This window comes from Triticum aestivum, chromosome 7D (assembly GCF_018294505.1).
Source record: "Triticum aestivum cultivar Chinese Spring chromosome 7D, IWGSC CS RefSeq v2.1, whole genome shotgun sequence".
Classification (NCBI taxonomy): Eukaryota; Viridiplantae; Streptophyta; class Magnoliopsida; order Poales; family Poaceae; genus Triticum; species Triticum aestivum.
In genome coordinates this window covers 19,305,507-19,377,024 of record NC_057814.1, presented here as the reverse complement: position 1 = coordinate 19,377,024, position 71,518 = coordinate 19,305,507, and the positions used below count along the sequence as shown (strand labels likewise).

Genomic DNA, 71,518 nt, shown 5'->3' with positions numbered 1-71,518 from the left:
CACGACAATGAGTCACTACCGGAATCGCACCCTATGCCGACGGCCCTGGCCGTCGGCATAGCCCTGATTGGCCGTCAGGACAGGCCTATGCCGACGGCCCCCGTCGGCATAGGACCGTCGGCAACATATCCGTTGGCGTAGCCCGGGAGGCCGTCGGCATAGGCCCTATCCCGACGGTGTCCGTACATCTATGCCGACGGCCCTGGCCGTCGGCAACGTTATCTCCTAACGGCAGTCGCCGTCAAGTGCTGACCAACGCCTGCTCGCCACGTGGCAAGCCTATGCCGACGGCCTAGCCGTCGGCATAGATTTAAATTAAGCCGACGGCCAGGCCGTCGGCATAGGCCTGCCACGTGGCAGCAACTGGGCTCTCCTGGGGCAAGGCTATGCCGACGGCCTGGCCGTCGGCTTAGTTTATATGTATGCCGACGGCCAGGCCGCCGGCATAGACTTGCCCGACGAGCTCCCAGTTGCAGACACGTGGCATCTATGCCGACGGCTCGGCCGACGGCATAGATGCCACGCGTCAGCAACTGGGAGCTCCGGTCAGCCATCGGCATAGTTTGTATTTGATTTTTTTTTCTTTTTTTTGTTTGTTTTCAAATCAATTCAATTCAGATATACAGCACATATCAGCAGATATATATGATGGAAATAGACATATAGAACACATCTAAGTATCATCCGTCACCATCACAACAATGTATCCATAAGCATCATCATAATCAACAAAAAGATAAGCATAAGCATATAAAGAAGCACGCAAGTCATCTAAAGGACCATCAAAGACCACAAGTTTATCATCATCACCACACACAAGTCATCTAAAGATACATAAGCATAAGCACACAAGTAACCAAAAGGCTTAAGCGCCAGGACGTCGAGCACCGCGGAGGTCGTCACCGCCAAGACCGTTGAAGCCCAGGTCGTCAGTGCTAGCGGCAGCGCTACCGCCAAGACCGCCTCCACCTCCGCCTCCGCCTCCATGGATCGGAGTGGTCGGGCTCCGTGACTCGGGAGTGCTGCGAAGACCACCGCCAACGGTTGATCCACCGGTTCCCTGGATGTTGAAAATACATATTAACGGGATATATGACTGTGTTGAAAGGCATGATATGCTTTGAGTGAATAGATTGGGGATGAACTAACCGGCGAGGGGCCAGCGTTCTGTGCCACAAACTCCTCAAAGGTCAGCAACGTTGGTTGTGCTGGAGGACCCTCTACTGATGGCCATTGAGGACACCTGCCGGCCGCCATTTCCTGAAAAATGTGCTGCATCTGGCGATCCCTCTGCTGATGGTATGCATGAAGGCGGTCGTGCCACGCCATGGTCTCCTGGCGTGTGTACTCCATGTAGGCCTACAGTATGACATGATGAAACTCATAAAACTACTAAATGCGGAAAATAAAGGGAGCAATGAAGATAAAAGGGAAAATACTTACAGTTTGCTGCTCCTGAAAGAGGGACAGTGACGGTGCACTGCTCATGGGTGTGCTCGTGCGCTGGCTCAGGGTCGGGTCGATCCGACGGAGCTGTGTGTAGGAGATAGTAGGAGTGATCACAGCATCGAGAACCGCCTCCCGACCGTGCTCCTTCGGCCCCATGCCCACCACCACCCTTTCGTCCAGATCCGCCGCAATGGGGTCAGGTGTGTCAGGATGTAACGCCAGATACCCACCGGAGTAGGCCTTCTTCCTATGTGCGGTCTTCTTGCCGTAGTACTTGGGCTCGCCAGGCTTGGGTTCCTTCCGCGTATGGGCGATCTCCCACGCCTGCATGTGTGAGAGCGGCCGCTTCAGTTTCTCCTCCTGCACCACCAAACAGAGGTTAGTCATACATAAGAAAGTAATGGTAAATAGAAGAAGAAGAATGTTTAATGGGGTTAGTCATACATTAACTGCCTTGTGGAGATAGTGGTTTCAGTTTCCCTGAGCATGTACTCCCTCCTTCCCTCGGTTAGCCGTGTTTTTGACTCTCATAGCCGCCCAGGCTCCAGCCTCATCACACCAAAGATCCACCAATGCCGCCCAGGACTCGTCTTTTCCATAACACCAATTTGGTAACACCTACATAATGAAAGCATAATGGCATGTCAACACGAAATGGTGAAATGTACCACAAGGTAATGAAAGCATAATGAAAGCATAATGAAAAATCTTTTATACTTACCTTCAAGAACTCGTCCCTCTCCAAGGTAATGCCCATCCTCCGCGCGTCTTCCTTGGTCATCTTCACACCAAGATAGTCGTGATGGTATGTCGAGATGGCCACATAGCACACCTCGTACTGCATCTGGCAGGCCTTCTTCTTGCATTGGCGCAGCACGATCTGGTCCGCTCTGGCCCTGTGCTCCGGGAGAACTCGATAGAATTTCTACAATCATGCATGAAACAAGAATGGAAGAAGGCATGAGTTAAATCATTCATGAAACTAGAATGGACTTGTGCTTCTGAAGAGAACTCACCCAGAAAGTGGTGATCACGGCCTTGGCATGGTTCCCATGGTCCGCGTGGAGGGCCGCTTCCCAGTGCTCCCAGCTCGTGGCCAAGACCCGATGGTTCGGGTGCCTGACTGGATCCGGACAGTACAACCCCGGCCAGTGTAACTTCAGCAAGACGGTGATGAGGCCGTTGGGAATACGGACCCCTTTAGAATATATCCAGTTGCTGCAAAAGAATGAACTATTAGCATGTGACAAGCAAAATAAATAACAACCGGAATGAGCATGTGACAAGCAAAATAATGAAATTATTATAAAGTGGCACTTACTCTTTCCCCGTGGGCTCAATGAGCCACTTCTGCTCCTCAGTAGCAGGAACCTGCTTTGGTAGCTTTGCGTTACCACGCAGCCACCCCTTGTTGTCAACCCCCTCCCCGCCAGCACCATCATCCCCGCCACCACCCTCCTCCTCGCCTGCCTCCCCCTCCCCAACCTCCTCCTCATCCTCCTCCTCCTCGTCCTCCTCCTCCACCTCCTCCTCGGCCCCATCCCGAACCTCCTCCTCCTCGCCTGCCTCGTCCTCCTCCTCCTCCTCACCAGAGGAGGGTACCTCACTAGAGGATGGCCTCGAAGACAACACCCCTAAGTCGGTGAGGGTGCGCTCTTTCTGGCTGCGACCCCCTGTAGTGGCTCTCCCCCCACCACCTCGCCCTGTAGGGGCTCACCCCCCGCCCCCTCCTCCTCTAGGGGCACCTCTCGCTCGACCTCCCTGTGAGGAGTCATCGTCAAGTAGCCGGGGGGAGGATTACGTGCTCGACCACTCCGACTAGGCAGGCCAACGACCTTGCGTAGGAAACCCACGCCGTCGGCCTTCCCCTTGCCCATGTTCCACGAACCTGCATTGAAAAGAGAATAAGCAATTAGTAAATTAATGAAATGAAGGAAAAGGCATGATAATAAACACATTAATAAAAATGCATAAAAGGCATATTCCTAAACTATAGAAAAAAAAGACTTGACACGTACATCTGCTAGAAACCATATGAATCATCACTGTTGTAACCTCTTTCTCGGTCCGTCTCATCATCACTATCAATCATATCATCTTCGTTGTCTGACGGAGGTGGAGGCTCTTCCTCGTTGTCAGCGTCTTCGTTTAACTTTTCTAGCATAAGTATGTCATTTTCATTGACAATGGTCTCACCATCATTCCGTGCTTCGTCGTCGTTTGGATCCACATCATCATCACCCAATGGTCTAGCGTCATTGTTTCTAACCACATCATCTTCATCAGGTTGCTCTTGATAGAACACTCCCTCGTATGTCATGGGTTAATGTTGTAGTAATCGTCTTCATTCGGGTTCGGTAGCTTACCATGTGGCGACACCTTGAACACAACTTCCCAACCCTTTAGGTACTCTTTCTGGCATGGGTAAGGCAGATAATATACTTGTGTAGCTTGGGTAGCCGCAATGAAGAGATCGGCTCCGGCATAGACGGTTGATGGTTTAACTTCGACCAAACCAATGGAAGGCATATGTTTTACCCCCTCCCGCGGATCGAACCATCGACATTTGAACACAGGCAGACTTAGGGTCTCGCGCCCCTGGTGGAATTTAATCTCGTATATATTTTGTACCCTTCCGTAGTAGTCTACTGAATTTTGACCGGGGGTGTACACTCCGGTATTTATAGTTTTGGGATCAGGCCGGCTGTTCTGGTGATCCTCTGTATGGAAGTGATACCCATTCACATCATACTTTTTACATGTCATGATGGCAGGGTCAAAACCCATGGAAACCCATCTCAATTCATCATCCATAGATATGTTCGGATCTTTTCCCTACAAGTATAATTGAAATTGTTGCGTGCATTAGTTAACTAATAAATGTTGAACTAGGTATTTAATAGGGGAGTGTGGAAAATTACTTTCTCCATGAACCAAGCAACAAAATTTTTACGTCCAGGGTTTCCATGACGGAGAAGAGTAAGTGCCTCCGCCTCAGTAGGAGGATTCGTTCCCGTCCATTCCTCTTGAACGAAATCACTAAAAAAAGAAAACCGGTGTTAGACCGGGACTAAGTGAACATAAAACATGATGATGTGGAAGACATAAAGGAATGGTGTAGTGGTATTACCTCATCCACACTTCCTCAACTTCCCTGATGTTGTGCAAGATATAGAACATGAGGTCCTCCCACTCTTGTCGTGGCATGTTATAAGGTTTCGAGGCCCCAGCCCTCCCACCTTGCGCGTTGAATAGATGGAGCTTGGGTTGATACTTCAGCTCTTCTATATTGTATCGAGGCACCTTGTTATGCAGATGGGGAACGTGGTCTGGATAGTATGATGTCCTGAGGTCTGACACCTCCTCTAGGATAACTGCCTCAGCTATGGAAGCTTCAATCTTAGCTTTGTTTCTACATTTCTGTCGGAGATGCTTGTTCTGTCTCTCAGGGCCGTACTGCCAGCGATTCTGCACAGGCCCCCCCAACAATACCTCGTTCGCGAGGTGCAGAATGAGATGTGTCATCGGTGTAAAGAAGCCTAGCGGAAAGATCTTCTCTAGCTTGACTATCAGCTCCGGTGCCTTCTTATGCAATTTTTCAATCACGTCTTTACTTACTTCTTTAGCACAGAGCGTGCGGAAGAAATGGCTTAGCTCGGCAAGCACTCGCCAGACATGCTCGGGGACATAGCCTCGAACCATCACCAGCATTATCCGCTCAATCCATACATGGTAGTCATGACTCTTCAGGCCGGTCACTTTGCCCGTTGAAAGATTGACTCCCTTACTTATATTCGATGCATAACCATCGGTGAACTTCAAAATGTGTTTCAGCCAGATAAGTACTTCCTTTTTTTCTGGCGGTTTAAGGACAAAGTCAGCATCTGGCTTGAACCAGTTTTTTCGACCGCCTGTGGGAGGCTTCATGTTCAGACGTGGTCTATCACAAATTCTCTGTTGATCGGCTCTAGCTTTAACGTTATCCTTCGTCTTATCAGGAATATTGAGGATCGTGTGGAAAAGGGACTCTGCCACATTCTTTTCGGTGTGCATCACATCGATATTGTAAGGAAGTTTGAGGTCCTTGAAATAGGGAAGCTGTGAGAAGGGGGTAATGTGAGTCCAGTTGTGCGTCTCACCATATCCCTCGAAGCCTTTGGCTTTGGCTTTGCCTTTGCCTTTGACTTTAGGCTGGAGAGCTTTTAGCTGAGCAAGAACATCTGCCCCCGAAAATGTTGGAATCTCGGTTACTTCATGAACAACCCGGCCTTTCGTGAAGTTCTTCTTGTCTTCCCTGTCTGGATGGTCTGGAGGGAGGAACTGTCGATGCAGGTCAAAGGCTACATACTTGCCACCCTTACTCAGCCAAATCATTCGCAGAGCCTGCATGCACACTGGGCATGGCATCTTCCCACTTGTACACCATCCGCAGAATAGAGCATAGCCGGGAAAGTCATGCATGCAATAGTGCAACCAAACTTTCATCAAGAAATTTCTCTGCAGATCCCGGTCGTATGTCAACGTCGGAAAGTACCAAGAATGGTGCAAAGCATCCACCAGCGGCTACATAAACACACCCAATTGCTTCCCCGGATAATCAGGCCCCGGAATGATGAGCGACAAGAACATGGTCTTGCGTTGCATTAGGGCACCGGGAGGAAGATTGAGCGGAATTACAAACACGGGCCAGCAGCTGTATGGATTGGACGACATACCATATGGATTCAACCCATCACCTGATATGGCTATTCTGACATTCCCAGCCTCGGCTGCTTCCTCGGGGTATTCTTCATCGAACGACTTCCATGCTTCCCCTTCCGATGGATGTACGATTTTTTTGGATTGTACCTTACACCTTCCTTGTGCCACTTCATCATTTTGGCAGACTCCTTCATGATGAAAAGGCACTGCAGTCTTTTTATAAAATCAAGATACCGAAGAACCATAACAGGGATGGTTAGCTGCTTTTTCTCACCATCCTCACCGACCACCTCAATGTACCGAGACGAACCGCACTGCCTACAGTACTTGTCATCCGCATACTCGTGCCTAAACAAAAGGCAATTCTTCGGGCAAACATCTATTTTCTCATAATCCATAGAGAGTGCCTTCATTATTTTCTTTGTATCGTACATGCTTTTCGGCAGTTCATGACCCTCAGGGAGGCTGTTAGCCCATACTCCCAAGAATGCTTTGAAGCATTTCTGGCTATAGCCGTACTCAGCCTTGACTGCAATCAGTTGCGAGATGGCATCCAGCTGAGATATTTTCGCACCCGCATAAAGAGGTTTCTTCGACGAGGCCAAGACCTCCAAGAAGGCCTTTGCGGTTGCCTCCGGCTCCTCCGGTTCATTCTCTGAAGGTGTCGCATTTCCCGTTTCTGCAACAATGACATCATCTAGCATGTCCCTGACCCCGTCGTCCTCGTATCCATCGATGTGTTGTCGCATCACCTCCTCTCTACCACGGTCCTGCTCGGCTATGTTTATCGGCGGCATGTCAAAGTTTGGCATATATCCGTGCGTGCGAAGGTGCTCACTCATGTCCATCTGATTTCTACGGTGACGTCTGGCACATCTCGCACAGGGGCATGGTGGGATAATTCTCATTGGACGACGAAATATCTCCTTCAAATACACATCGGTTTTTGCGATCCACTGATGTTACTCGATTCCGACGGATAAAACCACTGTACATCCACTGATTATCTGCCATCCTCTGCTTTTTTGCAAGCCACACAACATAATTAAGGATTCATTTAAATTAATCACATCAAATTTTCAGTTTCTACCGCGTTTAATCCACCTACATCTCTAATAGATAAAGATGGGTCCTAATCCCACCCGAGGATGTGTAGATTGAGTACGTTCTCCATTCTACCCCGTTCCGAGACAAAATTTTGGCAGCACCTCCCCGCTGTTCTCCAGATACATGTCTCGGCAAATAGCCGAGAGAATGTGCTCCGGAGAACAATGGGGAGGCGCCGCCGAAATCCTGTCTCGGAACGGGGTAGAACATGGAGAACATACCCAATCTACACATCCTCGGTTGTCCGTGGAAAACGCTGGACAATCCGAAAGAGCTGCGGTGATAAATATGCAATTAAATGCATATTTATCGATGCAACCCTTTCGGACGGGAGACCTAGGTTACGCCAGGTGACTTGAGAATGAAATCTAGTGATATGAAAAAAGGGAGGAGATGGACTTGTAGCTCACCCTCGACTGTAGAGGAAGTAGTCGAACAGCAGAGGGATGCTCAGGGGGACCAACGCGTCAGACAACGGTCACTCCGATGAAATGCGACACCACAAAGCCTGCAAATTCCATCGCGACAAAAAATTAGAACATCACAACTAATAGAACATCACAATATCATCATCATCGTCTAACAATCATCGAATCATAAAAAAACATCATCATCATCCAAAAATTATCGAAGCATAAAAAAACATCATCATCTATCATCAACATCATCATCTACCATCTATCATCTATCATCATCATCATCTCAAAAACATCGAAGCATAAAAAATCATCATTATCACTTCTCATCTAACAATCATCATCATCATCATCTCAAAAAAATCCGTATGAACAAGTTATCTATCTAACTACCATCTATGTATCTAACTATCACATTTAGCCCTCTTATCCTCTGCAAAATCATGAAAAAAACAGAAAAAATGTTCTTGGGAGGGAAGGGGGCCGGACCTGAAGGAGAGGAGGTCGAGGCGGCGGCTGCTCCGGGGAGGGAGCGCGGCGACTCCGGGCAGGAGGCCCTCGCCTCACCACCGAGCGGCGGCGGTGTTGGGTGGGGATGAGGTCGACTCGGGGCGGGGTGGCGGCGTTGGGCGGGGACGAGGTCGGGGCGGGGCGGCAGCCAGGGCGGGGACGAGGTCGAGCCGGGGCGGCGGTGTTGGGAGGCGAGGAGTTCGGGGCGGGAACGAGGTCGGGGCGGGGAGGGGCATCGGCCGGGGCGTGGACGAGGTCGGGGCGGGGCGTCGGCCGGGGCGGGGACGAGGTCGGGGCGGGGAGGGGCGTCGGCCGGGGCGGGGACGAGGTCGGGGAGGGGAGGGCGTCGGTCGGGGCGGGGCGTCGGCCGGGGGCGGGGACGAGGTCGGGGCGGGGCGGCGGCGTTGGGTGGCGGTGGCTATCGGGGTCGAGAGAGAGGTTGGGGTCGGGGTGAGACAGAGAGGGAATGGGTGGAGGAGGATGAACAGCGAGTGGATAAGGTCACCCCTATGCCGACGGCCTGGCCGTCGGCATAGGATGGGTCCACAAGTCAGTGGAGCGGGAGCAGTGGATAAGGTGGCCCTATGCCGACGGCCAGGCCGTCGGCACAGGAGTGGTCCCACCTGACAACGAGAGGGCAATCGAGTGGATAAGGGTGGCTCTATGCCGATGGCCAGGCCGTCGGCATAGATAGGAGGCCTATGCCGACGGCTATGCCGTAGGCATAGATGGCAACTACTTTTTTTGAAAAAAATAGTCCCACCTCGCCGAGGGAAAAGCAATTTGACCTGTTTAAATAGTTCACTAATCCATACGTTATAAGCTTCGGTATTCATTAGACTTATATGAAGAAAATGGATAGTTGCTGTGAACTTTTCAGTGCTCGGACACCGGGTGTGCCCGGGCAGCCGGCCCGGTGCCCGAGCACTAAAAGGTTCACAGCAATTGTACATTTTCAATGATGAATACCGGAGTTTTTAATCAATTCAATTATTACATTTTTAGATTCTTAGTTTACCGTCTGTATGGGACCCGGTACCCGGCACCTGGAGGGTGGAAACGGACGCGTCGGGTCTACACGGAGGGGATCTTGCTGTGGGTCTGGCCCGGATGTTGCTCCAAAGTGTTCCTATGGGCTGACCTACCACAACCGGGTGGATAGGTCCACTGCTCAAAGCCCGTCCGTGCAAAGTCAAAGGGCTAGATCCCGTGGTCAAACGCTACAGGGTTAGGCGGGACGGGGGGCCTGGGGGGTAGCAATGCCACTCGAGCGTCGCACCGGGCCCCCATACATGCGGGGTGGTGTGGTGGCATGTCCGAAGAGGCGGCATGCGTCTCCGGGGTGTGCCCCCCTCACGGACGGCGCCGCCGCCGGCACCTGGAGGGGGGAAACGGATGCGTCGGGTCTACACGGAGGGGATCTTGCTGTGGGTCTGGCCCGGATGTTGCTCCAAAGTGTTCCTATGGGCTGACCTAACACAACCGGGTGGATAGGTCCACTGCTCAAAGCCCGTCCGTGCAAAGTCAAAGGGCTAGATCCCGTGGTCAAACGCTACAGGGTTAGGCGGGACGGGGGGCCTGGGGGGTAGCAATGCCACCCGAGCATCGCACCGGCCCCCCATACATGCGGGGTGGTGTGATGGCATGTCCGAAGAGGCGGCACGCGTCTCCGGGGGGTCCCCCCCTCATGAACGGCGATGACACGGTAGTAGAGGTTCTGCGGTAACGATGCGGCGTGAATATTATTAAATACTCAGAGCGCGATAAAATCATGAGTTTTTTACACGACGCGGGCACATGTGCTGTAGGACTGATTGTAATTTTTCATAATTGTTCGTGATGGAATAGTATCTGAACAATTCCCTCTATGCGGATTGCTCTTCGCGTGTCTACGACTGTGGCCGGCGGCCTCCGGGGGCTAGCATGCCGCCAAATCTTGCGTAGGCGGCCTCTCACAAGTCTGGAAGTGTTGTGGCGGGTGCAAACGCCCGGCACGCGTCTCTGGGGTGTGCCCCCCTCACGGACGGCGCCGCCGCCGGCACCTGGACGGTGGAAACGGACGCGTCGGGTCTACACGGAGGGGATCTTGCTGTGGGTCTGGCCCGGATGTTGCTCCAAAGTGTTCCTATGGGCTGACCTACCACAACCGGGTGGATAGGTCCACTACTCAAAGCCCGTCCGTGCAAAGTCAAAGGGCTAGATCCCGTGGTCAAACGCTACAGGGTTAGGCGGGACGGGGGCCCTGGGGGTAGCAATGCCACCCGAGCGTCGCACCGGGCCCCCATACATGCGGGGTGGTGTGGTGGCATGTCCGAAGAGGCGGCACGTGTCTCCAGGGGGTGCCCCCCTCACGAACGGCGATGACACGGTAGTAGACGTTCTGCGGTAACGATGCGATAAAATCATGAGTTTTTTACACGACGTGGGCACATGTGCTGTAGGACTGATGGTAATTTTACATAATTGTTCGTGATGGAGTAGTATCTGAACAATTCCCTCTATGCGGATTGCTCTTCGCATGTCTACGACTGTGGCCGGCGGCCTCCGGGGGCTAGCATGCCGCCAAATCTTGCGTAGACGGCCTCTCACAAGTCTGGAAGTGTTGTGGCAGGTGCAAACGCCCGGCACGCGTCTCCGGGGTGTGCCCCCCCTCACGGACGGCGCCGCCGCCGGCACCTGGAGGGGGGAAACGGACGCGTCGGGTCTACACGGAGGGGATCTTGCTGTGGGTCTAGCCCGGATGTTGCTGCAAAGTTTTCCTATGGGCTGACCTACCACAACCGGGTGGATAGGTCCACTGCGCAAAGCCCGTCCGTGCAAAGTCAAAGGGCTAGATCCCGTGGTCAAACGCTACAGGGTTAGGCGGGATGGGGGGCCTGGGGGTAGCAATGCCACCCGAGCGTCACACCGGGCCCCCATACATGCGGGGTGGTGTGGTGGCATGTCCGAAGAGGCGGCACGCGTCTCGGGGGGTGCCCCCCCCCCCTCACGAACGGCGATGACACGGTAGTAGACGTTCTGCGGTAACGATGCGGCGTGAATATTATTAAATACTCGGAGCGCGATAAAATCATGAGTTTTTTACACGACACGGGCACATGTGCTGTAGGACTGATGGTAATTTTTCATAATTGTTCGTGATGGAGTAGTATCTGAACAATTCCCTCTATGCGGATTGCTCTTCGCGTGCCTACGATTGTGGCCGGCAGCCTCCGGGGGCTAGCATGCCGCCAAATCTTGCGTAGGCGGCCTCTCACAAGTCTGGAAGTGTTGTGGCGGGTGCAAACGCCCGGCACGTCTCCGGGGTGTGCCCCCCCCCCACGGACGGCGCCGCCGCAGGCACCTGGAGGGGGGAAACGGACGCGTCGGGTCTACACGGAGGGGATCTTGCTGTGGGTCTGGCCCGGATGTTGCTCCAAAGTGTTCCTATGGGCTGACTTACCACAACCGGGTGGATAGGTCCACTGCTCAAAGCCCGTCCATGCAAAGTCAAAGGGCTAGATCCCGTGGTCAAACGCTACAGGGTTAGGCGGGACGGGGGCCCTGGGGGGTAGCCACGCCACCCGAGCGTCGCACCGGGCCCCCATTCATGCGGGGTGGTGTGGTCGCATGTCCGAAGAGGCGGCACGCGTCTCCGAGGGGTGCCCCCCTCACGAACGGCGATGACACGGTAGTAGACGTTCTGCGGTAACGATGCGGCGTGAATATTATTAAATACTCGGAGCGCGATAAAATCATGAGTTTTTTACACGACGCGGGCACATGTGCTGTAGGACTGATGGTAATTTTTCATAATTGTCCGTGATGGAGTAGTATCTGAACAATTCCCTCTATGCGGATTGCTCTTCGCGTGTCTACGACTGTGGCCGGCGGCCTCCGGGGGCTAGCATGCCGCCAAATCTTGCGTAGGCGGCCTCTCACAAGTCTGGAAGTCTTGTGGAGGGTGCAAACGCCCGGCACGCGTCTCTGGGGTGTGCCCCCCCTCACGGACGGCGCCGCCGCCGGCACCTGGAGGGGGGAAACGGACGCGTCGGGTCTACACGGAGGGGATCTTGCTGTGGGTCTGGCCCGGATGTTGCTCCAAAGTGTTCCTATGGGCTGACCTACCACAACCGGGTGGATAGGTCCACTACTCAAAGCCCGTCCGTGCAAAGTCAAAGGGCTAGATCCCGTGGTCAAACGCTACAGGGTTAGGCGGGACGGGGGCCCTGGGGGGTAGCAATGCCACCCGAGCGTCGCACCGGGCCCCCATACATGCGGGGTGGTGTGGTGGCATGTCCGAAGAGGCGGCACGTGTCTCCAGGGGGTGCCCCCCTCACGAACGGCGATGACACGGTAGTAGACGTTCTGCGGTAACGATGCGGCGTGAATATTATTAAATACTCGGAGCGGGATAAAATCATGAGTTTTTTACACGACACGGGCACATGTGCTGTAGGACTGATGGTAATTTTTCATAATTGTTCGTGATGGAGTAGTATCTGAACAATTCCCTCTATGCGGATTGCTCTTCGCGTGTCTACGACTGTGGCCGGCGGCCTCCGGGCGCTAGCATGCCGCCAAATCTTGCATAGACGGCCTCTCACAAGTCTGGAAGTGTTGTGGCGGGTGCAAACGCCCAGCACGCGTCTCCGGGGTGTGCCCCCCCCCCCCCCGCATGGACGGCGCCGCCGCCGGCACCTGGAGGGGGGAAACGGACGCGTCGGGTTTACACGGAGGGGATCTTGCTGTGGGTCTGGCCCGGATGTTGCTCCAAAGTGTTCCTATGGGCTGACCTACCACAACCGGGTGGATAGGTCCATCGCGCAAAGCCCGTCCGTGCAAAGTCAAAGGGCTAGATCCCGTGGTCAAACGCTACAGGGTGAGGCGGGACGGGGGGCCTGGGGGGTAGCAATGCCACCCGAGCATCGCACCGGGCCCCCATACATGCGGGGTGGTGTGGTGGCATGTCCGAAGAGGCGGCACGCGTCTCCGGGGGGTGCCCCCCCCCCCTCACGAACGGTGATGACACGGTAGTATACGTTCTGCGGTAACGATGCGGCGTGAATATTATTAAATAATCGGAGCGCGATAAAATCATGAGTTTTTTACACGACGCGGGCACATGTGGTTTAGGACTGATGGTAATTTTTCATAATTGTTCGTGATGGAGTAGTATCTGAACAATTCCCTCTATGCGGATTGCTCTTCGCGTGTCTACGACTGTGGCCGGCGGCCTCCGGGGGCTAGCATGCCGCCAAATCTTGCGTAGGCGGCCTCTCACAAGTCTGGAAGTGTTGTGGCGGGTGCAAACGCCCGGCACGCGTCTCCGGGGTGTGCCCCTCCTCACGGACGGCGCCGCCGCCGGCACCTGGAGGGGGGAAACGGACGCGTCGGGTCTACACGAAGGGGATCTTGCTGTGGGTCTGGCCCGGATGTTGCTCCAAAGTGTTCCTATGGGCTGACTTGCCACAACCGGGTGGATAGGTCCACTGCTCAAAGCCCGTCCATGCAAAGTCAAAGGGCTAGATCCCGTGGTCAAACGCTACAGGGTTAGGCGGGACGGGGGCCCTGGGGGGGTAGCAATGCCACCCGAGCGTCGCACCGGGCCCCCATACATGCGGGGTGGTGTGGTGGCATGTCCGAAGAGGCGGCACGCGTCTCCGGGGGGTGCCCCCCCTCACGAACGGCGATGACACGGTAGTAGACGTTCTGCAGTAACGATGCGGCGTGAATATTATTAAATACTCGGAGCGCGATAAAATCATGAGTTTTTTACACGACGCGGGCACATGTGGTTTAGGACTGATGGTAATTTTTCATAATTGTTCGTGATGGAGTAGTATCTGAACAATTCCCTCTATGCGGATTGCTCTTCGCGTGTCTACGACTGTGGCCGGCGGCCTCCGGGGGCTAGCATGCCGCCAAATCTTGCGTAGGCGGCCTCTCACAAGTCTGGAAGTGATGTGGCGGGTGCAAACGCCCGGCACGCGTCTCCGGGGTGTGCCCCCCCTCACGGACGGCGCCGCCGCCGGCACCTGGAGGGGGGAAACGGACGCGTCGGGTCTACACGGAGGGGATCTTGCTGTGGGTCTGGCCTGGATGTTGCTCCAAAGTGTTCCTATGGGCTGACCTACCACAACCGGGTGGATAGGTCCACTGCTCAAAGCCCGTCCGTGCAAAGTCAAAGGGCTAGATCCCGTGGTCAAATGCTACAGGGTTAGGCGGGACGGGGGCCCTGGGGGGTAGCAATGCCACCCGAGCACTAGTAGAAAACCGGGCTTTGGTCACAGGGCAATATTCACATTAGTCCCGGTTCAGTCACGAACCGAGACTAATGTGAGCATTGGTCCCGGTTCGTGCGGCCAGGGGCCTGCCGGGCCTCGTGGGGGCATTGGTCCCGGTTCGTCCGGACCCGTTGGTCCCGGTTGGTGGGACAAACCGGGACCAATGGACCACGCTCCTGGCCCACCACCCTTTAGTCCCGGTTCCTACCACAAACCGGGACTAAAGGGATGGTCCTAGTTGCGGCCAGTGTTTAGTCCCACCTCGCCAACCGAAGGGCGCTCACACCAGTTTATAAGCCCGTCCCTCTCTGCCTTGTTGAGCTTCTCTTAAAGTGAAAATAGATGCCCTTATACAGGGAATTTGACCTAAATTCACAGTAAATTTCATAGAAATTTATTATGAATTTAGGTTGAATTTTCTCTATAAGCGCATCTATGTTCATTTTTTTATATTTATAAAATAAATAAACCTTAATAAAATAAATAAAACTAAATAAACCTTAATAAAATAAAATAAAATAATAGTAACTATAATAAATAAACCTTAATAAATTAAGTAGCAGCAGTAAAATAAATAAAAATAGCAGCAGTAAAATAAATAAAAATAAAATAATTAAAGTAAAATACATAAGTAATTAGAAATAAAATAAATAAGTTTTTTGTTGTAAGTAGAAACAAAACAAAACAAATAAAGCAAAAGAGAAAAAACAGAGGAAAAAATTATGCCACCTACTGGGCCACCACGGCCTGAAAACGACTAGAAACCCATCCATGGGCCAGGATTCAGGCCCGCATAAGGCCCAGCAGGCCCCACAGGCAAAGAGAACAGTTAGGCCCAAAAGCCTGCAGTTGAGAGGAGTTCGAGAGGGTGGGCGCAGCTGCGCTTATAAACCACTCTCGAGCTCTCTCAACTAGCGAGGTGGGACTAAACTTTTGACGCGGGGCAGCACAAGGCCTTTGGTCCCGGTTGGTGCCACCAACCGGGACTAAAGGGGGCATTGGTCCTGGTTCGTGGCACCAACCGGGACCAAAGGTCTTTAGTCCCGGTTGGTGCCACGAACCGGGACCACTGAGTTCCCTATATATACCCCATCGCCACAGCAGAGCACTCCAGAGTGCTCTGTTTTTTCTGGCCGGCGAGGGGAGGGCATTTGGGTGCTCTAGCTCACCTCCTATGCACATGAGTTGTTCGATGAAATGTCTGAGCCACACTAGTTAATCTTTGTCCTCTCGAAACTCGACCTCCGAGCTCCATTTTCCCCGAGATTTGTCTAGGTTTAGCGGTCCGTCACGTCCCGTCCCCGTCTTCACCGCCGTCGATCGCCCGCGCCGATCTCGTCGCCAGCACCACCGTGGTGAGCCTCTTGTTCTTATCTTCTTTCTGAAAGGAAAAAATTCTTACTTTAGATAGTTACTTGTCTAATTTTGTTACTTTTATTATTCCTTCTTATTACATAGTGCGATGGTTTTGGTATCCGCCCCTGTCGGCCCTCGTCCTGTCTATGATTCGGATGTGGTATATATTATCTTTTTATAACTATTTGGTTCATTTATTGTTTATGACAAATATACCGACCAACGTGACATAGATTTTATTTATCTAGGAGGTGGTTGAACCGGAAATTCTAACCGACCCAATTGTCGAGAGGTTAAATTTAGTTGAAGAAGAAAACAATTATTTGAAGGAAAAATAAAAAAATTGAGGAGGAGAAGATGATATTGGAGTTGCATGTTGCGGATGCCGTTGATGATCACAAGATCAAGATGGATGCAATGCGCTTGAAGATTAGAAAGATTAGAAAATATGCCATTCATACCGAGGCTTGGTATCATTATGCCGTTGGATCAATTGTTACCTTGGTTGCGATTATGATCACATTTGTTTTCGCATTGAAATGTTTTACATAGTTTCAATGTATGGTTTAATTAATTAGATGCTCTGGAGAACTATATATATGTTGTTAGATGAGAACTATGTATGTACTTTGGTTTTAATGTGATGATGAACTTCTATTAATTTGGTCACTTAATTATCTATTCATGATGTTCTGTAATGGTTTTTGACACACTTAATTATATATAATGCACGCAGATGAACCGGCAATGGATGTACGGTGACTGACACACCTCCAAGTACATTAAGGGCGTGCATGATTTTCTCGAAGTGGCTGAGGCAAACAAGCAGAATGGTTTTATGTGTTGTCCATGCCCTATATGTGGGAATACGAAGTCTTACTCTGACCGGAAAATCCTTCACACCCACCTGCTTTACAAGGGTTTCATGGCACACTATAATGTTTGGACGAGGCACGGAGAAATAGGGGTTATGATGGAAGACGGTGAAGAAGAAGAGGACGATGACAACTATGTGCCCCCTGAATACGGTGATGCTGCAACGGGGGAAGCTGCTGAAGATCAAGAGGAACCAGACGATGTGCCCAATGATGCTGCAAGGGGGGAAGCTGCTGAAGATCAAGAGGAACCAGTGCCCGATGATGATGATCTCCGCCGGGTCATAGTCGATGCAAGGACGCAATGCGAAAGTCAAAAGGAGAAGCTGAAGTTCGATCGCATGTTAGAGGATCACAAAAAAGGGTTGTACCCCAATTGCGAAGATGGCAACACAAAGCTCGGTACCGTACTGGAATTGTTGCAGTGGAAGGCAGAGAATGTTGTGCCTGACAAAGGATTTGAGAAGCTATTGAAAATATTGAAGAAGAAGCTTCCAAAGGATAACGAATTGCCCGACAGTACATCCGCAGCAAAGAAGGTCGTATGCCCTCTAGGATTGGAGGTGCAGAAGATACATGCATGCCCTAATGACTGCATCATTTACCGCGGTGCGTACAAGGATCTGAACGCATGCCCGATATGCGGTGCATTGCGGTATAAGATCAGACGAGATGACCCTGGTGATGTTGACGGCGAGCCCCCCAGGAAGAGGGTTCCTGCGAAGGTGATGTGGTATGCTCCTATAATACCACGGTTGAAACGTCTGTTCAGAAACGAAGAGCATGCCAAGTTGATGCGATGGCATAGTGAGGACCGTAAGAAAGACGGGAAGTTGAGAGAACCCGCTGACGGGTCGCAGTGGAGAAAAACCGAGAGAAAGTACTGGGCTGAGTTTGCAGCTGACCCAAGGAACGTATGGTTTGGTTTAAGCGCGGATGGCATTAATCCTTTCGGGGAGCAGAGCAGCAATCACAGCACCTGGCCCGTGACTCTATGTATGTATAACTTTCCTCCTTGGATGTGCATGAAGCGGAAGTTCATTATGATGCCAGTTCTCATCCAAGGCCCTAAGCAACCCGGCAACGACATTGATGTGTACCTAAGGCCATTAGTTGAAGAACTTTTACAGCTGTGGAATGGAAACGGTGTACGTACGTGGGATGAGCACAAACAGGAGGAATTTAACCTGCACGCGTTGCTGTTTGTAACCATCAACGATTGGCCCGCTCTCAGTAACCTTTCAGGACAGACAAACAAGGGATACCATGCATGCACGCACTGTTTAGATGACACTGAAAGTATATACCTGGACAAAAGCAGGAAGAATGTGTACCTGGGCCATCGTCGATTTCTTCTGACCAACCATCAATGTCGAAAGAAAGGCAAGCATTTCAAAGGCGAGGCAGATCACCGGAAGAAGCCCGCCATGCGTACCGGTGATCACGTACTTGCTATTGTCAATGATTTACACGTAATCTTTGGAAAGGGTCCCGGCGGACTAGCTATTCCGAATGACGCTGAGGGACACGCACCCATGTGGAAGAAGAAATCTATATTTTGGGACCTACCCTACTGGAAAGAGCTAGAGGTCCGCTCTTCAATCGACGCGATGCACGTGACGAAGAACCTTTGCGTGAACCTGCTAGGCTTCTTGGGCGTGTATGGGAAGACAAAAGATACACCTGAGGCACGGGAGGACCTGCAACGTTTGCACGAAAAAGACGGCATGCCTCCGAAGCAGTATGAAGGTCCTGCCAGCTACGCTCTTACGAAAGAAGAGAAAGAAATCTTCTTTGAATGTCTGCTCAGTATGAAGGTCCCGACTGGCTTCTCGTCGAATATAAAGGGAATAATAAATATGCCAGAGAAAAAGTTCCAGAACCTAAAGTCTCATGACTGCCACGTGATTATGACGCAACTGCTTCTGGTTGCATTGAGGGGGCTTCTACCGGAAAACGTCCGATTAGCCATTGTGAAGCTATGTGCATTCCTCAATGCAATCTCTCAGAAGGTGATCGATCCAGAAATCATACCAAGGCTAAGGAGTGATGTGGCGCAATGTCTTGTCAGTTTCGAGCTGGTGTTCCCACCATCCTTCTTCAATATCATGACGCACGTCCTAGTTCATCTAGTCGACGAGATGGTCATTCTGGGGCCCGTATTTCTACACAATATGTTCCCCTTTGAGAGGTTCATGGGAGTCCTAAAGATATATGTCCGTAACATGCGGGGTGGTGTGGTGGCATGTCCGAAAAGGCGGCACGCGTCTCTGGGGTTTGGCCCCCTCCAAGTGACAGCGGCACTGCCTTGCGTGTAGGGGGGCACACCGCGGAGCCCCAAGACGGGCGTCTACGCATGCCTGGACACTTTCACATATGCATCGGGACCCGTGCGATGTTTCGGTGACATAGCTACACCCCGAATCCCCCCACCAACCAGAATTCCCTCCGTGTCGACAGTTTCCCCCCTCCATGACACGGCGATAGCGACGTTCGTAACAGGGGGCAATCGATATACCATCGGGGTACGTTATTTTAGATAAGGCATAATTATCTTATGGAAAAACAAAAATTAAAATAAAGTAAAAATAACAAAATAAAGTAAAAATAAAAAATAAAGTAAAATAAATGTATGCCGACGGCAAGGCCGTCGGCATATCTCTGCACACACGGAGATGCAGTCCCACGGATCGATGACGTGGCATGGCAAACGGATCGATGGAGGAGATTTGTAACACCCTGGGAATCATGCTACAGTAACTCCCTGTGATTAAGCTAATCATGTTGCTAAACAGGGCTTGATCACATTTGAATCACCTTCCTTTCCAAACTTCAAATATAATTAAAGTGAAAAATAAAAGTTTTCAAAAACTCAAACAAAAATGTTCTGTGGGTGCTAAATAATACACTGGCAATTATGGTGGAGAAAACTCCTTTTTATAAAATGCCTAAATGCTTTAAATGAAATAAAACAGAAAAGGAAATAAGCAAATAAAAAAGAGAAAACAGAAAACAGAACACAGTCAGAGAAAAAGAAAAAGAAAAGGAAAAGACCCCCCCCCCCCCGCTGGGCCTCGGCCCAGCTAGCCGTCGACCCACCCTAGCCGGCCCACTCCCCCTCCCCGGTCGGGTCTCTGTTCCCCCGACCCCGTCGCTACAGGAGGCTGGTCGCCGCCGAACCCCCTCGCCGGCGATGAACCCCGCGAGAGGATAAGGCTGCCACGCCTCGACTCCTCGATCCCCTCTCCAATCCCCCTGGCGTCCCCATCCATTCCCCTCCTCCTCGCTCGCTCTCTTCCCTCCTCTGTCGCCTGAACGCCATCGCCGTGCCGTCACCGTGCTCGTGGCCACAAGCCTCCCCGGCGCTCGGGAGGATGTCGAGGAGCACCGCCGTCCTCTTCTGCACCGTATGCAAGCGCTAGGTTGAGCCGGAGTGCCTCAAGACGTCGCCGCCGGCCTTCTTCCCCAACCACGGCCGTCGTCGTCCACCTCATCGATCTGCCTCGCCGGACCACCCCGCGCCCGCTTAGCACCTCTGCAGACCCCCCCTGTGAGCATCTCTCTCCTTCCCCTCACTCAACGCGCTCGATTGCGAGCTCTAGCAACTGATCCGCCATCGGCCGAAAGCTTGCTCCGCCGCTCACCTCGCCGTCGCGGCCACAGCTCACGCAGCTGGCGTTTGAGCACACCGTCGTGCTCAACATCTCCGTAGGATGACGTAGCACCCACTAGCTCTTTCCCGCATGCCCCCTGCGTCTTTCCCGTCAGTGCCGTGCTCTGGTCGCCACCTCGGCTCATCGCCGGTGCCATTCCCGACCACCTCGGCACCTGCCGCTTGCCGCGCCCGATGCGCGCGAGCGTCAGCTCATCGTAGGACCTAACCACGCTCCAAATGGGCCACTGTGGGCGAAACCCGAAGCTCACCCGCGCATCGCCGCCGCGTTGGAGCTCGCCGGAGCCCCTCTCCGGTGCCCTGCCGACGTGGCCGGCCGGGCCCCACCCCTGGCTCACTGCCAGTGGCCCCCACGGGCCCCAGTTGACTGGGTTGACCCAGTCAACTGCTGACTGGGCAGGCCCAGTCACTGACATGCGGGCCCCGCCGCAGAAATTTAAAAAAAATAAAGAAAAAGAAAATGTTTTATAAATAAAAATAATTAGTTTAACTAAACACTCACTGACATGTGGGGCCCACCCCTCTAATTATACTGTTAGATTAGTTTAATTAATTATTAGACTAACAGAGGCTGACATGTGGGTCCCACTGGACCCACCTGTCTGGTTTGACTGGTCAGCCGACCAGTTGACCTGCTGACGTCAGCATTACCTCATGCTGACGTCATAATTCATTTTTCTGAATATAAATAATTCCAGAAATTCAAATAAACTTTGAAAATTCATATCTTTTAAACCGTAACTCGGATGAAAATGTTTTCTATATGAAAGTTGCTCAGAACGACGAGACGAATCCGAATACGCAGTCCGTTCGTCCACCACACCTCCCTAACCTATCGAACTAGCAACTTTCCCCCTCCGGTCCGTCTGTCCGAAAACGCGAAACATCGGGAATACCTCCCGGATGTTCCCCCCCTTCACCGGTACCACCTACTGTCGCATTAGGACACCCCTAGCACCGCTCACTGTCATGTCACGCATCGTCATGCTTATGTTTGCATTGTATTTACTGTTTCTTCCCCCCTCTTCTCTCCGGTAGACTACGAGACCGACACTGCTGCTGCCCAGTTTGACTACGGAGTCGACGACCCCTCCTACTTGCCAGAGCAACCAGGCAAGCCCCCCCCCTTGATCACCAGATATCGCCTACTCTCCACTATACTGCTTGCATTAGAGTAGTGTAGCATGTTACTGCTTTTTGATATCCTATCCTGATGCATAGCCTATCCTTGCTACTACTGTTGTTACCTTTACCTGCAATCCTACATGCTTAGTATAGGATGCTAGCTTTCCATCAGTGGCCCTACATTCTTGTCCGTCTGCTGTGCTACACTATCGGGCCGTGATCACCTGGGCGGTGATCACGGGTATATACTTATATATTATAAACATGACACATGTGATGACTAAAGTCGGGTCGGCTCGTAGGAGTACCCGCAAGTGGATCTTTGTGGCGGAGCGACAGGGCAGGTTGAGACCGCCTAGGAGAGAGGTGGGCCTGGCCCTGGTCGGCGTTCGCGAATACTTAACACGCTTAACGAGATCTTGGTATTTGATCTGAGTCTGGCCATTTGGTCTATACGCACTAGCCATCTACGCGGGAGTAGTTATGGGTATCCCGGCGTCGTGGTATCAGCCGAAGCCTTCGTGACGTCAGCGACTGAGTGGCGCGCGCCGTGTTGGACCGCTTTGACGTAACCGCCGTGATCGTGTGGGTTGCTAGGTCTGCTCGCGGCCGCGTTCGCAACGTGCAGGTGTGCATAGGGCGATGGGCCCAGACCCCTGCGCGCTTAGGATTAGACTGGCGTGCTGACCGCTCTGTTGTGCTTAGGTGGGGCTGCGACGCGTTGATCTTACGAGGCCGGGCATGACCCAGAAAAGTGTGTCCGGCCAATTGGGATCGAGCGTGTTGGGTTATGTGGTGCACCCCTGCAGGGAAGTTTATCTATTCGAATAGCCGTGTCCCTCGGTAAAAGGACGACCCGGAGTTGTACCTTGAGCTTATGACAACTAGAACTGGATACTGAATAAAATACACCCTTCCCAGTGCCAGATACAACCCGGTGATCGCTCTCTAACAGGGCGACGAGGAGGGGATCGCCGGGTAGGATTATGCTATGCGATGCTACTTGGAGGACTTCACTCTATTCTCTTCTATATGCTGCAAGATGGAGATGTCCAGAAGCGTAGTCTTCGACAGGACTAGCTATCCCCCTTTTAATTCTGGCATTCTGCAGTTCAGTCCACTGATATGTCCCTTTACACATATACCCATGCATATGTAGTATAGCTCCTTGCTTGCGAGTACTTTGGATGAGTACTCACGGTTGCTTCTCTCCCTCTTTCCCCCCTTCCTATCTATCTGATTGTCGCAACCAGATGTTGGAGTCCAGGAGCCAGACGCCACCGTCGACGACGACTCCCACGACACTGGAGGTGCCTACTACTACGTGCAGGCCGCTGACGACGACCAGGAGTAGTTAGGAGGTCCCAGGCAGGAGGCCTTGCCTTTTCGATCGTTGCTACCTTTGTGCTAGCCTTCTTAAGGCAAACTTGTTTAACTTATGTCTGTACTTAGATATTGTTGCTTCCGCTGACTCGTCTATGATCGAGCAATTGTATTCGAGCCCTCGAGGCCCCTGGCTTGTATTATAATGCTTGTATGACTTATTTATGTTGTAGAGTTGTGTTGTGATATCTTCCCGTGAGTCCCTGATCGTGATCGTACACATTTGCGTGCATGATTAGTGTACGGTCAAATCGGGGGCGTCACAAGTTGGTATCAGAGCCGACTGCCTGTAGGAATCCCCCTTTCCACACTCCTTGGCCGAAGTCGAGTCTAGACATTACAAAAACTTTTACTAACATGGCTGTGTGTCTTACGGGCCCACGTCGCCATTGGGTGGTACTAGGATCTTTTACTCCTCGACCTTTACTCTGGGACTCTGAACTCTCTCCTACTCGGGTTAAACGAATTTACTAACTCTAACACTAGGATCCCGTGACCGCGTTCACCCCAAAGATGGATAAACCATAGATGTTACTCAGAATAGTATTTTGAACAATTCACACACTGTCATTTGACTCCTTTGAAACGTCTTTGCTTTCAGATGGAACCCACGAGGCAGGTTGTTCGCCACACGATGGCCATTGGTGCCTCGGGATCACCTGCGGTGCTAGCTGAGATGATGACCTATCTGGGTTATCGCTGGCACCCTGAGTACACCGTCTACGAGGAGTACCAGGACTTTAACCAGGAGCAGTACCGTGCCATCGTCCACCTCTACTCTCGGGAGTATGACTCCACTACTGTGCTGCACACCGCACATGGTGTTGGTGTGACCATCGATATGGCTGTCCACGATGCTGCCTATGCTGCTCTGACACGTCTTCATGGAGAGTATTGGGAGTTGGACACCTCCCCTTTCAGGCACATTGCTATCGCCTCTGATATTGGTGCGGAGGGATACTATACTGCTGCCTACTCCACTGTCACCCGAGAGCCCTTCTACCATCAGCACCTGGTTCTGCATGCTGATGGGCTGGATCGAGCTAACCGAGCTCTTCGCCACGAGATGTACACCACCCGTCAGCACCTTTACCGTGCTCTGACGCTGCTGCATCCCTTTGTCCGGTCTGGACAGGTACCGCGTACTGTGATCTACCCAGCCAGGACCGTGATGCCCCACGGTGTTGGTTGGCCAGAGGTGGGAGGCTACTCTCCCGCACTTGGCCCTCTTCTGCCACCTGAGCGTCGGGCTCTACACCAGGGTATCCGCGGCCCCCAGTCTGCTGACGTGGAGGGCTATCCGTTGCCTCACTACCAGCTGTCGGGCTACGATTACCTCCACAGTACCTCTTGGGACTGATGTAGGCTTGCTTGTAGTATTAGTTGCAGTCGCCGCGAGCCTGTGTGCCGCCTATGATGTTTTAGTCTATGTACTGAACTCTGTGTACTGAACTCTATGCATGACCCCTTTTGTAAAGTTATGCCGACTACTATGTAGTAGCTATCGTGCTCCTTTCATTATGCATGTTTCATCATGAGTGATTCTTGTCATTGCAAATTTCTCAATGCTGAACTACCCCTGTTATATATTAGCAGGATGGTTAGACCAGGTGGTCGTGGTCGTGGTGGCGATGCCCCACCACCACCTGAGTACATGGCTGGTATGATCCAACAGTTTGAACTGAACCGCCAATTCATGGAAAATATGATGGCTCAGTTCCCTCGCCCCAATATGAACCAACAGCCAGCTCAAGTGACTCTTCAAGATTTCATACGCCTCAACCCAACCATCTACCGCAGCTCAACTCAGCCTCTGGATGCTGATGACTGGCTCCGTGACATCACTTATGAGATGGAGTCTGCTGATGTAGCCCCTGCCAGCTATGTCAATTTTGCTTCCTTCTTCTTGAAGGGACCCGCAGCTCAATGGTGGGACAGCCACAGGCGTACTCTGCCAGCTGGAACAATCATCACCTGGCCAGACTTCCAAGCTGCTTTCCGTGCCCGCTTCATTCCTCAGGGAGTCATGGACCGGAAGAAGCGTGAGTTTCGCAACCTCACCCAAGGCAACAAAACTGTCGAAGCTTATCAGCGGGAGTTTCTGGACTTGTCCCGCTATGCTGAAGAAGACATTGCAACTGATGCACGCAGACAGGAGAAGTTCCGTGATGGACTACAAGCTGACATCAAGCTCGCACTTCTAGTGCATGACTTCGCCGATTTCGCCACCTTGGTGAATAAGGCCATCAATGTCGAGACTGGTCTGCAGGAATACCAGAGCTCTCAGAGGCGCAACCGTGACACGGGCACATCTTCGGGCTCGCCCTCACAGAAGCGTAAGATATGGATCCCGAACAGCATGTATCGTCCAAATGCACCTGCTCCCAGGAAATCTTATGCTGCACCGCGTCTGCCTCCTCCACCATCTAGGCAGTCAAAGCTACCAGCTCCCCCACCTGGGGCTCCTGTTCGCACTCCCGATAATGGTCTGTGCTTCAAGTGTGGTCAACCGGGTCACTTTGCCAGGAACTGCTATCAGAACCAGAATCAACTGGCCCTTCCAGCAGCTGGCCGTGGTAACAACCAGCCCCGCAACAACAATGCTAAGTCTTATGGTCGTGCTCATGCCAACCACGTTGATCTCAGCGAAGCTCAAGACCATCCTGCTACTGTGATGGGTACACTCCTCGTAAATTCAGTACCAGCATCCGTTTTATTTGATACAGGAGCATCCCATTCATTCATATCAGCAGAATTTGCATTCCTGCATGGCATTAATTACGAAGAGATAAACACTCCGCTAGTGGTACACACCCCTGCGGGCCAATGTCAAACCTCTATGGTTAGTCACGATGTTACTGTTGAAATTGAAGGACTGGAATTTCTTGTCTCTCCCATCGTACTGAAGTCCTGTAGCATTGATCCATTCTGGGGATGAATTGGTTAAAAGCGCATACTGCTTCAATCGTTTGCACCACTAAGACCGTCCATCTGCTACACCCTTCAGATGAGATAGTTACTTACCAAGCCCATCTGGTGCAAAATGCCGAGGCAAGGCTTTACGCATTGAATGCATTGAACGCTGCACCACTCGAGGGCATTGAAAACATTCCCGTCGTGCGTGAATTCCTCGACGTCTTCCCTGAAGAACTTCCGGGGATTCCCCCTGCTAGAGCTGTCGAATTCATCATCAACTTGAAACCAGGCACCACTCCTATAGCCAAGCGACCCTACAAAATGCCGCCGCATGAACTCCTTGAGCTTAAGGAGGAAATCGACAAGTCTCTTCGCAAAGGATTCATTCGCCCAAGTTGCTCTCCTTGGGGAGCACCTTCTCTCTTTGTCAAGAAGAAGGATGGGACAAACCGGTTAGTTCAAGACTACCGTCCTATAAACCAAGCTACCATTCAGAATAAATACCCTCTTCTTCGGATCAATGATCTGTATGATCAACTGGTGGGTTCGTCAGTGTTCTCTAAGCTCGACTTGAGATTGGGCTACCACCAGATCCGTGTTCGCGAAGAGGATATCCCAAAGACCGCCTTCGTGACTCGCTATGGTTCATTCGAGTACACCGTCATGTCTTTCGGTTTAACCAATGCTCCAGCCACCTTCTCTCGTCTGATGAACTATATATTCATGGACTACCTCGACAAGTTCGTCGTGGTTTATCTGGATGATATCCTGATATTCTCCAAGAACGAAGAAGAACATGCTGAACATCTTCGACTCGTGCTGGAAAAGCTACGAGAACATCAACTATATGCCAAGTTCTCCAAATGTGAATTCTGGCTACCGGAAGTAACCTATCTTGGGCATGTCATTGTTGGGAATCGTAGCATAATTTTAAAATTTTCCTACGCTCACCAAGATGCATCTATGGAGTCTACTAGCAACGAGGGGAAGGGAGTGCATCTACATACCGTTGTAGATCGCGAGCGGAAGCGTTCCAATGAACGTGGATGACGGAGTCGTACTCGCCGTGATCCAAATCACCGATGACCGAGTGCCGAACGTACGGCACCTCCGCGTTCAACACACGTACGGTGCAGCAACGTCTCCTCCTTTCTTGATCCAGCAAGGGGGGAGGAGAGGTTGATGGAGATCCAACAGCACGACGGCGTGGTGGTGGATGTAGCGGCTCTTCGGCAGGGCTTCGCCGAGCTTCTGCGCGAGAGAGAGAGGTGTTGTAGGGGAGGAGGGAGGCGCCAAAGGCTGTAGTGTGCTGCCCTCCCTCCCCCCCCCTTTATATAGGCCCCCAAGGGGGGTGCGCAGCCCTAGGAGATGGGATCTCCAAGGGGGGAAGGGGTTGCCTTGCCCCCCAAGGCAAGGGGGGAAGGGGTTGCCTTGCCCCCCAAGGCAAGGGGGAACTCCCCCCCCCCTAGGGTTCCCAACCCTAGGCGCATGGGGGGAGGCCCAAGGTGCCGCCCCAGCCCATTAGGGGCTGGTTCCCCTCCACTTTCAGCCCACGGGGCCCTCCAGGACAGGTGGCCCCACCCGGTGGACCCCCGGGACCCTTCCGGTGGTCCCGGTACAATACCGATAACCCCCGAAACTTTCCCGGTGGCCAAAACTGGACTTCCTATATATAATTCTTCACCTCCGGACCATTCCGGAACCTCTCGTGACGTCCGGGATCTCATCCGGGACTCCGAACAACTTTCGGGTTTCCGCATACATATATCTCTACAACCCTAGCGTCACCGGACCTTAAGTGTGTAGACCCTACGGGTTCGGGAGACATGCAGACATGACCGAGACGCCTCTCCGCTCAATAACCAACAGCGGGATCTGGATACCCATGTTGGCTCCCACATGTTCCACGATGATATCATCGGGTGAACCACGGTGTCGAGGATTCAATCAATCCGTATGCAATTCCCTTTGTCAAACGGTATGTTACTTGCCCGAGATTCGATCGTCGGTATCCCAATACCTAGTTCAATCTCGTTACCGGCAAGTCTCTTTACTCGTACCGCAATGCATGATCCCGTGACTAACGCCTTAGTCACATTGAGCTCATTATGATGATGCATTACCGAGTGGGCCCAGAGATACCTCTCCGTTTACACGGAGTGACAAATCCCAGTCTCGATCCGTGCCAACCCAACAGACACTTTCGGAGATACCCGTAATGCACCTTTATAGTCACCCAGTTACGTTGTGACGTTTGGCACACCCAAAGCACTCCTACTGTATCCGGGAGTTGCACGATCTCATGGTCTAAGGAAAAGATACTTGACATTGGAAAAGCTCTAGCAAACGAAACTACATGATCTTTTATGCTATGCTTAAGTTGGGTCTTGTCCATCACATCATTCTCCTAATGATGTGATCCCGTTATCAATGACATCCTATGTCCATAGTCAGGAAACCATGACTATCTGTTGATCAACGAGCTAGTCAACTAGAGGCTTACTAGGGACAGGTTGTGGTCTATGTATTCACACATGTATTACGATTTCCGGACAATACAATTATAGCATGAATAATAGACTATTATCATGAACACAGAAATATAATAATAACCATTTATTATTGCCTCTAGGGCATATTTCCAACAGTCTCCCACTTGCACTAGAGTCAATAATCTAGTTACATTGTGATGAATCGAACACCCATTGCGTCCTGGTGTTGATCATGTTTTGCCCTAGGGAGAGCTTTAGTCAACGGATCTGCTACATTCAGGTCCGTGTATACTTTACAAATATCTATGTCTCCATTTTGAACACTTTCACGAATGGAGTTGAAGCGACGCTTGATATGCCTGGTCTTCCTGTGAAACCTGGGCTCCTTCGCAAGGGCAATAGCTCCAGTGTTGTCACAGAAGAGAGTCATCGGGCCCGACGCATTGGGAATCACCCCTAGGTCGGTAATGAACTCCTTCATCCAGACTGCTTCCTGTGCTGCCTCCGAGGCTGCCATGTATTCCGCTTCACATGTAGATCCCGCCACGACGCTTTGCTTGCAACTGCACCAGCTTACTGCTCCTCTATTCAAAATATACACGTATCCGGTCTGTGACTTCGAGTCATCCGGATCTGTGTCGAAGCTAGCGTCGACGTAACCCTTTACGACGAGCTCTTCGTCACCTCCATAAACGAGAAACATATCCTTAGTCCTCTTCAGGTACTTCAGGATATTCTTGACCGCTGTCCAGTGTTCCTTGCCGGGATTACTTTGGTACCTTCCTACCAAACTTACGGCAAGGTTTACATCAGGTCTGGTACACAGCATGGCATACATAATAGACCCTATGGCCGAGGCATAGGGGATGACACTCATCTCTTCTATATCTTCTGCCGTGGTCGGGCATTGAGCCGTGCTCAATTGCACACCTTGCAATACAGGCAAGAACCCCTTCTTGGACTGATCCATACTGAACTTCTTCAATATCTTGTCAAGGTATGTACTCTGTGAAAGACCAATGAGGCGTCTTGATCTATCTCTATAGATCTTGATGCCTAATATGTAAGCAGCTTCTCCAAGGTCCTTCATTGAAAAACACTTATTCAAATAGGCCTTTATACTTTCCAAGAATTCTATATCATTTCCCATCAATAATATGTCATCCACATATAATATGAGAAATGCTACAGAGCTCCCACTCACTTTCTTGTAAACACAGGCTTCTCCATAAGTCTGTGTAAACCCAAACGCTTTGATCATCTCATCAAAGCGAATGTTCCAACTCCGAGATGCTTGCACCAGCCCATAGATTGAGCGCTGGAGCTTGCATACTTTGTTAGCATTCTTAGGATCAACAAAACCTTCCGGCTGCATCATATACAACTCTTCCTTAAGGAATGCCGTTTTGACGTCCATCTGCCATATCTCATAATCATAGTATGCGGCAATTGCTAACATGATTCGGATGGAGTTCAGCTTTGCTACGGGTGAGAAAGTCTCATCGTAGTCAACCCCTTGAACTTGTCGATAACCCTTAGCGACAAGTCGAGCTTTGTAGATGGTCACATTACCATCTGCGTCCGTCTTCTTCTTAAAGATCCATTTGTTTTCTATGGCTCGCCGCTCATCGGGCAAGTCAGTCAAAGTCCATACTTTGTTTTCATACATGGATTCTATCTCGGATTTCATGGCTTCTAGCCATTTGTCGGAATCCGGGCCCGCCATCGCTTCTTCATAGTTCGAAGGTTCACCGTTGTCTAACAACATGATTTCCAGGACAGGGTTGCCGTACCACTCTGGTGCGGAACGTGTCCTTGTGGACCTACGAAGTTCAGTAACTTGATCTGAAGCTTCATGATCATCATCATTAACTTCCTCCCCAGTCGGTGTAGGCACCACAGGAACATTTTCCCGCGCTGCGCTACTTTCCGGTTCGGAAGGGGTGACTATCACCTCATCAAGTTCCACTTTCCTTCCACTCAATTCTTTCGAGAGAAACTCCTTCTCTAGAAAGGACCCGTTCTTGGCAACGAAGATCTTGCCTTCGGATCTGAGGTAGAAGGTATACCCAATAGTTTCCTTAGGGTATCCTATGAAGACGCATTTTTCCGATTTGGGTTCGAGCTTTTCAGGTTGAAGTTTCTTGACATAAGCATCGCATCCCCAAACTTTTAGAAACGACAGCTTAGGTTTCTTCCCAAACCATAATTCATATGGTGTCGTCTCAACGGATTTAGACGGTGCCCTATTTAAAGTGAATGCGGCAGTCTCTAAAGCATAACCCCAAAATGAGAGCGGTAAATCGGTAAGAGACATCATAGATCGCACCATATCCAATAGAGTGCGATTACAACGTTCGGACACACCATTTCTCTGAGGTGTTCCAGGCGGCGTGAGTTGTGAAACTATTCCACATTTCCTTAAGTGTGTACCAAATTCGTGACTTAAATATTCTCCACCACGATCTGATCGTAAGAATTTTATTTTCCTGTCACGTTGATTCTCGACTTCACTCTGAAATTCCTTGAACTTTTCAAAGGTTTCAGACTTGTGTTTCATTAGGTAGACATACCCATATCTACTTAAATCATCAGTGAGAGTGAGAACATAACGATATCCTCCGCGAGCCTCAACACTCATTGGACCGCACACATCGGTATGTATGATTTCCAATAAGTTGGTTGCTCGCTCCATTGTTCCGGAGAACGGAGTCTTGGTCATCTTACCCATGAGGCATGGTTCGCACGTGTCAAATGATTCGTAATCAAGAGACTCCAAAAGTCCATCTGCATGGAGCTTCTTCATGCGCTTGACACCAATGTGACCAAGGCGGCAGTGCCACAAGTATGTGGGACTATCGTTATCAACTTTACATCTTTTGGTATTCACACTATGAACATGTGTAGCATCACGTTCGAGATTCATCAAAAATAAACCATTGACCAGCGGGGCATGACCATAAAACATATCTCTCAAATAAATAGAACAACCATTATTCTCAGATTTAAATGAGTAGCCATCTCGAATTAAACGAGATCCAGATACAATGTTCATGCTCAAAGCTGGCACTAAATAACAATTATTGAGGTTTATAACTAATCTCGTGGGTAGATGCAGAGGTAGCGTGCCGACGGCGATCACATCGACCTTGGAACCATTCCCGACGCGCATCGTCACCTCGTCTTTTGCCAGTCTCCGTTTATTCCGTAGTTCCTGATTTGAGTTACAAATATGAGCAACCGCACCGGTATCAAATACCCAGGAGCTACTACGAGTACTGGTAAGGTACACATCAATTACTTGTATATCACATATACCTTGGGTGTTGCCGTCCTTCTTCTTGTCCGCTAAATATTTGGGGCAGTTCCGCTTCCAGTGACCATTTCCCTTGCAATAAAAGCACTCAGTCTCGGGCTTGGGTCCATTTTTGACTTCTTCCCGGTAACTGGCTTACCGGGCGCGGCAACTCCCTTGCCGTCCTTCTTGAAGTTCTTCTTACCCTTGCCCTTCTTGAACTTAGTGGTTTTATTCACCATCAACACTTGATGTTCTTTTCTGATCTCTACCTCAGCTGATTTCAGCATTGAATACACCTCGGGAATGGTCTTTTCCATCCCCTGCATATTGTAGTTCATCACAAAGCTCTTGTAGCTTGGTGGAAGCGACTGGAGGATTCTGTCAATGACCGCGTCATCCGGGAGATTAACTCCCAGCTGAGACAAGTGGTTGTGCAACCCAGACATTCTGAGTATGTGCTCACTAACAGAACTGTTCTCCTCCATTTTACAGCTGAAGAACTTGTCGGAGACATCATATCTCTCGACCCGGGCATGAGCTTGAAAAACCAGTTTCAGCTCCTCGAACATCTCATATGCTCCATGTTTCTCAAAACGCTTTTGGAGACCCGGTTCTAAGCTGTAAAGCATGCCGCACTGAACGAGGGAGTAATCATCAGCACGCTGCTGCCAAGCGTTCATAACGTCTTGGTTCTCAGGGATTGGTGTTTCACCTAGCGGTGCTTCTAGGACATAATCTTTCTTGGCTGCTATGAGGATGATCCTCAGGTTCCGGACCCAGTCCGTATAGTTGCTGCCATCATCTTTCAGCTTGGTTTTCTCTAGGAACGCGTTGAAATTGAGGACAACGTGGGCCATTTGATCTACAATACATAGTGTAAAGATTTTTAGACTAAGTTCATGATAATTAAGTTCATATAATCAAATTATTTAATGAACTCCCACTCAGATAGACATCCCTCTAGTTATCTAAGTGAAACATGATCCGAACTCAACTAGGCCATGTCCGATCATCACATGAGACGGACTAGTCAAGATCGGTGAACATCTCCATGTTGATCGTATCTTCTATACGACTCATGCTCGACCTTTCGGTCCTCCGTGTTCCGAGGCCATGTCTGTACATGCTAGGCTCGTCAAGTCAACCTAAGTGTATTGCAAGTGTTCCGAGGCCATGTCTGTACATGCTAGGCTCGTCAACACCCGTTGTATTCGAACGTAAGAATCTATCACACCCGATCATCACGTGGTGCTTCGAAACGACGAACCTTCGCAACGGTGCACAGTTAGGGTGAACACTTTCTTGAAATTATTATAAGGGATCATCCTATTTGCTACCGTCGTTCTAAGCAAATAAGATGCAAAAAACATGATAAACATCACATGCAATCAAATAGTGACATGATATGGCCAATATCATCATGCTCCTTTGATCTCCATCTTCGGGGCACCATGATCATCTTCGTCACCGGCATGACACCATGATCTCCATCATCATGATCTCCATCATTGTGTCTTCATGAAGTTGTCACGCCAACGATTACTTCTACTTCTATGGCTAACCGTTTAGCAACAAAGTAAAGTAAATTACATGGCGTTATTCAATGACACGCAGGTCATGCAAAATAATAAAGACAACTCCTATGGCTCCTGCCGGTTGTCATACTCATCGACATGCAAGTCGTGATTCCTATTACAAGAATATGATCAATCTCATACATCACATATATCATTCATCACATCTTCTGGCCATATCATATCACATATATCACTTGCTGCAAAAACAAGTTAGACGTCCTCTAATTGTTGTTGCAAGTTTTTACGTGGTTTGTAGGTTTCTAGCAAGAACGTTTTCTTACCTACGTATGACCACAACGCGATTTGCCAATTTCTATTTACCCTTCATAAGGACCCTTTTCATCGAATCCGTTCCGACTAAAGTAGGAGAGACAGACACCCGCTAGCCACCTTATGCAACTAGTGCATGTCAGTCGGTGGAACCTGTCTCACGTAAGCGTACGTGTAAGGTCGGTCCGGGCCGCTTCATCCTACAATGCCGCCGAAACAAGAAACGACTAGTAGCGGCAAGAAGAATTGGCAACATCAACGCCCACAACTTCTTTGTGTTCTACTCGTGCATAGTAACTACGCATAGGCCTGGCTCACGATGCCACTGTTGGGAATCGTAGCATAATTTTAAAATTTTCCTACGCTCACCAAGATGCATCTATGGAGTCTACTAGCAACGAGGGGAAGGGAGTGCATCTACATACCGTTGTAGATCGCGAGCGGAAGCGTTCCAATGAACGTGGATGACGGAGTCGTACTCGTCGTGATCCAAATCACCGATGACCGAGTGCCGAACGTACGGCACCTCCGCGTTCAACACACGTACGGTGCAGCAACGTCTCCTCCTTTCTTGATCCAGCAAGGGGGGAGGAGAGGTTGATGGAGATCCAACAGCACGACGGCGTGGTGGTGGATGTAGCGGCTCTTCGGCAGGGCTTCGCCGAGCTTCTGCGCGAGAGAGAGAGGTGTTGTAGGGGAGGAGGGAGGCGCCAAAGGCTGTAGTGTGCTGCCCTCCCTCCCCCCCCTTTATATAGGCCCCCAAGGGGGGTGCGCAGCCCTAGGAGATGGGATCTCCAAGGGGGGAAGGGGTTGCCCCCAAGGCAAGGGGGGAAGGGGTTGCCTTGCCCCCCAAGGCAAGGGGGAACTCCCCCCCCTAGGGTTCCCAACCCTAGGCGCATGGGGGGGAGGCCCAAGGTGGCGCCCCAGCCCATTAGGGACTGGTTCCCCTCCACTTTCAGCCCACGGGGCCCTCCGGGACAGGTGGCCCCACCCGGTGGACCCCCGGGACCCTTCCGGTGGTCCCGGTACAATACCGATAACCCCCGAAACTTTCCCGGTGGCCAAAACTGGACTTCCTATATATAATTCTTCACCTCCGGACCATTCCGGAACCTCTCGTGACGTCCGGGATCTCATCCGGGACTCCTAACAACTTTCGGGTTTCCGCATACATATATCTCTACAACCCTAGCGTCACCGGACCTTAAGTGTGTAGACCCTACGGGTTCGGGAGACATGCAGACATGACCGAGACGCCTCTCCGCTCAATAACCAACAGCGGGATCTGGATACCCATGTTGGCTCCCACATGTTCCACGATGATATCATCGGGTGAACCACGGTGTCTAGGATTCAATCAATCCGTATGCAATTCCCTTTGTCAAACGGTATGTTACTTGCCCGAGATTCGATCGTCGGTATCCCAATACCTAGTTCAATCTCGTTACCGGCAAGTCTCTTTACTCGTACCGCAATGCATGATCCCGTGACTAACGCCTTAGTCACATTGAGCTCATTATGATGATGCATTACCGAGTGGGCCCAGAGATACCTCTCCGTTTACACAGAGTGACAAATCCCAGTCTCAATCCGTGCCAACCCAACAGACACTTTCGGAGATACCCGTAATGCACCTTTATAGTCACCCAGTTACGTTGTGACGTTTGGCACACCCAAAGCACTCCTACGGTATCCGGGAGTTGCACGATCTCATGGTCTAAGGAAAAGATACTTGACATTGGAAAAGCTCTAGCAAACGAAACTACACGATCTTTTATGCTATGCTTAAGTTGGGTCTTGTCCATCACATCATTCTCCTAATGATGTGATCCCGTTATCAATGACATCCTATGTCCATAGTCAGGAAACCATGACTATCTGTTGATCAACGAGCTAGTCAACTAGAGGCTTACTAGGGACAGGTTGTGGTCTATGTATTCACACATGTATTACGATTTCCGGACAATACAATTATAGCATGAATAATAGACTATTATCATGAACACAGAAATATAATAATAACCATTTATTATTGCCTCTAGGGCATATTTCCAACAGTCATCTCTAAGGATGGTATTGCCGTCAACCCCGAGCGAGTTCAGGCTATTCTTGATTGGACTCCTCCCAAGAATGTTAAGCAAGTCAGAAGTTTTCTCGGTCTCGCCAGCTATTGCCGTCGATTTGTCGAGAACTTCTCCAAGATCGCCAGGCCTCTGACTAACCTGTTACATAAGGGCGTCAAGTTCCAATGGACAGACAAATGTCAGGAAAGTTTCCAGGCACTCAAAGACAAGTTGACTTCTGCTCCAGTTCTAGCTCCACCTGATACTAAGAAGGACTTTGTCATTTACTGCGACGCTTCCCGTCAAGGATTAGGCTGTGTCCTAATGCAAGACCGCAGAGTGATTGCTTATGCCTCTCGGCAATTGCGCCCTCACGAAGAGAACTACCCAGTTCACGACCTCGAACTTGCTGCTATCATTCATGCGCTGAAGCAGTGGCGACATTACCTTCTCGGTAATCGTTGCGAGATCTTCACTGACCACCAAAGTCTGAAGTATCTGTTTACTCAGCCAGATCTGAACCTCCGTCAGCAGAGATGGATGGAGCTCGTTGCAGACTTTGACTTGGGTATTTCCTATACGCCAGGCAAGGCTAATGTAATGGCTGATGCCTTGAGCCGCAAGTCTTACTGCAACCACCTTCAGGTTCACAAAGTTCAGCCCTCGCTTGTTGAAGAATTCAGGAAGCTGAACCTCCATATTGTTCCTCCGGGTGCACTCGCTCCCCCTCCTAAGGAATTTGGCAAGGTGAACCTCCACGTTGTTACCCAGGGTTCCCTCAATACCCTAGTTGCTAAACCAGATCTCGAGGACAACATCAAAAGGCTACAGAGGTATGACTCTGAAGCCCACAAGATTAAGCGCTACCTCGCAGAAGGAAAGCCCTCATTTTTCACCATTGCCGAAGATGGCACCCTATACTTCAAGGGCCGCCTAGTGGTGCCATGTGCAGAGAAAAACCTGGATATGACACAGGAAGTTATGAAAGAAGCTCATGATACGCCTCTGTGTATCCATCCTGGTAGTACAAAGATGTATCAAGACATCCGGCAGAGATTCTGGTGGTCTAATATGAAGCAAGACATTGCTCGTTATGTTGCTGAGTGTGACGTTTGCCGTCGTATCAAAGCAGCACATCAAAGGCCTGCTGGAACTCTGCAACCTATCTCTATTCCTGAATGGAAATGGGACCATGTTGAGATGGACTTCGTCACTGGATTTCCCAAATCACAGAAAGGTAATGATGCTATTCTTGTCGTCATTGACCGGCTTTCCAAAGTTGCACATTTTCTGGCGGTCAAAGAAACGATCACTGCTAGCCAGTTGGCAACGCTCTATATGTCCAGGATTGTTTCACTCCACGGTATTCCATTGGTTATCAGTTCAGACCGTGGTAGCTTATTCACTTCAAGATTCTGGGCAAGTTTCCAAGAAGCTATGGGAACTCATCTGTCATTCAGTACTGCGTTTCATCCTCAATCGCAAGGGCAAGTTGAACGCGTCAACCAAGTTCTCGAAGACATGCTTCGAGCTTGCGTTATTTCCTTCGGCAAGAAATGGGAGGAATCTCTCCCGTATGCTGAGTTCTCTTATAATAATAGCTATCAAGCTAGTCTGAAGATGGCCCCCTTCGAAGTGTTATATGGACGAAAGTGCCGAACCCCTCTGAACTGGTCAGAAACTGGGGAACGCCCACTCTTCGGTCCGGATATTATCCAAGATGCCGAAGAACAAGTCCGCATTATTCGCGAGAATCTCAAGACTGCTCAGTCACGTCAGAAGAGTCAGTATGACCGTCATCATAAAGACATGGTCTATCAACCTGGCGAAAAGGCTTATCTTCGAGTCACCCCTATGAAGGGTGCTCACCGCTTCGGGATCAAGGGCAAACTAGCTCCTCGCTATATTGGCCCATTCACTATTCTCGAAAGGCGTGGAAAAGTGGCATACCAACTGGAGCTACCGCCGAACCTTTCTCAGGTTCACGATGTGTTCCATGTGTCACAGCTCCGCCGTTGCTTCAAGGATCCAATCCGAGCTGTGGATCATGAAGTGCTCGAATTGCAGCAAGACCTCTCCTATAAGGAGCATCCGGTCCGCATTCTCGACCAAGCTGAACGCCACACACGTCAGAAGGCGATCAAGTTTCTCAAAGTCCAGTGGTCGCACCATTCTGAAGATGAGGCCACTTGGGAACGAGAGGATCGTCTGCGCGAAGAATACCCCGCACTGTTTCCTTCTACCTCCTAAATCTCGGACGAGATTTCTTGTAGTGGAGGAGATTTGTAACACCCTGGGAATCATGCTACAGTAACTCCCTGTGATTAAGCTAATCATGTTGCTAAACAGGGCTTGATCACATTTGAATCACCTTCCTTTCCAAACTCCTAGTTCAAACTTCAAATATAATTAAAGTGAAAAATAAAAGTTTTCAAAAACTCAAACAAAAATGTTCTGTGGGTGCTAAATAATACACTGGCAATTATGGTGGAGAAAACTCCTTTTTATAAAATGCCTAAATGCTTTAAATGAAATAAAACAGAAAAGGAAATAAGCAAATAAAAAAAAAGAAAACAGAAAACAGAACACAGTCAGAGAAAAAGAAAAAGAAAAGGAAAAGACCCCCCTCCCCGCTGGGCCTCGGCCCAGCTGGCCGTCGACCCACCCTAGCCGGCCCACTCCCCCTCCCCGGTCGGGTCTCTGTTCCCCCGACCCCGTCGCTACAGGAGGCTGGTCGCAGCCGAACCCCCTCGCCGGCGATGAACCCCGCGAGAGGATAAGGCTGCCACGCCTCGACTCCTCGATCCCCTCTCCAATCCCCCTGGCGTCCCCATCCATTCCCCTCCTCCTCGCTCGCTCTCTTCCCTCCTCTGTCGCCCGAACGCCATCGCCGTGCCGTCACCGTGCTCGTGGCCACAAGCCTCCCCGGCGCTCGGGAGGATGTCGAGGAGCACCGCCGTCCTCTTCTGCATCGTATGCAAGCGCTAGGTTGAGCCGGAGTGCCTCGAGACGTCGCCGCCGGCCTTCTTCCCCAACCACGGCCGTCGTCGTCCACCTCATCGATCTGCCTCGCCGGACCACCCCACGCCCGCTTAGCACCTCTGCAGACCCCCCCCTGTGAGCATCTCTCTCCTTCCCCTCACTCAACGCGCTCGATTGCGAGCTCTAGCAACTGATCCGCCATCGGCCGAAAGCTTGCTCCGCCGCTCACCTCGCCGTCGCGGCCACAGCTCACGCAGCTGGCGTTTGAGCACACCGTCGTGCTCAACATCTCCGTAGGATGCCGTAGCACCCACTAGCTCTTTCCCGCATGCCCCCTGCGTCTTTCCCGTCAGTGCCGTGCTCTGGTCGCCGCCTCGGCTCATCGCCGGTGCCATTCCCGACCACCTCGGCACCTGCCGCTTGCCGCGCCCGATGCGCGCGAGCGTCAGCTCATCGTAGGACCTAACCACGCTCCAAATGGGCCACTGTGGGCGAAACCCGAAGCTCACCCGCGCATCGCCGCCGCGTTGGAGCTCGCCGGAGCCCCTCTCCGGTGCCCTGCCGACGTGGCCGGCCGGGCCCCACCCCTGGCTCACTGCCAGTGGCCCCCACGGGCCCCAGTTGACTGGGTTGACCCAGTCAACTGCTGACTGGGCAGGCCCAGTCACTGACATGCGGGCCCCGCCGCAGAAATTTAAAAAAAATAAAGAAAAAGAAAATGTTTTATAAATAAAAATAATTAGTTTAACTAAACACTCACTGACATGTGGGGCCCACCCCTCTAATTATACTGTTAGATTAGTTTAATTAATTATTAGACTAACAGAGGCTGACATGTGGGTCCCACTGGACCCACCTGTCTGGTTTGACTGGTCAGCCGACCAGTTGACCTGCTGACGTCAGCATTACCTCATGCTGACGTCATAATTCATTTTTCTGAATATAAATAATTCCAGAAATTCAAATAAACTTTGAAAATTCATATCTTTTAAACCGTAACTCGGATGAAAATGTTTTCTATATGAAAGTTGCTCAGAACGACGAGACGAATCCGAATACGCAGTCCGTTCGTCCACCACACCTCCCTAACCTATCGAACTAGCAACTTTCCCCCTCCGGTCCGTCTGTCCGAAAACGCGAAACATCGGGAATACCTCCCGGATGTTCCCCCCCTTCACCGGTACCACCTACTGTCGCATTAGGACACCCCTAGCACCGCTCACTGTCATGTCACGCATCGTCATGCTTATGTTTGCATTGTATTTACTGTTTCTTCCCCCCTCTTCTCTCCGGTAGACTACGAGACCGACACTGCTGCTGCTCAGTTCGACTACGGAGTCGACGACCCCTCCTACTTGCCAGAGCAACCAGGCAAGCCCCCCCCCCTTGATCACCAGATATCGCCTACTCTCCTCTATACTGCTTGCATTAGAGTAGTGTAGCATGTTACTGCTTTTCGATATCCTATCCTGATGCATAGCCTATCCTTGCTACTACTGTTGTTACCTTTACCTGCAATCCTACATGCTTAGTATAGGATGCTAGCTTTCCATCAGTGGCCCTACATTCTTGTCCGTCTGCTGTGCTACACTATCGGGCCGTGATCACCTGGGCGGTGATCACGGCTATATACTTATATATTATAAACATGACACATGTGATAACTAAAGTCGGGTCGGCTCGTAGGAGTACCCGCAAGTGGATCTTTGTGGCGGAGCGACAGGGCAGGTTGAGACCGCCTAGGAGAGAGGTGGGCCTGGCCCTGGTCGGCGTTCGCGAATACTTAACACGCTTAACGAGATCTTGGTATTTGATCTGAGTCTGGCCATTTGGTCTATACGCACTAGCCATCTACGCGGGAGTAGTTATGGGTATCCCGGCGTCGTGGTATCAGCCGAAGCCTTCGTGACGTCAGCGACTGAGTGGCGCGCGCCGTGTTGGACCGCTTTGACGTAACCGCCGTGATCGTGTGGGTTGCTAGGTCTGCTCGCGGCCGCGTTCGCAACGTGCAGGTGTGCATAGGGCGATGGGCCCAGACCCCTGCGCGCTTAGGATTAAACCGGCGTGCTGACCGCTCTGTTGTGCTTAGGTGGGGCTGCGATGCGTTGATCTTACGAGGCCGGGCATGACCCAGAAAAGTGTGTCCGGCCAATTGGGATCGAGCGTGTTGGGTTATGTGGTGCACCCCTGCAGGGAAGTTTATCTATTCGAATAGCCGTGTCCCTCGGTAAAAGGACGACCCGGAGTTGTACCTTGAGCTTATGACAACTAGAACTGGATACTGAATAAAATACACCCTTCCAGTGCCAGATACAACCCGGTGATCGCTCTCTAACAGGGCGACGAGGAGGGGATCGCCGGGTAGGATTATGCTATGCGATGCTACTTGGAGGACTTCACTCTATTCTCTTCTATATGCTGCAAGATGGAGATGTCCAGAAGCGTAGTCTTCGACAGGACTAGCTATCCCCCTTTTAATTCTGGCATTCTGCAGTTCAGTCCACTGATATGTCCCTTTACACATATACCCATGCATATGTAGTATAGCTCCTTGCTTGCGAGTACTTTGGATGAGTACTCACGGTTGCTTCTCTCCCTCTTTCCCCCCTTCCTATCTATCTGATTGTCGCAACCAGATGTTGGAGTCCAGGAGCCAGACGCCACCGTCGACGACGACTCCCACGACACTGGAGGTGCCTACTACTACGTGCAGGCCGCTGACGACGACCAGGAGTAGTTAGGAGGTCCCAGGCAGGAGGCCTTGCCTTTTCGATCGTTGCTACCTTTGTGCTAGCCTTCTTAAGGCAAACTTGTTTAACTTATGTCTGTACTCAGATATTGTTGCTTCCGCTGACTCGTCTATGATCGAGCAATTGTATTCGAGCCCTCGAGGCCCCTGGCTTGTATTATAATGCTTGTATGACTTATTTATGTTGTAGAGTTGTGTTGTGATATCTTCCCGTGAGTCCCTGATCGTGATCGTACACATTTGCGTGCATGATTAGTGTACGGTCAAATCGGGGGCGTCACAGGCCCCCTCCAAGTGACAGCGGCACTGCCTTGCGTGTAGGGGGGCACACCGCGGAGCCCCAAGACGGGCGTCTACGCATGCCTGGACACTTTCACATATGCATCGGGACCCGTGCGATGTTTCGGTGACATAGCTACACCCCGAATCCCCCCACCAACCAGAATTCCCTCCGTGTCGACAGTTTCCCCCCTCCATGACACGGCGATAGCGACGTTCGTAACAGGGGGCAATCGATATACCATCGGGGTACGTTTTTTTAGATAAGGCATAATTATCTTATAGAAAAACAAAAATTAAAATAAAGTAAAAATAACAAAATAAAGTAAAAATAAAAAAATAAAGTAAAATAAATGTATGCCGACGGCAAGGCCGTCGGCATATGTGTGCACACACGGAGATGCAGTCCCACGGATCGATGACGTGGCATGGCAAACGGATCGATGACGTGGCAGAGCGGCCTATGCCGACGGCTATGCCGTAGGCATACCTTTGCCATAGATAGTATAAAGCAAAATTAAAAATAAAGCTAAATAAATATATGCCGACGGCCATAGCTGCGCACACGGATCGATGACGTGGCAGAGGGGCATGGGCCAGGTCTATGCCGACGGCTATGCCGTAGGAATACCTCTGCCATAGATATGCCGACGGCCGCCGTTACCTCCCGTCGGCGTAGTTTCAACGCCGTCAAACGGTCAGCGCTGACCGGGTAGGTGGGCCCGGGCTATGCCGACGGTCCCCGTAGGCATATCTCGAGCGGTCCCGACGGCCACGTCTATGCCGACGGCCCCGTCGGCATAGATGGATGTATGCCGACGGCTTTTCTACGCCTACGGCCTGTCCTTGGTCGTCGGCATAGGTCCATCTATGCCGACGGGGGCTGTCGGCATAGATGAGGCCGTCGGCGCAAGCAGTTATTCTGGTAGTGAGTATCGTAGATGTCGACATTGATGACACATAGAACATATCTTTATTACAAGCAACCCTAAGTGGAATGATGCTAGCAAACCATAACAAAGAAGCTAGTGTGAACTCAAGCCATTATATAAAGATGGATTAGGGTTTGCTCACCAAGAGTGTGTTTTTATCTGACGTAGTTACCTTTTTACAATATATGATTGAGTTACCTTGATCTCTACGACTTACCTACATCAAGCGATATTTGGTAAACTTAAATAGGTGAGGTGAGCTACCATGACATTTCCACAGTCCCTTGAGATCGTAACTTATGTAAGTAAAGAATTTACGAATTAGCTACTTTAGAAACTTATTTGTAGTATGTTTTATTAGTAAACATATTTTTTTGTTAAGAAGCATTATATCGATAGCATACGAATAGGAACATCCCAACCATGATGTGCAATCAAGGACACCAGATGAGTGAATGATATGAAGTAAAGTTGGAAGCCGCGAGCAATATCTCTTGGATCATGTTGTGCAACCAAAACACCCATTATTCATGTGTTTCTAGGAATTTGTGAGACTCTTTGGTGAATAAGACGTGTGAATAGAATACAAGCGAAATACGAGTGGTTCCTCTACATGCAACACAACGATGCAAAAACGCAATTGCATTTTATTTTTATATCCCTATGATAGGAAATGAAAGAAAAGGTCGAGCTTAAGCCGATTCCATTGCGGAAAGAAAAGAGGCTCTCCCATTCCCACCTGATACGTCAAAAGCAATTGGCTAATAAGGGGAACCAACCAGTCGAATTTGATTGATTATGTCACTCTGCATTGCTATAAAAGGGCAGCAGCTTTCTACTAAAATGGGCTTTGGCACTCCTTCCGCTATTACTCAAAATAATAATAATAGTGAAAGGGCAGTCGAATTTGTGACTACGTCAAAGGCTCGTTTCACTCGAATTTAAAGGTTGTAACCCCTACTTATTTCTATTAATTAAAGACTTGCTTTATATTCACCAAGCAAAGAACAAGTTACGCCAAAAGCAATTCAAGAATTGTTTCTATAAACATGTGTGCAACCGCATCGCTCAGTGGCCAGCGCATTCAAAAGAATGTTGCTTCTCGCTTTTGTGTACTGAAAAGTGAAACACTAGTTTCATAAATTTTGGTACACCTTGCTAGTTGCCACTCCGGCTATCATCTCTCTTTTTTCCAACCTATAAGGTCGCCGTTTCAAAAGATAATCCTATTGGAATAAAATGGCCATCCCGACCATCCCAATGTCGATGAGTTGTAGTAATATATGTTGGTTTTATGTAACTTAGGAGTTGCCTAGGTGCGGTGATCAATGAGGCTCTGTTTGATAGCAAAGTATTAAAAAAACTACAGTATTAGCAAACTACAGTAATTTAGCCTGTAGGCATAACATACCATGGTTTTAACATAACAGAGTATTTTAGAGTATTGACAATACAGAGCACCTGTTTGGCTGTGGCGTGCGCAGTGTTGTAAGTTTAGATGGCTAGCTGTTAGCGATGCAAACACTCGCACCTAACTAGCCGGTGCATTCAACTAATCGGCCATGCAGATGCAGCTAGCTAGCATATACCTTACCATTAGCAGGGCAAACAAGCGTAGCTGGCTTCTTTACAATTGATGGCCTGTTATTCTCGGCAGCTAGCTAGGTAGCCATTACCATACGCGTGCATAAGAACAGGAACATGCAAAAACTGAATGTAGCCGATGGAGAATCTACAGAGAGGGCCGCAGCGGCGGCGGCGGACGCGATGGTGTGCGAGCGAGACGAGCTTGTTGTGAATAGCTAGTGACTGGCTTGTTTCTTTCGCTTGCTCTGTTTTTTAAAAAGAGGTCCAGGGTTCTTTTTTTTATGTAGAGAAATTACTACAGTTTTGAGAATACTCTAGTTTTAATAACACAGTATTTAGTGCTAGCCAAACAGGTCACAGTAAATAAAACTATGGTATCTAAAAAAACTGTAGTATTTTTAGAATACTTAGAAAATACTTTGCTATCAAATAGGGCCTGAATGTTCATAAATAATAACTTTGTGTTTCATGTTAAGCTAGCAATTGGCTTGTTGATTGAACCACACTTCATGTCATCGTGAAATTGAATTACACTGTGTCACTGCTAAAAACTTGTTCCTTGTATAATCATAAGAGACAATTGAGAATCACATGGGCACAATGATGTTTGAAACAGAGACATGGTTTGCTGCACTAGCATGTTACCTGAGTGATGAAATCTATGGCTACTTGGTCAATGAAATTATATGACAAAATGTCCTCTAGCCATCACGCCCACACAATTGCTTCACACGGACCAAACCAAACCTGGTCGAGCGTTCCTGACCCGGATTGGAAGGCGACCAACCACGACTCTCCGGCTAGCTCGGGCAAGGCGGCTGAAGCGTGCAGCGGTAGGCAGGCTCCGGCGCCGCGCTGCGGTTGCTCTGCCGCGATTCTGGCCACTAGTATGTACTGAGGTACAAGCATTTCATCGTCCATCAAGGATTCCTCCCTGAGCCAAGCGCCGCCAATGAGGTCTAGAAATCCGCACCATCTAGACTAGATCCGCCCCCATGGAAAGTGGATTGCTTAGCTCTGATGATGTTTAGTAGCTTTTCCCCTTCACGAGGCTAGGTTTCAGATGTTGGCCCGAGTTGATAGCATTTCCTTCCTAGTCTCCTACTACCGACATTTGATCAAGCTCATATGTCATTGTTCTGATTCATCCCATTCCCGTTAGATCATGATATGTGATCGTCCGTCTCATTCACCATGCTCGTCATTGTTTCTTCCCTCCTACACTTTTTGTTGTTCTTTCTATATCAACTAAGTGCGATCATGCTACACTAGGAATACACTAGTTATTTATAGGGGTCTTCGGGCGATCAGTGTTGTGTGTAGCCGAGACATCATTATTACTTCACCAAAAATTGCATCTCCATTTATGTGATCATTTAATTCTACTGCAAATAGTGTGGTTGTCCACATTTGTAGCATCAATGACGTATAAATATGAGCAGCCTTGCACATGATGTTGCTAACAAATCATGACAAAAAACTCTTCCCAAACTCAACCTAATATATAAAGTTGGATAAGGGATTACTAAACTAAGACATTGTTCTAAATTTTTAATCCGATTTTATTGACCTTTATTTATATGAAGTTTACACATCTTGATCTTCGAGTCTTATCTACAAAAAGAGATATTTGGTATAGTTAAACATGTGAGGTGGTTGCCATGGAATTTGACCAATTCCTCTCAATCATAAATCTAATGAGCATTTTAATTGCAATAACAACTTTTCTTTTGAGAAACACCAACTACAACATAGATGCACACCCACTCACACCATCATACACGTACTCACACATCGCCTATTAAAGATCAGGTCGTCATTGCAGAACTTCAAGATTGACTAAGCCATCATAGATACCTCACCATCAGACTGGAACATCCCCTCGCACTGAAAAAATAATTCTGATTAACGAGACACCAAAGCATCAAACGTGATATTTGACCCCAGTGGTTGGGGGTACCACCATCCTCCTAACCATCCAACCACTTGTTGGTTTCAATAAGAACGTAATTGCAGTAGGGTTTCCAAATAAACCAATACAAACTTGTTTTAATGCCTTATTACACTTCATACTCTTCGCCACATTTGTCTATGCATGTCAACACACTACACCTAGCTATAACTCTTGGAGCACATGATGTATTTTCTCACGAAAATAACTTTCGCACAAAATCACTCATGATATAAAAATAACACAAAATTTAAGTCCCCAATTTTACTATATTATGTTAGAAACTTTTACTGCATTTGTGACTGCCATGAGTAGCCTCAATTGCCATCCATCTTTTTTAGTCAATTTTTTCCATCCCGCGAATACTTGGCAGAGAAATGGATGTATCTAAACGTATTTTATTTTTAGATATATTTATTTTTATTCATTTTTGTGACAAGCAATTCTGAACGGAGGAAGTAATAATCCTGCATTTGGGCTCCTTTTACGGTTTTACCTGGCCGGCCCATACTAATCGGGCTCGGGGTCGGGCTCGAGCTCGAGCATACACACACAAAAAAAAGTTGCTCCACACAGACCAAACCAAACCCGAGCGAGTGCTCCCGATCCCGAACCAGATTGGGAAGGCGACCGACTACGACTCTCCGGCGGGCGGCGCGACCGACTCCGGCGAGCCCGGGCGGGGTGGCTGAAGCGTGCGGCGGAGGCGGCCTTCTCGGCGCCGTCAAGTTATAGGCAGGCTCCGGCGCCGCGCCGCGGCTGCTCCGCCGCGATTCCGGCCACTGGTCTCTGCTGAGGTACGAACATTTCGCCGTCCATCCACGATTTCTTCCCGGCGACGAGGTAGAGAAATTCGGACCATCTGTACTGGATCCGCCCCCGCGTACAGCCGATTGCTTAGCTCTGATGATGTTTAGTAACTTTTCCCCTTCGCGAGGCTAGGTTTCAGATGTCGGCTAGGGTTGATAGCATTTCCTTCCTTCAGCGGTTCGCCTGATCGATCTCCGGTATTTGACTTTGTAGGCCATGGTGAACACCGACGGTGAAGGTGCCGATGCCGGGGGCGGAGACCCAATGTGCGTCGATGAGAGTGCCGGCCCCGTCGTTGTTGGGGCAGACCAGTGTGAAGGAGCCAGGTTGCAGGACAGTGGAGCCGCTGTCGGCATTGAAGAAACCAGGGAAGGACAGGTGCCGGTTTCTCACCCCGGCGGCGGAATGAGGGTGCGAGGAGCGACTGTGGAGGAAGCCGAGAACGAGGAGGCCCCCACGGTGCAGGGCAGCAAGGAGGGGGCCGAGGAGCTGCTCCTGAAGGTGGTGTACAGCGAGGAGGAGGCGTACAAGCTGTACTGCGACTACGGGCACCGCACGGGGTTCAGCGTCCGCAAGGGCAAGCAGTCCTACTTCACCGGCACCAAGAGGATCAGGACCAAGGACTACTTCTGCTCCAAGGAGGGCCTCAAGGAAGCAGAGAAGCTTACCGACGAGAACTTCAACGACCCGCACACCAGGACCAATTGCAGGGCCATGGTTCGCTTCAGAGCGAACAGCCAGGGCGAGTGGAGGGTAATCCGACTCGTGTCTGATCACAACCACAACTTGGTAAGACCTGAAGAACGGCACCTTCTGCGATCTGCCAAGTCACTTATAGCTGGGAGGTCATGTTCTGCTGCGGATGCGGTGTTATGCGGTGGGTACCAGTTAGGGGGTGTACCTTCGCAAATGGCTGCAAGCACAAGCGTAACCAACAATGCAGAGACTCCGAGGCAAGATTTGCTCCCCGGTTTTAGTGGCATAACAAGGACATCAGCCGTAGGGACTGGAGAGTTGCAAAGGATTGTAAGCCATCTAAAGAGCAGAGCAAATCTAGATGGGATGTTTTACTGGGATGTTCAGTTAGACCGAGCTGGTCGGATGAGTAATTTCTTTTGGCGAGATGGTAGGAGCAGAATGGACTATGACTGTTTCGGTGACGTGGTTGTCTTTGATTCAACTTACCGCTTAAACAAACAGAATTATATAGTTGCTCCTTTTGTTGGTGTGAACCACCATTGGCAGACCACTATGTATGGCTGTGCATTATTAGCAGATGATTCGATGTCATCTTTCACGTGGCTGTTCAAGTCTTTCTTGGAGGCAATGGGAAACCGGCAACCACGATCTATTTTCACCAACCAAGACCAAGTTATGTCAAATGCAATTGAGGAAGTGCTTCCAAATACATGCCATCGCATTGCTCACTGGCACATTCAAAAGAATGCCGCTTCTCGCCTTGGTGCACTTAATGCTTCCAAAGCATTTAATAAGATGTTCACCAAGTGTATGCAGGGATGCGACACAGAAGCAGAATTCGAGGGAACATGGGCTGCGATGCTCCGTGAGTTTAAGTTGCAGGATAATAAGTGGCTGAGCAAACTTTATAAGCTCAAGCAGAAGTGGTGTGGTGCTCTGAACAAGTGCACTTTTGATGGTGGGGTCGAGAACGAGCCACAATGTGACAGTTTGAGTAACATATTCACTTGCATTGTCGATAAATCGACTTCTCTTTCCACAATTGTTGCTGCTGTGGATAAGCTGACTGAGGATTGGCGCGAAAAAGAGTTTGATGAGGATGTGCGGTGTTGTCAAAGGCCACTTTCTTGTATTATAAAGCACAGTGATATTTTGAATCATGCAGCAAAAGTTTATACACACAGAATCTACAAGCTATTCGAGACATATTTTCTTGACGGTTGTGGGGCCACAAAATTCAAGGCACTTCCGTGTGAAGACAGTGACACATATCGGTTTGAGATGACTATGCAGGGTAGAGGGTCAAGAGTCTGCACAGTTCATCTGAATATGTCAACAATGCAACTCACTTGCAGCTGTAGTCAGTTTGAGACAATGGGTTTACTTTGTCCACATACTCTGAAAGCTCTTAGTATCAAGAATGTGGGCAAAATTCCAGAAATATATATACTGAAGCGGTGGACCAGAGATGCTAAGCAGTGGGTTTTCAACCCAAAGCAGTATGAATCATCATATCAGGAATGCATGGATGATGAAGCTGGATACTGCAACCATGCTATGAGGTATGCTTATGACCTTGTGATGAAGAGTGAAGGGCAGGAGGAATTGAGAAGATCTCTTTGGGAGGCTCTTGAGGGTGGAGAGAAAGAATTGGAGAAATACCAAAATGCTACACAGTATGCACAATCTTATGCCACTTGAAAGAAGCATCGATAAGGCTTTTTGGTGTTACTACTGAGGAACGAAAGATATACTTAGGGATAACTGGGTCTTTTACAACATATATGTGCATACCTTCTTTTCTGCTGACTCAAACTGTAATCTAAAAATGGAAATGGAAACCTGTGAAACGAGATAAAGTTTGAGTAAGTCATAATTCTGTGCTTTTGATCGTTACTACTCTGATTCCATGTGCTTTGCTGGATACTACTATCTTTGTTTCCACATATTTGTTAATTAGCATGGGTCCATGATGTTTGTTAAACTGTTATATGATGAAGTTTCACCAGTGCTATTTTTAAGTTTGTGTGGGTGGCAGTTTATTGGGGTCAACCGGCCAGTTTGAACCATGCATGCTGTTAATATGGGTGAATGTAGGTCAGCCAAGTTGGGGTTGGCTGACATTTCTAAAAATCACATATTAATGTTTCAGAACCATGCAACAACAAAAAAACAAGGTCATGGGTTATTCTTAACCGTTGTTTTCGGTGGATGTTGGTTGTTCAATAGCTGGTTTCTAACTGAGACATGGGCATATGACATTGCACCCAATACATCAGCATTTGTCTCTGATTTTAAGGTGTGAACTCATGAGAGTAAGACTGTATGCGGTTGCTTTCTTACATCCATATGTTGTTTCCAAAAATTCCTTCTGCTTAATAAGAAAACATCAGAGTTTGTTTCTTGAGCATGAGGCACTATTCCAAAGTTATTTTTGGCTTGTACACACTATTTCTGGCATGGTCTTTGTTTGCTATGTGCACTGTAATATCTGTTGCCTGTAGTTCAAGTCTGCCAGAACACAAGTAGCTCGGTCACTTGTTCGCTCTGTTGTACTCACCTGTTTTTACATAGTTTGAAGCAGCTATTTATTGCCAACCCTTACAGACTCTTAAGACTTTCCTAACCTGGGAGAAGCTGGAGCATATGGCATGTGCAACTTGACTTGTTGCAACATTAAAACTCTTACCCTTTTGATGAAGGTAACTCTTGTTTCTTAACTTATTTCATTGTATACATGACAAATGGAGAAATTAGTGTTCAGAATGCGATCATTTTGGCTTTCATATGCCAGGAATCGTGGCATTCTTGAGGAGCTGGAGCAGTTCTGGGAGATGAGGTTCGAGCAGGGCCCCTCCCGAGCCGAAGCAAACGATGAACACCCTGACTGTGCCACCGTGCTGCCATGGGGACTGAACTGAGTGGTCTGAAACCGTCTTGAGCTTCCCAACGCATGTTCTTGCTGGTGACATGAATCAATGCTGTGCACATGTGGGTTTGGCTAGGAAGAGCCAGTGTGGCACCTCTTTCCTGCAGACGCGGTGACCAAGTTATGTCGAAAGCAATTGAGGAATTGTTTCCCAATACATGCCCTCACTGGAACATTCAAAATAACTCCACATCTCGCCTTGGTGCATTTGCTGGGGGTTCGAAAGCTTTTAATAAGATGTTCACCAAGTGTATGCAGGGATGCGACTCTGAAGTAGAATTCGAGGAAACATGGGCTAATAATAAGTTGCTGAAGCGGTGGACCAGAGACCAGCTCTTACTATTACAAATGTGTTCAAAATTCCAGAAATATGAATCATCATATAAGGAATGTATGGATGATGAAGCTGCATACCGCAACCATGGTATGAGGTACGCTTATGGCCCTGTGATGAAGAGTCGAGAGCAGGAGGATTGAGAAGATCTCTTTGGGAGACTCTCGACGGTGGAGTTATTTTTGGGAGAAATACCTAGGAAATGTTACCCAGTATGCTTATTCTTATGCCACTTGAAAGAAGCATCAGTTAAGCCTTTTGGTGTTACTACTCAAGAAGCAAGGTATACTCATGGGTTACTGGGTTCGGCATAACATGTGTGTACAGATCTTCTTTTATGCTGGCTGAAACTGTAATAACATAATAATGGAAACAAAAACCTGTGAAGCTAGAGACAAGTTTGAGCAAGCCATTATTGTTTACTCTTGTTTGTTATCACTTGATACTGTTATCTTACTATCTTTGGTTCCACATTGTTTTTTCAGTTAGCATGAATCGATGATTTTGTTGAGCTGTTATGAACTTATGATGGAGTTTCACTAGTGCTATTTTCAAGTTTGTATTTGTATAGCTGGGCTAAATATGATCTTGAGGAAAGTACTCCCTCCGTTCCAAATTACTCGTCGTGGTTTTAGTTCAAATGTGTAATTTGGAACGGAGGGAGTATATGATAAATGTGTCAATTTAGGTTTGACCAACATATGTGAAAAACACATCTAAATGTTTCAGAACCATGCAAGAAAAAGATGATCAGGATCACAGTTTCTTTTTTCTTTTTAAAGAAAATCCCAGCTGGTGTTGGTCGATTAGTAGCTGGTTTGTGACGTGAAATATGGAGTATCATAATTCATAAGGCTACTCGTGATGGAACTTCAGTTATGGAAGTAGGGGCACGCTACCTGAAAACCTTGCCCTTCTTCTGAAGATGACTCGTGTTTCTTCCTTATTTCGATCTATACATGACCAACGGAGAGAACTAGTGTTCGGAATGTGAGCATTTTATTTCTTTGGGCAGGCTGTTTTTCAGCTCAGCGAGCATGTAATCGTGTTGCCGATGGCGTAAATGTGGATTTAGCCGTGGAGGGACAAGCCGCGGGGAGGAAGAACGCCGGCACATGTCACCTCGGCATTGGAGGACGGACGTGGAGATGGAGGGAGAAACTGCAGGGAGGAGAAAACGATGACGTGTGTCACCTTGTGACTGGAGCACAGGCGTGGAGATGGAGGGAGTAGCCGCAAGGAGGAAGAACGACGAAATATGTCGCCTCATGGCTGGAGCAAGGAAGTGGAGATGGGGGAGTAGCTTCGAGGAGGAAGAACGCTGAGGAGTGTCGCCTCGTGACTGGGGCACGGGCGTGGAGGACGAGGGAGAAGGCATGGGTCGCCTCGTGATTGGGGAATGGACGTGAAGGCCGAGGGAGGAGGCACGCGTCGCCTCGCGAGTGGGGCGCGGACGTGGAGGCCGAGGGAGAAGGCACGCGTCGCCCCGTGAGTGGGGGCACGGACGTGGAGGCTGAGGGATAGGCCACGCGTCGCGCCGTGAGTGGGTGCACGGACGTGGAGGCCGAGGGAGAAGCCACGCCTCTCGAGTGGGGCACGGACGTGGAGGCCGAGGGATAGGCCACGCGTTGCCCCGTGAGTGGGTGCACGGACATGGAGGCTGAGGACGAAGCCACATGTCACCTCGTGAGTGGGTGCACGGACGTGGACGTCGAGGAAGAAGCCGCGCGTCGCCTCGCGAGTGGGGCACGGACGTGGGAGGCCGAGGAAGAAGCCGCGCGTCGCCTCGTGAGTGGGGGCACGGACGTGGACCTCGAGGGAGGAGCCACGTCGTCGTCATCATCATCATCTATAAATAAAGCGGGTTTAACCCATCCGTGGAGCGTGATAAAGCGGCGGAGTTACCTTACGCCAGTCGATCCATCTCACGCGCAGAATCCAATCTAGAGCGCAGAGAAGAGAGGAGAGAGAGCGGGGGAGGGCTGCCGTCATCCGCCCGCAGCCGCGCGTATTACTACGGGCGAGACCCGGTCGCCACGTGCTCCCACTCGTCCACTCCTCCCCCCACCCCCTCCGCCCCCCGCGCCCCCCGCGCCCCCCTCCCAGATCTCGCGACCAGCCGCCGCCGCCGCCGCCGCCGGGCCTCGCCGCCCCCGAGGTATACCTCCCGCTCCTTCTCCGGCCCGCCACGCTCCCTCCCCCCTCCCGCCCTCCCGCGTCGCACACATCCCCGCCACGCCCCGCCGGAGGAGATCGCATCGCGCGACAGGGCCTCCCTCCCTGCGGCGTCGGGGCGGGGCTCGCTCCCGCGCGGAGCGAGGCCGGAGCTCCCGCGCCTGGGCCGGCCGCATCGATGGCCCCTGTCCGCTTGCTCTAGCGTCCTGTTCGTTCGGCGCCTAGTGCGTGCGCGCGCGCTTGCTTGCGGAACGGCGCATGCTGCTTGCCAGAGCGACCGATTTGTTTGTTACTCTGTTCGTCGCGCGCTTGCTTGCTGGTGGCTCTGGCTCGGTTGGCCCGTTCGTGCCGTCCGCGTGGTTCGTCGAGGTTTAGGATGCTGGCGTCTCCCGTCCTTGCGGAGGGAAGGTAGCCATGCGCGCGGCTTGCCTAGATGCGCCGCCAAGCCAGCCAGGGTCAAATAAACTCTAGGTTACTTTTCGGGTCGACTCCCGTCGGGGTTGTGTGCATCTGTTACGGGCGGGGAATGCACCTTCCTTCTCCCATGGTGGTCTGCAGGCTTGTTGTGGAGGGCTTTTGTTCGTGGCCGTGTCCATAGGTTTCTGGGAGCCATATATGGATGGTTTTGTTTGCTTCGTTCCAAATATTTGCTGCCCTCACCACCAGGTGACTGAGCAGTAACACGTATAAAGAAAGAAAGTATGATGACATTAGTCAAAGCATCTTTGAAGGTTTCCAGTATGGTCTTGCAGTCATACGGCTTCCATTGGTATAGGCTGCAGTGTGGTATTTGATTTCAAGTTCCACTGTATGTGCAAACTATGCTGCCTACTCCTTATCGTTATGCTCGGGTGACATTATTCTATAGAGTTTTCGGTCCTTGAGGGAAGGTTGTCGTGCATGGTTTGCCTAGACACATGTCGTTGAGTCAGGGTTAAATCGCAGCAGACTCGTGAGGACCGAGCTTGTGTTCTAGCTTTCCTATTCAGGTCGAGTAGAGCGTCTCCCGAAGGGGTTGTGTATGTTTGTTAGAAGCGTGGAACGAATCTTGTCCCATGTTGGTTTGCAGACTTGTTATTGGGGCCATCTGGTTGATGGGATGCTAAACTGAGAAATGCACCAATTTCGTTTTTCTCGCTAGGCTTTTGCTCGATTATGATGTTATATGTCTTTCTGCTTCAAGTTATACCTGAGGAGTATCTTTCCATCTTTGATACTTCATAATTTCTGTAACCTAACATTTTGGAGCATTCTTGTCTTGGCAGAGCCCATCATGGTTAGGAAGAAAAGAACCGGCACTGGAGAGAGTTCCGGAGAGGCTTCGGGAGCTCCTGGACAGGGTTCCTCGCAGCCAGCTGAGAGAGCTCCTCCTCAACAGCATCAACAGCATGGTGGTGGACGTGGTTGGGTGCCTCAACAGGGTGGCCGTGGTGGTGGGCAACACCTAGGCCGTGGTGGACAGTATCAGGGCCAGGGAGGGCCAGCTGCACACCGTCCAGGTGGCCCACCCGAATATCAGCAGCGTGAATATCAGGGCCGTGGACATCCAGGTGGTGGTCCACCTGAATATCAACCGCGCGACTATCAGGGCCGTGGACATCCAGGTGGTGGGCCACCTGAATATCAACCGCGCGACCCTCAGGGCCGTGGACATCCAGGTGGTGCTCCACCTGAATATCAACCGCGCGGCCCTCAGGGCCGTGGACATCCTGGTGGTGCTCCACCTGAATATCAACCGCGCGGCCCTCAGGGCCGTGGACATCCTGGTGGTGCTCCACCTGAATATCAACCGCGCGGCCCTCAGGGCCGTGGACATCCAGGTGGTGGTCCACCTGAATATCAACCGCGCGACCCTCAGGGCCGTGGACATCCAGGTGGCGGTCCACCTGAATATCAACAGCGTGACTATCAGGGACGTGGTGGTCCACGCCCTAGAGGGGGTGGAATGCCGCAGCCATCCTATGGCGGGCATATGGGAGGACGTGGAGGACACAATGTTCCTCCAGGCCAGTCAAGAACAGTTCCCGAGCTGCACCAAGCCCCAGACGTCCAATATCAAGCCCCGGTGGTTTCACCATCCGCATCGGGAGCTGGCTCTTCCCCTCAGCCTGCGGCGGAGGTGAGCAGTGGACAAGTCGAGCAACAGTTTCAGAAACTTGACATCAGTGATCAAAGTTCGACCAGCCAAGCCATTCAACCGGCACCTGCATCAAGCAAATCAGTTCGATTCCCATTGCGCCCTGGAATGGGTAAATGTGGGGATAGGTGTGTGGTGAAAGCCAATCATTTCTTCGCGGAGCTCCCTGATAAAGACCTTCACCAATACGACGTATGCCCTTCAGATGAAATTTTATTCCCACACTGGAGTTATTATTTTGCAGTTTCTGATCATCAGCCTTGTTTCATCAGGTGACCATAACGCCAGAGGTTACATCGCGCGGTGTTAATCGTGCTGTGATTGCAGAACTTGTAAAGCTGTATAGACAATCTCATATGAATGGACGTCTACCTGCCTATGATGGAAGGAAGAGCCTTTATACAGCTGGGCCATTACCATTTACTTCGAGGACATTTGAAATCGCTCTGCAAGATGAAGATGAAGGCCTTGTTGGTGGGCAAGCCACGCCAAGGTATGTTGTTGCTGTGATATTTGTACTTGAACTTAGTCATAGTTTTGTACTGACATTCCCCTTTGTTTTTAAGGCGTGAGAGACAATTCAGGGTGGTGATCAAATATGCTGCCCGTGCTGATCTCCATCATTTGGCTATGTTTCTAGCCGGGAGGCAACCAGATGCACCTCAAGAAGCTCTTCAGGTGCTTGACATTGTGCTACGGGAATTGCCTACTGCCAGGTAAATTTTAGTTAACCATGTCTCATGTTATTATTTTTCATGTGGCATAGGTTAAAATTTGTTTGAGTTTTTTCTTCTGTAGGTATTCCCCAGTTAGTAGATCATTTTATTCTCCCAACCTAGGGAGACGTCAGAGACTTGGGGACGGTTTGGAAAGTTGGCGTGGATTTTACCAGAGTATAAGACCTACGCAGATGGGGCTTTCGCTGAATATTGGTTAGATGCCCCCCTCCCATCTTGATTTCTCCTTGTGTATCACTGTTCATTTGTTGTCTTCTCAGTTGTGATAAATGTGGTCGGCGGGTGGCCTGAATGCTCAGTAATACATAGTGTCCAAGTCCTGTTTTACAGAGCATCCAGGTGTAGGCTGATGAATGCTCATTGGTCTTGCTGAAATAGTGATTTTATACGGTGCTTCTTCTCGCAGATATGTCTTCTACAGCATTTATCGAGCCTCTCCCTGTGATTGAGTTTGTTGCTCAGCTTCTGTGCAGAGACATCTCAGTTAGACCGCTCACTGATTCAGATCGTGTGAAGGTTCGATTCATTACTTGTCTCGCTGTTGTTCACAGAGACTTCTGGTTATGCCTAGTTATCATTATTCTCCCTCCTGCAGATTAAAAAAGCCCTACGAGGTGTAAAGGTTGAGGTTACACATCGAGGAAACATGCGTAGGAAATACCGTATATCTGGCCTCACATCACAAGCAACACGAGAGCTATCGTATGTGCCTCTTCCCTGCTTTATACACAGAATGCTCTTATGCTCCTGCATATTTGTGGGTGATTCCTTGTTGGGTTTTCATGTGGTAGATTCCCTGTTGATGATCGTGGTACTGTTAAGACTGTGGTGCAATACTTCCTGGAGACGTATGGTTTCAATATTCAGCACACCACTTTACCTTGCTTGCAAGTCGGTAATCAGCAAAGGCCGAATTATCTCCCCATGGAGGTTAGTATATCTTCAACAACCTTGCTCTTTAACACCTCAGTATGTTGGTACAAGTTATTCATCAATTTCTCACATGGAAATATCAGGTTTGTAAGATTGTTGAAGGACAACGCTACTCAAAACGACTGAATGAAAAACAAATAACTGCTCTACTGAAAGTGACTTGCCAGCGCCCTCAAGAGCGTGAGAAGGACATCTTGCAGGTGATTGTTAATTACTTTTATCATTTTAGTGCAAATCGCTGTAACATTGTTGCTGCAAAATTACCTTTTGACACTTGTATATATGTGTTTATGTAGCTGTTTGATGTTTTCCCTAGTCTGTATGTTTTCCCCAGTCAATCATGTTGACATAGTTCTTCCTGTTTGATGTGTTTACTATTTAGTTCATGCTATTGCAGTTAAAGCATCTGTATGTTTTTTTAGGATTCCTGCACAAGTATAGTTTAATAGATGGTAGTTTCTTGATGAGGATGATAGTTGTTGATGCCTTGATGGGTCAGTTATGGTGGAAACTATTATGACCCTTTATATCTCGTATGTCAAATGCTTAGGTACTATCACTGTTATCTGCACCAGGATTATCCTTTTAAACTTGAGCGTCTAAATCTCTTTTTTGTCTGTCTTCATTTAACCAGACTGTGCATCACAATGCATACTATGAAGATCCATATGCACAGGAATTTGGCATAAAAATAGATGAGCAACTTGCATCGGTTGAAGCTCGTGTTCTGCCTCCGCCAAGGGTAAGTCAATTTTCTATTGCGATTAGACAGCAGTTGATTTCATATATGTGCATAGCAGCTGACTGCATGCTCTTTTTTTATAGCTTAAGTACCATGATAGTGGCAGAGAGAAGGATGTCTTACCCAGGGTCGGCCAATGGAACATGATGAACAAGGTAGGTCTTGGTGATGTAACGGAAGAATTCTACTGAAATAATTTTAAAACGAAGTCATGCATAGATAAAAAAAAATGATATGTGAAATAAAAATAGAAGTGGCAACGAATCACACAACTGGGAAACAATTAACAATCTGAGCTGGAAATTATTTCTGCAATTGTCTGCTCAATGAATTATCAATATAGTAGCAAGAATATCAACTTATTTGCAACATGCAGCTTTCATAAATACTAACTGTATCATAATTTTGCTGCTGTCCTTCTTTCTCACTTTTTAGAGAACTGTCTAGGTTCACATGGGATAATTTTAAGAGAATGTGCACATCTCAAAACCATACTATTTGGGTGGATGCCCTCCATTAGCTTTGTTTCTTCAACCCATATACCCCCTTCATCTTGTGATGTTATGTTTTAACTAGTTCTCATACTTGTTCATTTTGGTGGGTAGAAAATGGTCAATGGTGGTAGAGTCGGCCACTGGGCATGTATTAACTTCTCTCGGAATGTTCAAGATAATGCTGCCAAGGTTTTCTGTCATGAGTTGGCTATAATGTGCCAAATATCTGGAATGGTATGGTTCGATCATGCAACTAACTTCTCATATTTCTCTGTCGCTTTGGTTATTTTGTATTCTGTAGTCATCGACTTCTCTTTTTCTATGTCTTAGAACTTTGCACCTGAACCTGTGCTGCCCGTACTTAGTGCGAGGCCTGAACACGTGGAAAGAGCACTGAAGGCACGTTATCATGATGCCATGAACGCAAGCAAACCCCCGGGCAAAGAACTTGACCTGCTAATTGTTATACTGCCAGATAATAATGGTTCTCTTTATGGTATGATCTCTTCCAAAGCACGTTTGAAGATTCCCAAGTGCATACTTTTGCTTATTATTTTTGTTTTATTTTCTCCAGGGGACCTTAAAAGAATTTGTGAGACTGAACTTGGATTGGTATCCCAGTGTTGTCTTACAAAACATGTTTTTAAGATGAGCAAGCAGTATCTTGCAAATGTAGCTCTCAAAATCAATGTTAAGGTACTTCACTGACCTCCAACCATTCCTTCTCTATAATAGACCTTGTGGTTTATTTATTTTCCTACTTTTCAGGTGGGGGGAAGGAATACTGTTCTTGTGGATGCTTTGGCAAGGAGGATTCGCCTTGTTACCGACAGACCGACCATAATATTTGGTGCTGATGTTACACATCCCCACCCTGGAGAAGATTCTAGCCCTTCCATTGCAGCTGTAAGTGACTTGTTATTATAAAGATATGTCTTGAGATGTAATTGAAGGTCCACAATTTTTCTAGGTGTGTTGGAAGTTCTGTGGTTTTATTGATTTCTTGATAATATTCTCTCCTCTAGGTGGTTGCTTCTCAAGACTGGCCTGAGATAACCAAGTACGCAGGATTAGTGAGTGCCCAAGCCCATAGGCAAGAGCTGATACAGGATCTTTTTAAAGTATGGCAAGATCCCCAAAGAGGAACTGTTACTGGTGGCATGATCAAGTAAGCTCTTAGTGAGCTAAGGAAACATACTAACTCTATATTTGGATGCTGCTAAAAGTGTATTTTCTGTTAAATTTGCAGGGAGCTTCTCATATCTTTCAAGAGGGCAACTGGACAGAAACCTCAGAGAATCATATTTTACAGGTTCATAGCCTTTCTTGCGCATCTTTGCTAAAGCATGATTGCCTATTATTAACCAACCGGTATTTTCAGGGATGGTGTCAGTGAGGGACAGTTCTATCAAGTTCTGTTGTTTGAACTTGATGCCATTCGTAAGGTACAATTTGTTTGACTATACTTTCTGTAGAGCTACTCTTAACCACACTTTAGTTGGTAATATTCCACATTTTTTTCCCTGACTGACATTTCTTAACTATGTTGTTAGGCCTGTGCATCCTTGGAGCCCAATTATCAGCCTCCAGTTACCTTTGTGGTTGTCCAGAAGCGTCATCACACCAGGCTTTTCGCTAACAATCACAATGATCAGCGTACTGTTGATAGAAGCGGGAACATACTGCCTGGTTAGTTTCTTGCGCAAACAAGGTTTTTGTGCTTGGTGAAATTTTGAACCTCACCATTTTATGCTTCCTAATTGTAGGCACCGTTGTTGACTCGAAGATCTGCCATCCGACAGAATTCGATTTCTACTTGTGCAGCCATGCTGGCATTCAGGTTGGCTTTTCTTCATTTGCAATGTGTTCATTTGACAAAATGTGCTGATTGCTGATTCGAGTGTGGATTCATTTCAGGGAACAAGCCGGCCTGCTCATTATCATGTTCTGTGGGACGAGAACAAATTTACTGCTGATGAGTTGCAAACTCTCACAAACAACTTGTGCTACACGTAATTTACTGTTCTATCATGCCCTTCTAATAATAATTAAAACTCACTGCTGTTTCATTGGCTGATCAAACATTATTTTTTTCAGATATGCTCGATGCACCCGCTCCGTATCAATTGGTAAACTCCCCTATCTATCGCGAGCAACATTTTCCTCAAGCTTCTCGTACTAGATTCAATGCTGTTAAAGTCACCTCTGACCAGTGGTTGTTTGCTTGCTTGCAGTTCCTCCCGCATATTATGCACATCTGGCAGCCTTCCGGGCTCGGTTCTACATGGAGCCGGACACCTCTGACAGCGGGTCCGTGGCTAGCGGTGCACGTGGTGGTCCTCCACAGGGCGGTCCACGCAGCAGCACCAGGTTCGGGAATGTTGCTGTCAGGCCTCTCCCTGCCCTCAAGGAAAACGTCAAGCGCGTCATGTTTTACTGCTAGATAGGATCCTGGTGGTTACCGTGAGGCTACTTGAAGCACCTGCGAGAGTAGTATCAAATATTAGTATTGGTGATGCTGTTCAACACCATTGTGCAAACCTATATCGAAGTATCTGTTGTACTCTGTTTTATTGCTTGCCTAGGGTATTCTAAGTACTTGCACCGGATTGGCGATTGGTGCACAAACCTTTTAAGCTATTTGACTGGATTGGGTGTAAATTATATGTGGTGCTGCGAGAAGCTTTTGCTTTCGCGGCTGTGCATGGCCATCTACATTTGTATAACTGGTGTTTAAAATATTTATGAACCTGTGTCATGGAATCACTTGCTGGCATGTGTTTTTGTTGTCTTGCATGGTTGCATACAACGGTAAATTCTTAGGGTTGTCTGTATGAAAGCATTTCTAGTGAAAGAATAGAACACTGGCAAACGACTGCATACTCTTGATAATTTTGTAGGCTTATATTTCCAGAATTGAAGTTAGCATTGGGAAAGATAGATACAATGGTAGCAAAATCAGAAAGGAGCACATCTTTACACTGACCACCACTGACATTGCGTGTATAATCCATGCCAATGATTACCACCTCTGGAGTAGCTATTTTAAGTGAAAAACCCCTGTTGGCTTTGCATGACATGGCATCATGTTTTCACATCCAGCTAGGATCCTGCGTAATATAGAAATCATCTTTGTGATCCTATGAATCAGTTCAACTAAAATCTTAGATTCATACTAGAGCCACGATGATTTAGTCTTGAGCTAAACAAAAGATAAGGGTTCTTCGAATGAGAACCGCTTACCCAGTAGGTAACATAAGTGCAGCCCTCAATTCCACCCATTTGTCCACTTCGCTAATTTTGGTCAACTGTAGACACACCATAGTTCATCACCAATTTCGACAAATGCTAACATTTATATTGCCAACTTCAGCAAAGTACATAGTTCAAATGCAAATTTAATTAAGAATATACATAGTTTAGTACATTTCCTCAAAATGTTAGCCTAACACTAGCTATGGAACATGTTCGTTATCCGGCAACATGGGAGACAGGTGGGGTGGCAACACGACGAGCGATAGAGCGTGACTGGGCTGGGAGGAGCTGGCTTCATCTGACGGGAGATCCGCGGCTCCGAGAGGGGTCAGCATACTAGTTGCCCCAAAAGAAGGGAGACTAGAATATAATCTTCTCTTAACTTCACACATCAACCATCTATGTCAGCATGAACCAACCTTTATTTGGGTGGTTAGGAGGACAACGATATCCCCAGTCCACGCCCACCGAAGTTCAAGTCCACGACTTACATTGATGCTTCCCAATGATGTGTGTTTAATGAAAGGAGTTGTTCCGTTGACAACGAAAACGTCACCGACAACTTCATCAAGTTCAAGATAATATGTCGGCTCAGTTTGTCGGAGACGGATGCATAGGATGTGAATGCATAGAGGGTTTTATAAGCTCAAAAACGGTCGATGCCAGCAGGTCGGGGTCCGCACCCCCTCCGTGTCGGCTCACGTCTCCCGCAGGCCGCAGGTGCACGACGGGGAAGGGAAGGGAAATCAATCCATCCCCAACGGTCCAAACCCTAACTAAACCCACCCACCCTCGATCGATTCCCTACCAAATTCAGGCCACCGCGGCGGCCGCCTTCAAATCCCCCTCCCCCAAACCCCTCGATCGATCGATGCGACCTCCCTCCCCCTCGATTCGGCGGAGGCGGCGGCGCGACCCGCAACCCTAGCACCCAACCCAGCCCCGGATCCGCCCGCGCGGGCGCGTCGAGGCATGGGCGGCGGCGGCGCCGACGAGTTCGGGCGGGCGACGGCGAGGGCCGCGGTGGCGCGGGCGCTGCAGGCGGCGGGCTTCGCCTCCGCGACCCGCTCGGCGGTGGACGCGCTCGCCGACGTCCTCCTCCGCTACCTCCGCCTCCTCGGCGCCGCCGCCAACGCCCACGCCAACCTCGCCGGCCGCTCCGCCCCCAACGAGCTCGACGTGGTGCAGTTCCTCGAGGAGGCCGGCGAGGCGTACCAGGGCTTCGAGGGCGCCTCCTCTACCCGCGGCCGATGCCTCGTCAGCTCCGGCGTCGTCAAGGATTTGGTCGCGTTCGCTGGCGATGCCGATGACAAGCCGCAATCCGTGAGGAGGCCTCTGCCCAGGTTTCCGGTGCGGCACGATCCGCCGCCCGCGCGGTCGTGTGTTAGCTTTGCGGCGCTGGGCCGGGGGAGCGGGATGAGGCATGTGCCCGAGTGGCTCCCGGCCTTTCCGGAGCCCCACACGTATGCGAGCGCCGATGAGTCGGGCGAGATGGTCGGTGGGTCGGCGGTTGCGGTGGATGAGGTTGAGCAGGTGCGGCGGCAGAGGAAGGCCGAGAAGTCGCTGCTTGGTTTGCAACGGCAGCTGGCGCTCGCGGGTGGCAATGGGATCCGCCCGGCGATGGTGGAGGAGAATGGTGCTGGCAAGGGGAAGGAGCTAGATAGGGCTGTGGTCAAGAGCAATCCATTTCTTCAGTCAGCATTGCGTTATGGAGACAAGGAGGTGTCAGAGGTTGGCATGCCAAATTTGGGGAAGAAACACTCTGTTCTTGATGAATTTGCACCTGCTTTCGCTGAATCGGAAGGTGAAGGACTTGATGAGGGGAGGAGGGACCAAGACCAAGGTCAAGGTCGGAAGAGGATAGTTCCAAAGGAGAGGCCACCGGTGGTGATGGCATTGAACTCGAGAGACCGTAAGGGCCCCTGGTTCCTGGAGGATGATCGGAAGCGGAGGGCACTGTCGATACTAGCAGAACCAATCGAGAAGCCTAGTTGATCTGCTGTACACTTACCATGCTGATGCTGCTCGCATCTTTCCTGCCGGTGATGCTCTCCCATTTCTTATGCTCTTCCCGGTGCCGACCTTGGAGATCCTTGCCGGTTTTCGAAACATATTGTTGATAGAAGCAGAAAACATACTGCATGGTTAGTTGCTTGTGGAAACAAGTTTTTCGTATTCATCTCAATTTTGAACCTGACCATTTTTATTTCTATAGTTCCATGCACCGTTATTGATTTGAAGATTTGCCATCTGATGGAATTTGGTTCCTACATATGTAGCTATGTTGGCATTCAGGTTGGCCTTCCTTTATTTGCAGTTTATTTAAACGGATTTGGCCAATTGCTGATTCGAATGTCAATTACTTTCAGGGAACAGGCCGGCCTGCTTCATTATCTTGTTCTGTGCGACGAGAACAAATTTACCGCTGATGAGTTGCAAACTCTACACGTAATGTACTATTCTATCCAACTTCTTGACAATTAGAATGCTGTTTAACTGGCCAATTAAATATAAAATTCCTACTGTTTCATGCTAGGTGCACGCGCTCTGTATCGATCGGTAAATTCCCCACTTGAAAAGAACATCCTGTTAGTTTCTCATGCTAGGTTGAACGCTGCAATCGCAGTTCCTCCGGCGTATTATGCACATTTGGTGCCTTCTGGGCTTGATTTTACACGCAGCTGGATACCTCGGACAGCTGGTTGCTAGTGGTGCACGCAGTAATAGCGCATTTTGGGAATGTTGCTGTTAGGCCTCTCCCTGGAAAATGTCAAGCGTGTCATGTTTTACTGTTAAGGTTGTGGCGGTTCCACTGATGATGATATTTCAAGTGCCCGTGAGCTGTATTGTGCTGACTCGGGTGTGAAGTACTGTGTCGATGATGGTGCTGCCAGAACACCGCCGCACAAGCTTTTCTATTTCTTGTGCTGAGCGGTTTGTTCGTGCGACCATCTATCTTTGTATTAAGTGACGTTTAATCTGTTGAGGAACCAATGTTATGAATCGCCTGCAGCCTCTGCCCACTTTCTTTTTAACTGCTCTGCCCACTTTCTTTTTAACCGCTCTGCCCACCTTGCTGGGTTTAAGGGGCCTGTGTTTTTTGCTGTCTTATATGCTGTCCATAATTTTTCTCACTGACATGGGATTTCTTGAAATCATGGTCCATATCTGGCATAAATATAGCATAACTAGTTGATGCAGAAAATGTTTATGGTAAGATATGCTTACAACTAATGGGATCCGAGTATTCATTTCGTACATGCGATGCTCAATTGCTTGAAATCAATAACGGTATGCAGAAAATGTTTTTTTACAAAATCTCGAATACTTTTGAATTCTTACACATTTTCAAATTCACAAATATTTTTTGAACAAGCAAACATTTTTGTACGAATATTTTTTTCTGAAAGAGTGAATTTACAAATTCGTCATCATTTTTTGAATTTGGGACTTTTTTGAAATTCATGAACAATTTTTCAACATTTGACCATTTGCTTTAAAATCACAATTTCTTTTGAATCTGCGAACATTTTATTAATTTTTGGACAAGTTTTCCAAAATTCACATTTTTTTTGGAATTTCGGTATCTTTTTTGTAATCCTGAATATTTTAATGAAGAATAAAACAGAAATAGAAAATAAAAAAGAAAGAAAGGAAAAAAAGGGGGTGTCCATCTCCATAAATGGACTGGTCCAAAGAAAGAAAGAATGCACGTTGGCTCGTTAGGGAATGCGCACCACGCAAAATAGGAGCTCCCATCCCAGGTGTCTTGAACCGAAATCACTAATCAAGGGGCACCCCTTGCAAAGGTCACCCCCTCTTCCCAGGTTGCGGCAAGTGGGGCACTGCATGTGCGCCAGTTGTCGCAACCTGGGAGTTTTCTCATTTTTGTAGATTTATTTATTCAAAATGTTTTATCTCTTAATCCGTGCGTCCAAATCTCAAACCATTTTCATCGTTGAATTTTTCGCGTCGGGATCTTCAAAATTAGATCCCATGTTAAGAGGTTTCCATGAAGTCCTTTTTCACAAAAAAATGGAAGAGAAAATACCTGAGCCGGAAGTGCACCAGTTGTCACAACTAGAAAGTTTTCTCATTTTTTGTAGATTCATTTATTCAAAATGTTTTATCTCTTAATACGCGCATCCAAATCGCAGACCATTTTCATCGTTGAATTTTTCGCGTCGAGATCTTCAAAATTAGATCCCATGTTAGAAGTTTCGACGAAGGCTTTTTTCATGAAAAAATGGAAGAGAAAATACCCGAGCCGGAAGTGCACCAATTGTCGCAACCTGAAAGTTTTTTCATTTTTCATAGATTCCTTTATTCAAAATGTTTTATCTCTTAATTCGTGCGTCCAAATCGCAAACCATTTTAATCGTTGAATTTCTCGCGTCGAGATCTTCAAAACTAGATCTCATGTTAGAAGTTTCGATGAAGTCTTTTTTCACGAAAAAAATTAGTAGACAAAATACCCGAGCCGGAAGCACGACCCCTCGGCCCCACCTTCCGAGAGGCACAATTCTGCCTCGTGTGGAAGATAAAAAAGCATATTTTTTTCTCTTTCTCTGTGCCTCCGTCGGAAGCAAATCTGTGCCTCTCGCGGAAGAAAAAAACATGTTTTTTTTCAAAAGGCACAACCTTTCACGGAAGCAAAATTGTGCCTCCACAGAAAGAAAATCTGCGCCTCTCACTAAAGAAAAGAACACATTTTTTTGCGCAAATTTTTTGGCTCAAAAACCTAGGAAAAACCGGGCAAAAACCAAAAGGCCAAGAAAAATCCATCAAAAAACCGAAATCGTACACAAAAACAAAAACAAAAAATCCTGCTGGGTACCTAGCACGCGACATGTGGCGGCTGAGAGCGCCCGTGTTCTCAGCCAACCAAAAATGACCCTTGAGGGACTCCTGCAAGGGGTACAAATCAATTAATTGCTCTTGTCTTGAACCTGATGATAGATCGGGATCTCCTAGTGAATCGGGCCGGCTTATAAAGCGCGATATACTGTAGTGTACCGACTAAAGCATTTTTTGTTGGATTTCTATTAACTCTGTTTCTTTATTGCTTTATTTATTTTCAGTCCTATTTCATTTGGTTTTTACAAAATATATTTATTATACTAAAAATATAAAATAGTTTGAAAGTTGGAGAAATTTCTTTTCAAAAATTAAATATTTTTATAAATTTTGTGAAACATTTCTGAAAAATATGAACAATTTTTAAATGCGACATATTGAACGTTCTGAACCTTTTCAATTTTTTAAAATGCAAACATCTTTTCAAAATGCTTTTTTTATTTCACGAAAATTTTAAGAAACGTGGAAATCTTTCGAAAAGGAAATAAAGGAAAGAAAACCATCAAAAATGGGTAAAGAAAATAACAGAGAAAAGGAAAAAAAACTTGACCGGAAACATTTAGAAGGTTCCTAAAATCATGAAAACCGAAAAACAGAACCTAAGCAAATGGGCCGACCTAGTTCACTCGCTCGCTCGGTGTATTCAGAAGGTCGACAATAATAGTGTGACATAACGAGCGTCAGATGGGATTTGCGTGATAGATCGCAATCATGTTTGATGTCACTGGACTCGAGAGCTCCTATATAGCGGGCCACGCGCTGAGAACGCAGCGGGCTCACAACCCCCACTACCCCCTTCGCGCCTGTGACGCCCGGATAATTAGGCTACAATAATTCCCTGCTAATGGAGCCACATCACCACGATCACTGTTGTTATTCTCCCGATGATTCAATCCCGTTCAAATTCAAAATTCAAAATCAAGGCAAACGATAAAAGTTTTCAAACATTAAAACTAAAATGTTCAAATTGGAACAAATAAATCCTAAGTAATAATGAAGGAGAAACCACACTTTTATAAAATGTGTAAATACTCTAAAATGAGCAAAACAGCAGCTAAAACCAATAATTAAATGCTTTTTATAATATATAAAATATTAAACTAATTTATTTGGGAGCCCAAGTTATTGTGACAATAGAATAAGTAGTAACACTATTTTAGAAACTAATTTAGCATTTTATAAAACTATAGTAAATAGAAAGTGAGATAAAACAGTAAAAAGGAAATAGATAAAAGAAAACCAAACCAATAAAAAAAAAAAAGACCCCCGGGCCAACCGACCCAACAGGTCGGCCCAGTCAGCCACCAGGCCAGCCCACCCCGTCGCCTTATCCCCGCACCCCCCCTGTGACCTAAAGCCACGTCCCCCACTCCCCCCCACGACTCTTCCTCCCTCGCACGCTCCCTCCCCTTGTTTCCAGATCGGGCGCCCCTGGCACCGATCGATGCCGCCGCCCACGCCCGACGTCCTCCCCGCCACCTCAGACTACGCCGGGAGCACCGCCTCCGCCGTCTTCGTCAACTACAAGGACGTATCGGAGCTCGGGACCTCTGCCTCGCGCCGATCGAGCCGTTCCCTTCCCCGGATCGCCGTCACGCGCCGCCGGACCTCGTCGCCTCGCCGCACGTCGTCCCCGTCGTCCTCACCACGCCCCGCTGCCTAAGAACCTACAACCCCGGTGAGGCCCCCCGGCCTCTCCTTCTCTACCCGCGTCGTCGCCCGTTACCGCCCATCTCCGTCGTGGCCGCCCCTGCCGCGCTGGCCGCTGCTACTGCTCTCCAACGCCTCGCCCGCGCGGCCCCGCTTCGCCATGCAGCCCGCTTCCCCCACTGTTGCCCACCTCGCTCGCCTCTGCCTCCCGCCGGAGCTCCACGCCGGCCGCCGCTGCTGCCGCTCCCCACGCTCGCCCGTGCCTTTGCTCGCGCCCCCCCGTCGCCCGGGCAGGCTACGGCCTCGGGCACGCGCACCACACCCGGGCGCCCGCTAACGCCGAACCCACTCCCCCCTGGCCCCATGACATGTGGGGCCCAGCCCCTGGAACATTAAAAAAAATCATTAAAAAATAAATAAAATAAAAATAAAAGATAATAATAATAAAAATAATAAATTATTTAATAAACATTAATAAATATATAAATAAGAATAAATAATAAAAATAATTAATTAATTAATTAAGATAATTAATTAACTTATTTAATCATGTTAATATTAATTCATTAAAGTTAATTAATCCTAATGAATTAATCTAATTAACCTGTTAGTTTAATTAAACCCTAATTAACCTAACAGAGTATGACACGTGGGTCCCACTGGACCCACATGATAGTTTGACCCAGTCAACCCCTGTTGACTGCTGATGTCAGCATGACATCATGCTGATGTTATAAATCCATTTTCGAATTAATTTAAATAATTAGTTAAATTCCAGAAATTAATAAAATCTTTAGAAAATCATATCTTTTAATCCGTAACTCGGATTAAAATATTTTCAACATGAAAGTTGCTCAGAACGACGAGACGAATCCGGATACGCAGTCCGTTCGTCCACCACACCTCCCTAACCTATCGAACTCGCAACTTTCCCCCTCCGGTCCATCTGTCCGAAAACGCAAAAACATCGGGAATACTTTCCCGGATGTTCCCCCCTTCGCCGGTACCACCTACTGTCGCGTTAGGACACACCTCGCACTGTTCATTGTCATGTCACGCATCGTCATGCTTATGTTTGCATTATTGCCGTGAATTTACTGTTTCTTCCCCCTCTTCTCTCCGGTAGACTACGAGACCGACACTGCTGCTGCCCAGTTCGACTACGGAGTTGACGACCCCTCCTACTTGCCAGAGCAACCAGGCAAGCCCCCCCCCTTGATCACCAGATATCGCCTATTCTTCTCTATACTGCTTGCATTAGAGTAGTGTAGCATGTTACTGCTTTCCGATATCCTATCCTGATGCATAGCCTATCCTTGCTACTACTGTTGTTACCTTTACCTGCAATCCTACATGCTTAGTATAGGATGCTAGTTTTCCATCAGTGGCCCTACATTCTTGTCCGTCTGCTGTGCTATACTATCGGGCCGTGATCACCTGGGCGGTGATCACGGGTATATACTTATATACTATATACATGACACATGTGGTGACTAAAGTCGGGTCGGCTCGAGGAGTACCCGCAAGTGATTCTGATGAGGGGGCTGAAAGGACAGGTGGCTCCACCCCGGTAGAGGTGGGCCTGGGTTCCTGACGGCCCCCGACTGTTGCTTTGTGGCGGAGCGACATGGCAGGTTGAGACCACCCGGGAGAGAGGTGGGCCTGGCCCTGGTCGGCGTTCGCGGATACTTAACACGCTTAACGAGTTCTGGGTATTTGATCTGAGTCTGGCCATTTGGTCTATACGCACTAACCATTTACGCGGGAGTAGTTAGGGGTATCCCGGCGTTGTGGTATCAGCCGAAGCCTTCGTGACGTCAGCGACTGAGTGGCGCGCGCCGGATTGGACTGGAACGCCACTAGGCTAGGTCTGCTTCCGGCCGCGTACGCAATGTGCAGGTGTGCATAGGGCGATGGGCCCAGACCCCTGCGCGCATAGGGTTAGACCGGCGTGCTGACCTCTCTGTTGTGCTTAGGTGGGGCTGCGACGCGTTGATCTTACGAGGCCGGGCATGATCCAGAAAAGTGTGTCCGGCCAAATGGGATCGAGCGTGTTGGGTTATGTGGTGCACCCCTGCAGGGAAGTTTATCTATTCGAATAGCCGTGTCCCTCGGTAAAAGGACGACCCGGAGTTGTACCTTGACCTTATGACAACTAGAACCGGATACTGAATAAAATACACCCTTCCAAGTGCCAGATACAACCCGGTGATCGCTCTCTAACAGGGCGACGAGGAGGGGATCGCCGGGTAGGATTATGCTATGCGATGCTACTTGGAGGACTTCAATCTACTATCTTCTACATGCTGCAAGATGGAGATGACCAGAAGCGTAGTCTTCGACAGGACTAGCTATCCCCCTTTTATTCTGGCATTCTGCAGTTCAGTCCACTGATATGCCCCTTTATACATATACCCATGCATATGTAGTGTAGCTCCTTGCTTGCGAGTACTTTGGATGAGTACTCACGGTTGCCTCTCTCCCTCTTTTCCCCCTTTCCTTTCTATCTGGTTGTCGCAACCAGATGTTGGAGTCCAGGAGCCAGACGCCACCGTCGTCGACGACACCTACGACACTGGAGGTGCCTACTACTACGTGCAGGCCGCTGACGACGACCAGGAGTAGTTAGGAGGATCCCAGGCAGGAGGCCTGCGCCTCGTTCGATCTGTATCCCAGTTTGTGCTAGCCTTCTTAAGGCAAACTTGTTTAACTTATGTCTGTACTCAGATATTGTTGCTTCCGCTGACTCGTCTGTGATCGAGCACTTGTATTCGAGCCCTCGAGGCCCCTGGCTTGTATTATGATGCTTGTATGACTTATTTATGTTTTAGAGTTGAATTGTGATATCTTCCCGTGAGTCCCTGATCTTGGTCGTACACACTTGCGTGCATGATTAGTGTACGGTCAAATCGGGGGCGTCACAGCGCCCTTCTGGGCCGGCCCATGTACGGCCGGCACGCCACTTTTTTTTTGTCTATTCCTTTGCGTTTTTTCCCCTTTTTTTCAATAATTCAGGATATCAAACAGCTTCTAAATTTCAGTAAAAGTTGCTAATTTTGAAAAAGTTCATGCATTCGCGAAATGTTCACGAATTTGCAAAGAATGGTCATGCTTACAAAAAATTGTCTTGATTTTAAGATAATGTTCGTGGTTCAAAAAATGTTCGTGAATTCGAAAAAATGTTCACGTATTTGTAAAAAATGTTCATGATTCCAAAGGAATGAACTTTTTTAGGATTTTTCGAACATATTTTGAACATCAATGAAAAATTTGGCACTTGATGAACATTTGTTTAATTTGAAAAAATTATGAATTTTTTTTGCATTCAATGATCATTATTTTGGAAAAATGATGAAACAATTTTTAATTCAGGGAACAAAATTTTGAATGTGATGAACAAAAAATTGAAGGAAAAAAAGAAACCGATGAACACTTTTTTAGTTTGGCGAACAACTTTTGCATTTTTAAGAAAAATTTTAAATCTGAAGAACAAAAAATTGAATTGGATGAACATTTTTTGGATTGTTGAACATTTTTGTGCATGGTTGAATATTTTTTGAATTCGATGAACAAAAAAAGTTGTTAAAGAATTCGAAATAAAAAAATGCCAAAAATATTCAAAAAGTGAAGAAGAAGAAAATAGTAAAAAAAGGGAAAGAAAAAGAAAAACAAAAGAAAAAAATTGAAAAGAACAGAAAAACGGAAAAACCCAGTATAGAAAACATAAAAATAGAAAAATTAACCGGTTCTAGGAAGGTTCTAGAACCGTCCGAAAACCGGCAGAACCAGAGAAAGGGAAAGGAACCGGG

The 71,518-nt window shown here is 48.9% G+C and overlaps 3 protein-coding genes across 5 annotated transcripts; all 3 read left to right on the top strand.

The window, feature by feature from the left end:
* Nucleotides 1-46,500: 46,500 nt before the first annotated feature.
* On the top strand, nt 46,501-51,167 carry LOC123164397 (protein FAR1-RELATED SEQUENCE 9). Of its 2 annotated transcripts, none has more exons than XM_044581846.1 (4): nt 46,501-46,754; nt 46,981-49,331; nt 50,074-50,168; nt 50,261-51,167. In XM_044581846.1, exon 2 carries the CDS (start codon nt 46,984-46,986, stop codon nt 49,165-49,167), a length of 2,184 nt encoding a protein of 727 aa, XP_044437781.1. In that variant the 5' UTR covers nt 46,501-46,754; nt 46,981-46,983; the 3' UTR covers nt 49,168-49,331; nt 50,074-50,168; nt 50,261-51,167. The 2 variants fall into 2 exon arrangements, with proteins under 2 accessions (XP_044437781.1, XP_044437783.1); XM_044581848.1 differs by having other exon boundaries at nt 50,041-50,168.
* A 1,467-nt stretch (nt 51,168-52,634) lies between these two features.
* LOC123166432 (protein argonaute 1B) lies at nt 52,635-60,713 on the top strand. Its single transcript, XM_044584237.1, has 23 exons — nt 52,635-52,887; nt 54,170-55,233; nt 55,314-55,534; nt 55,608-55,757; nt 55,840-55,973; nt 56,185-56,294; nt 56,374-56,480; nt 56,570-56,708; nt 56,795-56,911; nt 57,346-57,453; nt 57,537-57,608; nt 58,059-58,181; nt 58,278-58,443; nt 58,522-58,643; nt 58,716-58,853; nt 58,973-59,115; nt 59,197-59,259; nt 59,329-59,392; nt 59,501-59,636; nt 59,714-59,787; nt 59,865-59,959; nt 60,045-60,076; nt 60,182-60,713. Exons 2-23 carry the CDS (start codon nt 54,178-54,180, stop codon nt 60,388-60,390), a joined length of 3,579 nt encoding a protein of 1,192 aa, XP_044440172.1. The 5' UTR covers nt 52,635-52,887; nt 54,170-54,177; the 3' UTR covers nt 60,391-60,713.
* Nucleotides 60,714-61,883: 1,170 nt separating this feature from the next.
* Nucleotides 61,884-64,205, top strand: LOC123167269 (transcription initiation factor TFIID subunit 8). Of its 2 annotated transcripts, none has more exons than XM_044585096.1 (4): nt 61,884-63,346; nt 63,418-63,497; nt 63,572-63,650; nt 63,739-64,205. In XM_044585096.1, exon 1 carries the CDS (start codon nt 62,175-62,177, stop codon nt 63,195-63,197), a length of 1,023 nt encoding a protein of 340 aa, XP_044441031.1. In that variant the 5' UTR covers nt 61,884-62,174; the 3' UTR covers nt 63,198-63,346; nt 63,418-63,497; nt 63,572-63,650; nt 63,739-64,205. The 2 variants fall into 2 exon arrangements, with proteins under 2 accessions (XP_044441031.1, XP_044441030.1); XM_044585095.1 differs by having other exon boundaries at nt 63,572-63,655.
* The last annotated feature ends 7,313 nt before the right edge of the window (nt 64,206-71,518 follow it).

Bases quoted from the DNA above. Each gene is read 5' to 3' on its own strand.
- LOC123164397 (XM_044581846.1), top strand. From the start codon at position 46,984: ATGGTGAACACCGACGGTGAAGGTGCCGATGCCGGGGGCGGAGACCCA.
- LOC123167269 (XM_044585096.1), top strand. From the start codon at position 62,175: ATGGGCGGCGGCGGCGCCGACGAGTTCGGGCGGGCGACGGCGAGGGCC.
- LOC123166432 (XM_044584237.1), top strand. From the start codon at position 54,178: ATGGTTAGGAAGAAAAGAACCGGCACTGGAGAGAGTTCCGGAGAGGCT. The intron at 55,535-55,607 runs GTATGTTGTTGC...TTTGTTTTTAAG, and splicing joins GGTGGGCAAGCCACGCCAAG to GCGTGAGAGACAATTCAGGG. The intron at 55,974-56,184 runs GTTAGATGCCCC...TTCTTCTCGCAG, and splicing joins GGGGCTTTCGCTGAATATTG to ATATGTCTTCTACAGCATTT.